Source organism: Pseudophryne corroboree, unplaced genomic scaffold (genome assembly GCF_028390025.1).
Source record: "Pseudophryne corroboree isolate aPseCor3 unplaced genomic scaffold, aPseCor3.hap2 scaffold_853, whole genome shotgun sequence".
NCBI lineage: Eukaryota > Metazoa > Chordata > Amphibia > Anura > Myobatrachidae > Pseudophryne > Pseudophryne corroboree.
This window is the reverse complement of record NW_026970432.1, coordinates 146552-215475: the sequence shown is the minus strand read 5'-3', so window position 1 is coordinate 215475 and position 68924 is coordinate 146552. Positions and strand designations below refer to the sequence as shown.

The 68924-nt window shown below is 37.9% G+C and overlaps 30 non-coding genes and 2 pseudogenes across 30 annotated transcripts; all 32 read left to right on the top strand.

Moving 5' to 3' along the window:
- Positions 1-10366: 10366 nt before the first annotated feature.
- Positions 10367-10440, top strand: TRNAN-GUU (transfer RNA asparagine (anticodon GUU)). Its single transcript has one exon. It is a non-coding gene; the product is annotated as a tRNA-Asn (tRNA).
- A 10428-nt stretch (positions 10441-20868) lies between these two features.
- Positions 20869-20942, top strand: TRNAN-GUU (transfer RNA asparagine (anticodon GUU)). The gene has a single exon. It is a non-coding gene; the product is annotated as a tRNA-Asn (tRNA).
- A 2261-nt stretch (positions 20943-23203) lies between these two features.
- TRNAY-AUA (transfer RNA tyrosine (anticodon AUA)) lies at positions 23204-23277 on the top strand. The gene has a single exon. It is a non-coding gene; the product is annotated as a tRNA-Tyr (tRNA).
- Positions 23278-25541: 2264 nt separating this feature from the next.
- Positions 25542-25615, top strand: TRNAN-AUU (transfer RNA asparagine (anticodon AUU)). The gene has a single exon. It is a non-coding gene; the product is annotated as a tRNA-Asn (tRNA).
- A 1095-nt stretch (positions 25616-26710) lies between these two features.
- Positions 26711-26784, top strand: TRNAN-AUU (transfer RNA asparagine (anticodon AUU)). The gene has a single exon. It is a non-coding gene; the product is annotated as a tRNA-Asn (tRNA).
- Positions 26785-34887: 8103 nt separating this feature from the next.
- Positions 34888-34961, top strand: TRNAN-AUU (transfer RNA asparagine (anticodon AUU)). The gene has a single exon. It is a non-coding gene; the product is annotated as a tRNA-Asn (tRNA).
- Positions 34962-39588: 4627 nt separating this feature from the next.
- On the top strand, positions 39589-39752 carry LOC135043314 (U1 spliceosomal RNA). The gene has a single exon (XR_010236213.1). It is a non-coding gene; the product is annotated as a U1 spliceosomal RNA (small nuclear RNA).
- Positions 39753-39904: 152 nt separating this feature from the next.
- LOC135043286 (U1 spliceosomal RNA) lies at positions 39905-40046 on the top strand (annotated as a pseudogene).
- Positions 40047-40738: 692 nt separating this feature from the next.
- On the top strand, positions 40739-40902 carry LOC135043297 (U1 spliceosomal RNA). Its single transcript, XR_010236196.1, has one exon. It is a non-coding gene; the product is annotated as a U1 spliceosomal RNA (small nuclear RNA).
- A 152-nt stretch (positions 40903-41054) lies between these two features.
- LOC135043331 (U1 spliceosomal RNA) lies at positions 41055-41217 on the top strand. The gene has a single exon (XR_010236229.1). It is a non-coding gene; the product is annotated as a U1 spliceosomal RNA (small nuclear RNA).
- Positions 41218-41882: 665 nt separating this feature from the next.
- On the top strand, positions 41883-42046 carry LOC135043296 (U1 spliceosomal RNA). Its single transcript, XR_010236195.1, has one exon. It is a non-coding gene; the product is annotated as a U1 spliceosomal RNA (small nuclear RNA).
- Positions 42047-42198: 152 nt separating this feature from the next.
- On the top strand, positions 42199-42361 carry LOC135043322 (U1 spliceosomal RNA). The gene has a single exon (XR_010236220.1). It is a non-coding gene; the product is annotated as a U1 spliceosomal RNA (small nuclear RNA).
- Positions 42362-43032: 671 nt separating this feature from the next.
- On the top strand, positions 43033-43196 carry LOC135043295 (U1 spliceosomal RNA). Its single transcript, XR_010236194.1, has one exon. It is a non-coding gene; the product is annotated as a U1 spliceosomal RNA (small nuclear RNA).
- Positions 43197-43348: 152 nt separating this feature from the next.
- On the top strand, positions 43349-43511 carry LOC135043332 (U1 spliceosomal RNA). The gene has a single exon (XR_010236230.1). It is a non-coding gene; the product is annotated as a U1 spliceosomal RNA (small nuclear RNA).
- Positions 43512-44183: 672 nt separating this feature from the next.
- On the top strand, positions 44184-44347 carry LOC135043307 (U1 spliceosomal RNA). The gene has a single exon (XR_010236206.1). It is a non-coding gene; the product is annotated as a U1 spliceosomal RNA (small nuclear RNA).
- Positions 44348-44499: 152 nt separating this feature from the next.
- LOC135043289 (U1 spliceosomal RNA) lies at positions 44500-44641 on the top strand (annotated as a pseudogene).
- Positions 44642-45333: 692 nt separating this feature from the next.
- Positions 45334-45497, top strand: LOC135043306 (U1 spliceosomal RNA). The gene has a single exon (XR_010236205.1). It is a non-coding gene; the product is annotated as a U1 spliceosomal RNA (small nuclear RNA).
- A 152-nt stretch (positions 45498-45649) lies between these two features.
- Positions 45650-45812, top strand: LOC135043316 (U1 spliceosomal RNA). The gene has a single exon (XR_010236214.1). It is a non-coding gene; the product is annotated as a U1 spliceosomal RNA (small nuclear RNA).
- Positions 45813-46483: 671 nt separating this feature from the next.
- Positions 46484-46647, top strand: LOC135043305 (U1 spliceosomal RNA). The gene has a single exon (XR_010236204.1). It is a non-coding gene; the product is annotated as a U1 spliceosomal RNA (small nuclear RNA).
- Positions 46648-46799: 152 nt separating this feature from the next.
- On the top strand, positions 46800-46962 carry LOC135043324 (U1 spliceosomal RNA). The gene has a single exon (XR_010236222.1). It is a non-coding gene; the product is annotated as a U1 spliceosomal RNA (small nuclear RNA).
- A 671-nt stretch (positions 46963-47633) lies between these two features.
- On the top strand, positions 47634-47797 carry LOC135043304 (U1 spliceosomal RNA). The gene has a single exon (XR_010236203.1). It is a non-coding gene; the product is annotated as a U1 spliceosomal RNA (small nuclear RNA).
- Positions 47798-47949: 152 nt separating this feature from the next.
- On the top strand, positions 47950-48112 carry LOC135043321 (U1 spliceosomal RNA). Its single transcript, XR_010236219.1, has one exon. It is a non-coding gene; the product is annotated as a U1 spliceosomal RNA (small nuclear RNA).
- Positions 48113-48783: 671 nt separating this feature from the next.
- LOC135043313 (U1 spliceosomal RNA) lies at positions 48784-48947 on the top strand. The gene has a single exon (XR_010236212.1). It is a non-coding gene; the product is annotated as a U1 spliceosomal RNA (small nuclear RNA).
- Positions 48948-49099: 152 nt separating this feature from the next.
- LOC135043285 (U1 spliceosomal RNA) lies at positions 49100-49262 on the top strand. Its single transcript, XR_010236186.1, has one exon. It is a non-coding gene; the product is annotated as a U1 spliceosomal RNA (small nuclear RNA).
- Positions 49263-49933: 671 nt separating this feature from the next.
- Positions 49934-50097, top strand: LOC135043294 (U1 spliceosomal RNA). The gene has a single exon (XR_010236193.1). It is a non-coding gene; the product is annotated as a U1 spliceosomal RNA (small nuclear RNA).
- A 152-nt stretch (positions 50098-50249) lies between these two features.
- On the top strand, positions 50250-50412 carry LOC135043327 (U1 spliceosomal RNA). Its single transcript, XR_010236225.1, has one exon. It is a non-coding gene; the product is annotated as a U1 spliceosomal RNA (small nuclear RNA).
- A 671-nt stretch (positions 50413-51083) lies between these two features.
- LOC135043303 (U1 spliceosomal RNA) lies at positions 51084-51247 on the top strand. The gene has a single exon (XR_010236202.1). It is a non-coding gene; the product is annotated as a U1 spliceosomal RNA (small nuclear RNA).
- Positions 51248-51399: 152 nt separating this feature from the next.
- On the top strand, positions 51400-51562 carry LOC135043330 (U1 spliceosomal RNA). Its single transcript, XR_010236228.1, has one exon. It is a non-coding gene; the product is annotated as a U1 spliceosomal RNA (small nuclear RNA).
- Positions 51563-52233: 671 nt separating this feature from the next.
- LOC135043310 (U1 spliceosomal RNA) lies at positions 52234-52397 on the top strand. Its single transcript, XR_010236209.1, has one exon. It is a non-coding gene; the product is annotated as a U1 spliceosomal RNA (small nuclear RNA).
- A 152-nt stretch (positions 52398-52549) lies between these two features.
- LOC135043320 (U1 spliceosomal RNA) lies at positions 52550-52712 on the top strand. The gene has a single exon (XR_010236218.1). It is a non-coding gene; the product is annotated as a U1 spliceosomal RNA (small nuclear RNA).
- Positions 52713-53383: 671 nt separating this feature from the next.
- LOC135043293 (U1 spliceosomal RNA) lies at positions 53384-53547 on the top strand. Its single transcript, XR_010236192.1, has one exon. It is a non-coding gene; the product is annotated as a U1 spliceosomal RNA (small nuclear RNA).
- Positions 53548-53699: 152 nt separating this feature from the next.
- LOC135043288 (U1 spliceosomal RNA) lies at positions 53700-53862 on the top strand. The gene has a single exon (XR_010236188.1). It is a non-coding gene; the product is annotated as a U1 spliceosomal RNA (small nuclear RNA).
- The last annotated feature ends 15062 nt before the right edge of the window (positions 53863-68924 follow it).

The following is a 68924-nucleotide window of genomic DNA, read 5'->3' as shown; positions in this document are numbered from 1 at the left end:
TGTTATGGTGTAGGGTACTTGGCCTTCTCTAATGTAATCAGAGTTAGATTTGATTCAGTGATTTTATAAAAACAGCTTGGAAGCACAATTTAGCAGTGGGTTGCAGAGAAAAAAAATATGCTGGCAGAAAAATCCAATTGAGTGATTAAACAGTTTTTTATTTTCTGGCTTTATTTTTATGCTAACAAATTTGTTCTCTGAAAAGTGTCCACAAAGCCAAGTCTCTGATTAACACCTTTGTAAGGATGGTTTTTCACCTATTACTAAATTAAACTTGCTTCATTGGAAAGGCAGCAAGATGCATCCTCATTTCAATGTCTACTGAAATAATACAGGTTGACACCAGGAAACATTAACGCCACTGCATCCTTGCTGCTTTCTCATGTGGAAGTCTGTTTAATGTGAAAACAAGGTGATATCTAATTAGCACACAGGTAAGGAATTAAGAAAATCTTTATTTAAGGGTGAAGATGTTTCTCACAAAATCGTTGCCCCAATGCATCATTGAAATTATAGCTGGAAAGATGATTTTAATATATCACTTGTACATTTTGTATTGCTCTTCTGGTGACAATGTAGTTTGTTTTTGTCAATTACCATTTTAATAATAGGGTAAAGAAAATGAAGTGGATTTTTGAAAGAAAACAATACTGTCAATATACTATTAAAACAAATTAAAATGGTAAAAGTTATTGTACTTTAAGTAAAAATAAAAGAGACAAAATATCAATCCCAGTTTTGGATTACTTTAATTAACAAACAAAAAAATGCATATAGCAGAGGATAGTTTCAATCTGCCTACCTCTGGGTTATGGGCCCAGCATGCTTCCATTGCAGTACTCTGCTGCACATGTAAGTGCAAGAGATCCTGAAGCACTCACTCATCATGGGAAAGTACCAATGTGTTTCTTCGTTGGTTGATGGAAGAAACATCTTACAAAAACTCTCCAGATTATTGACTTTTTAAAGTTTTTCTAGGAAACGTTTTAGATGAATGCTTATTAGCCTTTGTCAGTATGAACTTTTGCAAAGTGTCTCTGTGGCGCAATCAGTTAGTATGTACGGCTATTAACCAAAAGGTTGTTGGTTCAATCCCACCCAGGGACCTAATTGACCTTGTTATCAGATTTTGGTGATCTTTAAGTAGACAAGTCAAATTTCATACCCCCTGTTATGGTGTAGGGTACCTGGCCTTCTCTGATGTAATCAGAGTTAGATTTGATTCAGTGATTTTATAAAAACATCTAGGAAGCACAATTTAGCAGTGGGTTGCAGAGAAAAAGAAATATGCTGGCAAAAAAATCAAATTGCGTGATTAAACAGCTCTTCATTTTCTGGCTTTATTTTTATGCTAACAAATTTGTTCTCTGAAAAGTGTCCACAAAGCCAAGTCTCTGATTAACACCTTTGTAGGGATGGTTTTTCACCTATTACTAAATTAAACTTGCTTCATTGGAAAGGCAGCAAGATGCATCCTCATTTCAATGTCTACTGAAATAATACAGGTTGACACCAGGAAACATTAACGCCACTGCATCCTTGCTGCTTTCTCATGTGGAAGTCTGTTTAATGTGAAAACAAGGTGATATCTAATTAGCACACAGGTAAGAAATTACGAAAATCTTTATTTAAGGGTGAAGATGTTTCTCACAAAATTGTTGCCCCAATGCATCATTGAAATTCAAGCTGGAAAGATGATTTTAATATATCACTTGTACATTTTGTATTGCTCTTCTGGTGACAATGTAGTTTTTTTTGTCAATTACCATTTTAATAATAGGGTAAAGAAAATTAAGTGGATTTTTGAAAGAAAACTATACTGTCAATATACTATTAAAACAAATTAAAATGGTAAAAGTTATTGTACTTTAAGTAAAAATAAAAGAGCAAAAATATCAATCCCAGTTTTGATTACTTAAATTAACCAAAAAAAATGCATATAGCAAAGGATAGTTTCAATCTGCCTACCTCTGGGTTATGGGTCCAGCATGCTTCCATTGCAGTACTCTGCTGCACATGTAAGTGCAAGAGATCCTGAAGCACTCCCTCATCATGGGAAAGTACCAATGTGTTTATTCATTGGTTGATGGAAGAAACATCTTACAAAAACTCTCCAGATTATTGATTTTTTAATATTTTTCTAGGAAACGTTCTAGATGTATGCTTATTAGCCTTTGTCAGTATGTACTGTTTGCAAAGTGTCTCGGTGGCGCAATCGGTTAGTGTGTTCGGCTATTAACCAAAAGGTTGGTGGTTCAATCCCACCCAGGGACGTAATTGACCTTGTGATCAGATTTTGGTGATATTTAAGTAGACAAGTCAAAATTTCAAACCCCCTCTTATTGTGTAGGGTACCTGGCCTTCTCTGATGTAATCAGAGTTAGATTTGATTCAGTGATTTTATAAAAAACAGCTAGGAAGCACAATTTAGCAGTGGGTTGCAGAGAAAAAAAATATGCTGGCAGAAAAATCCAATTGAGTGATTAAACAGCTCTTCATTTTCTGGAATTTATTTTTATGCTAACAAATTTGTTCTCTGAAAAGTGTCCACAAAGCCAAGTCTCTGATTAACACCTTTGTAAGGATGGTTTTTCACCTATTACTAAATTAAACTTGCTTCATTGGAAAGGCAGCAAGATGCATCCTCATTTCAATGTCTACTGAAATAATACAGGTTGACACCAGGAAACATTAACGCCACTGCATCTTTGCTGCTTTCTCACATGGAAGTCTGTTTAATGTGAAAACAAGGTGATATCTAATTAGCACACAGGTAAGGAATTACGAAAATCTTTATTTAAGGGTGAAGATGTTTCTCACAAAATTGTTGCCCCAATGCATCATTGAAATTCAAGCTGGAAAGATGATTTTAATATATCACTTGTACATTTTGTATTGCTCTTCTGGTGACAATGTAGTTTTTTTGTCAATTACCATTTTAATAACAGGGTAAAGAAAATTAAGTGGATTTTTGAAAGAAAACTATACTGTCAATATACTATTAAAACAAATTAAAATGGTAAAAGTTATTGTACTTTAAGTAAAAATAAAAGAGCAAAAATATCAATCCCAGTTTTGATTACTTAAATTAACAAAAAAAATGCATATAGCAAAGGATAGTTTCAATCTGCCTACCTCTGGGTTATGGGTCCAGCATGCTTCCATTGCAGTACTCTGCTGCCCATGTAAGTGCAAGAGATCCTGAAGCACTCACTCATCATGGGAAAGTACCAATGTGTTTATTCGTTGGTTGATGGAAGAAACATCTTACAAAAACTCTCCAGATTATTGATTTTTTAATGTTTTTCTAGGAAACGTTCTAGATGTATGCTTATTAGCCTTTGTCAGTATGTACTTTTTGCAAAGTGTCTCTGTGGCGCAATCGGTTAGTGTGTTTGGCTGTTAACCAAAAGGTTGGTGGTTCAATCCCACCCAGGGATGTAATTAACCTTGTGATCAGATTTTGGTGATATTTAAGTAGACAAGTCAAAATTTCAAACCTCCTCTTATGGTGTAGGGTACATGGCCTTCTCTGATGTAATCAGAGTTAGATTTGATTCAGTGATTTTATAAAAAACAGCTAGGAAGCACAATTTAGCAGTGGGTTGCAGAGAAAAAAAATTTGCTGGCAGAAAAATCCAATCGAGTGATTAAACAGCTCTTCATTTTCTGGCTTTATTTTTATGCTAACAAATTTGTTCTCTGAAAAGTGTCCACAAAGCCAAGTCTCTGATTAACACCTTTGTAAGGATGGTTTTTCACCTATTACTAAATTAAACTTGCTTCATTGGAAAGGCAGCAAGATGCATCCTCATTTCAATGTCTACTGAAATAATACAAGTTGACACCAGGAAACATTAACGCCACTGCATCCTTGCTGCTTTCTCATGTGGAAGTCTGTTTAATGTGAAAACAAGGTGATATCTAATTAGCACACAGGTAAGGAATTAAGAAAATCTTTATTTAAGGGTGAAGATGTTTCTCACAAAATTGTTGACCCAATGCATCATTGAAATTCAAGCTGGAAAGATGATTTTAATATATCACTTGTACATTTTGTATTGCTCTTCTGGTGACAATGTAGTTTGTTTTTGTCAATTACCATTTTAATAATAGGGTAAAGAAAATGAAGTGGATTTTTGAAAGAAAACAATACTGTCAATATACTATTAAAACAAATTAAAATGGTAAAAGTTATTGTACTTTAAGTAAAAATAAAAGAGACAAAATATCAATCCGAGTTTTGGATTACTTTAATTAACAAAAAAAAATGCATATAGCAGAGGATAGTTTCAATCTGCCTACCTCTGGGTTATGGGCCCAGCATGCTTCCATTGCAGTACTCTGCTGCACATGTAAGTGCAAGAGATCCTGAAGCACTCACTCATCATGGGAAAGTACCAATGTGTTTCTTCGTTGGTTGATGGAAGAAACATCTTACAAAAACTCTCCAGATAATTGACATTTTAAAGTTTTTCTAGGAAACGTTTTAGATGAATGCTTATTAGCCTTTGTCAGTATGAACTTTTGCAAAGTGTCTCTGTGGCGCAATCAGTTAGTATGTACGGCTATTAACCAAAAGGTTGGTGGTTCAATCCCACCAATTGACCTTGTTATCAGATTTTGGTGATATTTAAGTAGACAAGTCAAATTTCATACCCCCTGTTATGGTGTAGGGTACCTGGCCTTCTCTGATGTAATCAGAGTTAGATTTGATTCAGTGATTTTATAAAAACATCTAGGAAGCACAATTTAGCAGTGGGTTGCAGAGAAAAAGAAATATGCTGGCAAAAAAATCAAATTGCGTGATTAAACAGCTCTTCATTTTCTGGCTTTATTTTTATGCTAACAAATTTGTTCTCTGAAAAGTGTCCACAAAGCCAAGTCTCTGATTAACACCTTTGTAGGGATGGTTTTTCACCTATTACTAAATTAAACTTGCTTCATTGGAAAGGCAGCAAGATGCATCCTCATTTCAATGTCTACTGAAATAATACAAGTTGACACCAGGAAACATTAACGCCACTGCATCCTTGCTGCTTTCTCATGTGGAAGTCTGTTTAATGTGAAAACAAGGTGATATCTAATTAGCACACAGGTAAGAAATTCCGAAAATCTTTATTTAAGGGTGAAGATGTTTCTCACAAAATTGTTGCCCCAATGCATCTTTGAAATTCAAGCTGGAAAGATGATTTTAATATATCACTTGTACATTTTGTATTGCTCTTCTGGTGACAATGTAGTTTTTTTTGTCAATTACCATTTTAATAATAGGGTAAAGAAAATTAAGCGGATTTTTGAAAGAAAACTATACTGTCAATATACTATTAAAACAAATTAAAATGGTAAAAGTTATTGTACTTTAAGTAAAAATAAAAGAGCAAAAATATCAATCCCAGTTTTGATTACTTAAATTAACAAAAAAAAATGCATATAACAAAGGATAGTTTCAATCTGCCTACCTCTGGGTTATGGGTCCAGCATGCTTCCATTGCAGTTCTCTGCTGCACATGTAAGTGCAAGAGATCCTGAAGCACTCACTCATCATGGGAAAGTACCAATGTGTTTATTCATTGGTTGATGGAAGAAACATCTTACAAAAACTCTCCAGATTATTGATTTTTTAATGTTTTTCTAGGAAACGTTCTAGATGTATGCTTATTAGCCTTTGTCAGTATGTACTGTTTGCAAAGTGTCTCTGTGGCGCAATCGGTTAGTGTGTTCGGCTATTAACCAAAAGGTTGGTGGTTCAATCCCACCCAGGGACGTAATTAACCTTGTGATCAGATTTTGGTGATATTTAAGTAGACAAGTCAAAATTTCAAACCTCCTCTTATGGTGTAGGGTACATGGCCTTCTCTGATGTAATCAGAGTTAGATTTGATTCAGTGATTTTATAAAAAACAGCTAGGAAGCACAATTTAGCAGTGGGTTGCAGAGAAAAAAAATATGCTGGCAGAAAAATCCAATCGAGTGATTAAACAGCTCTTCATTTTCTGGCTTTATTTTTATGCTAACAAATTTGTTCTCTGAAAAGTGTCCACAAAGCCAAGTCTCTGATTAACACCTTTGTAAGGATGGTTTTTCACCTATTACTAAATTAAACTTGCTTCATTGGAAAGGCAGCAAGATGCATCCTCATTTCAATGTCTACTGAAATAATACAAGTTGACACCAGGAAACATTAACGCCACTGCATCCTTGCTGCTTTCTCATGTGGAAGTCTGTTTAATGTGAAAACAAGGTGATATCTAATTAGCACACAGGTAAGGAATTAAGAAAATCTTTATTTAAGGGTGAAGATGTTTCTCACAAAATTGTTGACCCAATGCATCATTGAAATTCAAGCTGGAAAGATGATTTTAATATATCACTTGTACATTTTGTATTGCTCTTCTGGTGACAATGTAGTTTGTTTTTGTCAATTACCATTTTAATAATAGGGTAAAGAAAATTAAGTGGATTTTTGAAAGAAAACAATACTGTCAATATACTATTAAAACAAATTAAAATGGTAAAAGTTATTGTACTTTAAGTAAAAATAAAAGAGACAAAATATCAATCCCAGTTTTGGATTACTTTAATTAACAAAAAAAAAATGCATATAGCAGAGGATAGTTTCAATCTGCCTACCTCTGGGTTATGGGCCCAGCATGCTTCCATTGCAGTATTCTGCTGCACATGTAAGTTCAAGAGATCCTGAAGCACTCACTCATCATGGGAAAGTACCAATGTGTTTCTTCGTTGGTTGATGGAAGAAACATCTTACAAAAACTCTCCAGATTATTGACTTTTTAAAGTTTTGCTAGGAAACGTTTTAGATGAATGCTTATTAGCCTTTGTCAGTATGGAAATTTGCAAAGTGTCTCTGTGGCGCAATCAGTTAGTATGTACGGCTTTTAACCAAAAGGTTGGTGGTTTAATCCCACCTAGGGACCTAATTGACCTTGTTATCAGATTTTGGTGATCTTTAAGTAGACAAGTCAAAATTTCAAACCCCCTGTTAAGGTGTAGGGTACTTGGCCTTCTCTGATGTAATCAGAGTTAGATTTGATTCAGTGATTTTATAAAAACAGCTAGGAAGCACAATTTAGCAGTGGGTTGCAGAGAAAAAAAATATGCTGGCAGAAAAATCCAATTGAGTGATTAAACAGCTCTTTATTTTCTGGCTTTATTTTTATGCTAACAAATTTGTTCTCTGAAAAGTGTCCACAAAGCCAAGTCTCTGATTAACACCTTTGTAAGGATGGTTTTTCACCTATTACTAAATTAAACTTGCTTCATTGGAAAGGCAGCAAGATGCATCCTCATTTCAATGTCTACTGAAATAATACAGGTTGACACCAGGAAACATTAACGCCACTGCATCCTTGCTGCTTTCTCATGTAAAAGTCTGTTTAATATGAAAACAAGGTGATATCTAATTAGCACACAGGTAAGGAATTAAGAAAATCTTTATTTAAGGGTGAAGATGTTTCTCACAAAATCGTTGCCCCAATGCATCATTGAAATTCAAGCTGGAAAGATGATTTTAATATATCACTTGTACATTTTGTATTGCTCTTCTGGTGACAATGTAGTTTGTTTTTGTCAATTACCATTTTAATAATAGGGTAAAGAAAATGAAGTGGATTTTTGAAAGAAAACAATACTGTCAATATACTATTAAAACAAATTAAAATGGTAAAAGTTATTGTACTTTAAGTAAAAATAAAAGAGCCAAAATATCAATCCCAGTTTTGGATTACTTTAATTAACAAAAAAAAATGCATATAGCAGAGGATAGTTTCAATCTGCCTACCTCTGGGTTATGGGCCCAGCATGCTTCCATTGCAGTACTCTGCTGCACATGTAAGTGCAAGAGATCCTGAAGCACTCACTCATCATGGGAAAGTACCAATGTGTTTCTTCGTTGGTTGATGGAAGAAACATCTTACAAAAACTCTCCAGATTATTGACTTTTTAAAGTTTTTCTAGGAAACATTTTAGATGAATGCTTATTAGCCTTTGTCAGTATGAACTTTTGCAAAGTGTCTCTGTGGCGCAATCAGTTAGTATGTACGGCTATTAACCAAAAGGTTGGTGGTTCAATCCCACCCAGGGACCTAATTGACCTTGTTATCAGATTTTGGTGATCTTTAAGTAGACAAGTCAAATTTCATACCCCCTGTTATGGTGTAGGGTACCTGGCCTTCTCTGATGTAATCAGAGTTAGATTTGATTCAGTGATTTTATAAAAACATCTAGGAAGCACAATTTAGCAGTGGGTTGCAGAGAAAAAGAAATATGCTGGCAAAAAAATCTAATTGCGTGATTAAACAGCTCTTCATTTTCTGGCTTTATTTTTATGCTAACAAATTTGTTCTCTGAAAAGTGTCCACAAAGCCAAGTCTCTGATTAACACCTTTGTAGGGATGGTTTTTCACCTATTACTAAATTAAACTTGCTTCATTGGAAAGGCAGCAAGATGCATCCTCATTTCAATGTCTACTGAAATAATACAGGTTGACACCAGGAAACATTAACGCCACTGCATCCTTGCTGCTTTCTCATGTGGAAGTCTGTTTAATGTGAAAACAAGGTGATATCTAATTAGCACACAGGTAAGAAATTACGAAAATCTTTATTTAAGGGTGAATATGTTTCTCACAAAATTGTTGCCCCAATGCATCATTGAAATTCAAGCTGGAAAGATGATTTTAATATATCACTTGTACATTTTGTATTGCTCTTCTGGTGACAATGTAGTTTTTTTTGTCAATTACCATTTTAATAATAGGGTAAAGAAAATTAAGTGGATTTTTGAAAGGAAACTATACTGTCAATATACTATTAAAACAAATTAAAATGGTAAAAGTTATTGTACTTTAAGTAAAAATAAAAGAGCAAAAATATCAATCCCAGTTTTGATTACTTAAATTAACAAAAAAAAATGCATATAGCAAAGGATAGTTTCAATCTGCCTACCTCTGGGTTATGGGTCCAGCATGCTTCCATTGCAGTACTCTGCTGCACATGTAAGTGCAAGAGATCCTGAAGCACTCCCTCATCATGGGAAAGTACCAATGTGTTTATTCATTGGTTGATGGAAGAAACATCTTACAAAAACTCTCCAGATTATTGATTTTTTAATATTTTTCTAGGAAACGTTCTAGATGTATGCTTATTAGCCTTTGTTAGTATGTACTGTTTGCAAAGTGTCTTGGTGGCGCAATCGGTTAGTGTGTTCGGCTATTAACCAAAAGGTCGGTGGTTCAATCCCACCCAGGGACGTAATTGACCTTGTGATCAGATTTTGGTGATATTTAAGTAGACAAGTCAAAATTTCAAACCCCCTCTTATTGTGTAGGGTACCTGGCCTTCTCTGATGTAATCAGAGTTAGATTTGATTCAGTGATTTTATAAAAAACAGCTAGGAAGCACAATTTAGCAGTGGGTTGCAGAGAAAAAAAATATGCTGGCAGAAAAATCCAATTGAGTGATTAAACAGCTCTTCATTTTCTGGAATTTATTTTTATGCTAACAAATTTGTTCTCTGAAAAGTGTCCACAAAGCCAAGTCTCTGATTAACACCTTTGTAAGGATGGTTTTTCACCTATTACTAAATTAAACTTGCTTCATTGGAAAGGCAGCAAGATGCATCCTCATTTCAATGTCTACTGAAATAATACAGGTTGACACCAGGAAACATTAACGCCACTGCATCTTTGCTGCTTTCTCACATGGAAGTCTGTTTAATGTGAAAACAAGGTGATATCTAATTAGCACACAGGTAAGGAATTACGAAAATCTTTATTTAAGGGTGAAGATGTTTCTCACAAAATTGTTGCCCCAATGCATCATTGAAATTCAAGCTGGAAAGATGATTTTAATATATCACTTGTACATTTTGTATTGCTCTTCTGGTGACAATGTAGTTTTTTTGTCAATTACCATTTTAATAACAGGGTAAAGAAAATTAAGTGGATTTTTGAAAGAAAACTATACTGTCAATATACTATTAAAACAAATTAAAATGGTAAAAGTTATTGTACTTTAAGTAAAAATAAAAGAGCAAAAATATCAATCCCAGTTTTGATTACTTAAATTAACAAAAAAAATGCATATAGCAAAGGATAGTTTCAATCTGCCTACCTCTGGGTTATGGGTCCAGCATGCTTCCATTGCAGTACTCTGCTGCCCATGTAAGTGCAAGAGATCCTGAAGCACTCACTCATCATGGGAAAGTACCAATGTGTTTATTCGTTGGTTGATGGAAGAAACATCTTACAAAAACTCTCCAGATTATTGATTTTTTAATGTTTTTCTAGGAAACGTTCTAGATGTATGCTTATTAGCCTTTGTCAGTATGTACTTTTTGCAAAGTGTCTCTGTGGCGCAATCGGTTAGTGTGTTTGGCTGTTAACCAAAAGGTTGGTGGTTCAATCCCACCCAGGGACGTAATTAACCTTGTGATCAGATTTTGGTGATATTTAAGTAGACAAGTCAAAATTTCAAACCTCCTCTTATGGTGTAGGGTACATGGCCTTCTCTGATGTAATCAGAGTTAGATTTGATTCAGTGATTTTATAAAAAACAGCTAGGAAGCACAATTTAGCAGTGGGTTGCAGAGAAAAAAAATATGCTGGCAGAAAAATCCAATCGAGTGATTAAACAGCTCTTCATTTTCTGGCTTTATTTTTATGCTAACAAATTTGTTCTCTGAAAAGTGTCCACAAAGCCAAGTCTCTGATTAACACCTTTGTAAGGATGGTTTTTCACCTATTACTAAATTAAACTTGCTTCATTGGAAAGGCAGCAAGATGCATCCTCATTTCAATGTCTACTGAAATAATACAAGTTGACACCAGGAAACATTAACGCCACTGCATCCTTGCTGCTTTCTCATGTGGAAGTCTGTTTAATGTGAAAACAAGGTGATATCTAATTAGCACACAGGTAAGGAATTAAGAAAATCTTTATTTAAGGGTGAAGATGTTTCTCACAAAATTGTTGACCCAATGCATCATTGAAATTCAAGCTGGAAAGATGATTTTAATATATCACTTGTACATTTTGTATTGCTCTTCTGGTGACAATGTAGTTTGTTTTTGTCAATTACCATTTTAATAATAGGGTAAAGAAAATGAAGTGGATTTTTGAAAGAAAACAATACTGTCAATATACTATTAAAACAAATTAAAATGGTAAAAGTTATTGTACTTTAAGTAAAAATAAAAGAGACAAAATATCAATCCCAGTTTTGGATTACTTTAATTAACAAAAAAAAATGCATATAGCAGAGGATAGTTTCAATCTGCCTACCTCTGGGTTATGGGCCCAGCATGCTTCCATTGCAGTACTCTGCTGCACATGTAAGTGCAAGAGATCCTGAAGCACTCACTCATCATGGGAAAGTACCAATGTGTTTCTTCGTTGGTTGATGGAAGAAACATCTTACAAAAACTCTCCAGATTATTGACTTTTTAAAGTTTTTCTAGGAAACGTTTTAGATGAATGCTTATTAGCCTTTGTCAGTATGAACTTTTGCAAAGTGTCTCTGTGGCGCAATCAGTTAGTATGTACGGCTATTAACCAAAAGGTTGTTGGTTCAATCCCACCCAGGGACCTAATTGACCTTGTTATCAGATTTTGGTGATCTTTAAGTAGACAAGTCAAATTTCATACCCCGTGTTATGGTGTAGGGTACCTGGCCTTCTCTGATGTAATCAGAGTTAGATTTGATTCAGTGATTTTATAAAAACATCTAGGAAGCACAATTTAGCAGTGGGTTGCAGAGAAAAAGAAATATGCTGGCAAAAAAATCAAATTGCGTGATTAAACAGCTCTTCATTTTCTGGCTTTATTTTTATGCTAACAAATTTGTTCTCTGAAAAGTGTCCACAAAGCCAAGTCTCTGATTAACACCTTTGTAGGGATGGTTTTTCACCTATTACTAAATTAAACTTGCTTCATTGGAAAGGCAGCAAGATGCATCCTCATTTCAATGTCTACTGAAATAATACAGGTTGACACCAGGAAACATTAACGCCACTGCATCCTTGCTGCTTTCTCATGTGGAAGTCTGTTTAATGTGAAAACAAGGTGATATCTAATTAGCACACAGGTAAGAAATTACGAAAATCTTTATTTAAGGGTGAAGATGTTTCTCACAAAATTGTTGCCCCAATGCATCATTGAAATTCAAGCTGGAAAGATGATTTTAATATATCACTTGTACATTTTGTATTGCTCTTCTGGTGACAATGTAGTTTTTTTTGTCAATTACCATTTTAATAATAGGGTAAAGAAAATTAAGTGGATTTTTGAAAGAAAACTATACTGTCAATATACTATTAAAACAAATTAAAATGGTAAAAGTTATTGTACTTTAAGTAAAAATAAAAGAGCAAAAATATCAATCCCAGTTTTGATTACTTAAATTAACCAAAAAAAATGCATATAGCAAAGGATAGTTTCAATCTGCCTACCTCTGGGTTATGGGTCCAGCATGCTTCCATTGCAGTACTCTGCTGCACATGTAAGTGCAAGAGATCCTGAAGCACTCCCTCATCATGGGAAAGTACCAATGTGTTTATTCATTGGTTGATGGAAGAAACATCTTACAAAAACTCTCCAGATTATTGATTTTTTAATATTTTTCTAGGAAACGTTCTAGATGTATGCTTATTAGCCTTTGTCAGTATGTACTGTTTGCAAAGTGTCTCGGTGGCGCAATCGGTTAGTGTGTTCGGCTATTAACCAAAAGGTTGGTGGTTCAATCCCACCCAGGGACGTAATTGACCTTGTGATCAGATTTTGGTGATATTTAAGTAGACAAGTCAAAATTTCAAACCCCCTCTTATTGTGTAGGGTACCTGGCCTTCTCTGATGTAATCAGAGTTAGATTTGATTCAGTGATTTTATAAAAAACAGCTAGGAAGCACAATTTAGCAGTGGGTTGCAGAGAAAAAAAATATGCTGGCAGAAAAATCCAATTGAGTGATTAAACAGCTCTTCATTTTCTGGAATTTATTTTTATGCTAACAAATTTGTTCTCTGAAAAGTGTCCACAAAGCCAAGTCTCTGATTAACACCTTTGTAAGGATGGTTTTTCACCTATTACTAAATTAAACTTGCTTCATTGGAAAGGCAGCAAGATGCATCCTCATTTCAATGTCTACTGAAATAATACAGGTTGACACCAGGAAACATTAACGCCACTGCATCTTTGCTGCTTTCTCACATGGAAGTCTGTTTAATGTGAAAACAAGGTGATATCTAATTAGCACACAGGTAAGGAATTACGAAAATCTTTATTTAAGGGTGAAGATGTTTCTCACAAAATTGTTGCCCCAATGCATCATTGAAATTCAAGCTGGAAAGATGATTTTAATATATCACTTGTACATTTTGTATTGCTCTTCTGGTGACAATGTAGTTTTTTTGTCAATTACCATTTTAATAACAGGGTAAAGAAAATTAAGTGGATTTTTAAAAGAAAACTATACTGTCAATATACTATTAAAACAAATTAAAATGGTAAAAGTTATTGTACTTTAAGTAAAAATAAAAGAGCAAAAATATCAATCCCAGTTTTGATTACTTAAATTAACAAAAAAAATGCATATAGCAAAGGATAGTTTCAATCTGCCTACCTCTGGGTTATGGGTCCAGCATGCTTCCATTGCAGTACTCTGCTGCCCATGTAAGTGCAAGAGATCCTGAAGCACTCACTCATCATGGGAAAGTACCAATGTGTTTATTCGTTGGTTGATGGAAGAAACATCTTACAAAAACTCTCCAGATTATTGATTTTTTAATGTTTTTCTAGGAAACGTTCTAGATGTATGCTTATTAGCCTTTGTCAGTATGTACTTTTTGCAAAGTGTCTCTGTGGCGCAATCGGTTAGTGTGTTTGGCTGTTAACCAAAAGGTTGGTGGTTCAATCCCACCCAGGGATGTAATTAACCTTGTGATCAGATTTTGGTGATATTTAAGTAGACAAGTCAAAATTTCAAACCTCCTCTTATGGTGTAGGGTACATGGCCTTCTCTGATGTAATCAGAGTTAGATTTGATTCAGTGATTTTATAAAAAACAGCTAGGAAGCACAATTTAGCAGTGGGTTGCAGAGAAAAAAAATTTGCTGGCAGAAAAATCCAATCGAGTGATTAAACAGCTCTTCATTTTCTGGCTTTATTTTTATGCTAACAAATTTGTTCTCTGAAAAGTGTCCACAAAGCCAAGTCTCTGATTAACACCTTTGTAAGGATGGTTTTTCACCTATTACTAAATTAAACTTGCTTCATTGGAAAGGCAGCAAGATGCATCCTCATTTCAATGTCTACTGAAATAATACAAGTTGACACCAGGAAACATTAACGCCACTGCATCCTTGCTGCTTTCTCATGTGGAAGTCTGTTTAATGTGAAAACAAGGTGATATCTAATTAGCACACAGGTAAGGAATTAAGAAAATCTTTATTTAAGGGTGAAGATGTTTCTCACAAAATTGTTGACCCAATGCATCATTGAAATTCAAGCTGGAAAGATGATTTTAATATATCACTTGTACATTTTGTATTGCTCTTCTGGTGACAATGTAGTTTGTTTTTGTCAATTACCATTTTAATAATAGGGTAAAGAAAATGAAGTGGATTTTTGAAAGAAAACAATACTGTCAATATACTATTAAAACAAATTAAAATGGTAAAAGTTATTGTACTTTAAGTAAAAATAAAAGAGACAAAATATCAATCCGAGTTTTGGATTACTTTAATTAACAAAAAAAAATGCATATAGCAGAGGATAGTTTCAATCTGCCTACCTCTGGGTTATGGGCCCAGCATGCTTCCATTGCAGTACTCTGCTGCACATGTAAGTGCAAGAGATCCTGAAGCACTCACTCATCATGGGAAAGTACCAATGTGTTTCTTCGTTGGTTGATGGAAGAAACATCTTACAAAAACTCTCCAGATAATTGACATTTTAAAGTTTTTCTAGGAAACGTTTTAGATGAATGCTTATTAGCCTTTGTCAGTATGAACTTTTGCAAAGTGTCTCTGTGGCGCAATCAGTTAGTATGTACGGCTATTAACCAAAAGGTTGGTGGTTCAATCCCACCAATTGTCCTTGTTATCAGATTTTGGTGATATTTAAGTAGACAAGTCAAATTTCATACCCCCTGTTATGGTGTAGGGTACCTGGCCTTCTCTGATGTAATCAGAGTTAGATTTGATTCAGTGATTTTATAAAAACATCTAGGAAGCACAATTTAGCAGTGGGTTGCAGAGAAAAAGAAATATGCTGGCAGAAAAATCAAATTGCGTGATTAAACAGCTCTTCATTTTCTGGCTTTATTTTTATGCTAACAAATTTGTTCTCTGAAAAGTGTCCACAAAGCCAAGTCTCTGATTAACACCTTTGTAGGGATGGTTTTTCACCTATTACTAAATTAAACTTGCTTCATTGGAAAGGCAGCAAGATGCATCCTCATTTCAATGTCTACTGAAATAATACAAGTTGACAACAGGAAACATTAACGCCACTGCATCCTTGCTGCTTTCTCATGTGGAAGTCTGTTTAATGTGAAAACAAGGTGATATCTAATTAGCACACAGGTAAGAAATTCCGAAAATCTTTATTTAAGGGTGAAGATGTTTCTCACAAAATTGTTGCCCCAATGCATCTTTGAAATTCAAGCTGGAAAGATGATTTTAATATATCACTTGTACATTTTGTATTGCTCTTCTGGTGACAATGTAGTTTTTTTTGTCAATTACCATTTTAATAATAGGGTAAAGAAAATTAAGCGGATTTTTGAAAGAAAACTATACTGTCAATATACTATTAAAACAAATTAAAATGGTAAAAGTTATTGTACTTTAAGTAAAAATAAAAGAGCAAAAATATCAATCCCAGTTTTGATTACTTAAATTAACAAAAAAAAATGCATATAACAAAGGATAGTTTCAATCTGCCTACCTCTGGGTTATGGGTCCAGCATGCTTCCATTGCAGTACTCTGCTGCACATGTAAGTGCAAGAGATCCTGAAGCACTCACTCATCATGGGAAAGTACCAATGTGTTTATTCATTGGTTGATGGAAGAAACATCTTACAAAAACTCTCCAGATTATTGATTTTTTAATGTTTTTCTAGGAAACGTTCTAGATGTATGCTTATTAGCCTTTGTCAGTATGTACTGTTTGCAAAGTGTCTCTGTGGCGCAATCGGTTAGTGTGTTCGGCTATTAACCAAAAGGTTGGTGGTTCAATCCCACCCAGGGACGTAATTAACCTTGTGATCAGATTTTGGTGATATTTAAGTAGACAAGTCAAAATTTCAAACCTCCTCTTATGGTGTAGGGTACATGGCCTTCTCTGATGTAATCAGAGTTAGATTTGATTCAGTGATTTTATAAAAAACAGCTAGGAAGCACAATTTAGCAGTGGGTTGCAGAGAAAAAAAATATGCTGGCAGAAAAATCCAATCGAGTGATTAAACAGCTCTTCATTTTCTGGCTTTATTTTTATGCTAACAAATTTGTTCTCTGAAAAGTGTCCACAAAGCCAAGTCTCTGATTAACACCTTTGTAAGGATGGTTTTTCACCTATTACTAAATTAAACTTGCTTCATTGGAAAGGCAGCAAGATGCATCCTCATTTCAATGTCTACTGAAATAATACAGGTTGACACCAGGAAACATTAACGCCACTGCATCCTTGCTGCTTTCTCATGTGGAAGTCTGTTTAATGTGAAAACAAGGTGATATCTAATTAGCACACAGGTAAGGAATTAAGAAAATCTTTATTTAAGGGTGAAGATGTTTCTCACAAAATTGTTGACCCAATGCATCATTGAAATTCAAGCTGGAAAGATGATTTTAATATATCACTTGTACATTTTGTATTGCTCTTCTGGTGACAATGTAGTTTGTTTTTGTCAATTACCATTTTAATAATAGGGTAAAGAAAATTAAGTGGATTTTTGAAAGAAAACAATACTGTCAATATACTATTAAAACAAATTAAAATGGTAAAAGTTATTGTACTTTAAGTAAAAATAAAAGAGACAAAATATCAATCCCAGTTTTGGATTACTTTAATTAACAAAAAAAAAATGCATATAGCAGAGGATAGTTTCAATCTGCCTACCTCTGGGTTATGGGCCCAGCATGCTTCCATTGCAGTACTCTGCTGCACATGTAAGTTCAAGAGATCCTGAAGCACTCACTCATCATGGGAAAGTACCAATGTGTTTCTTCGTTGGTTGATGGAAGAAACATCTTACAAAAACTCTCCAGATTATTGACTTTTTAAAGTTTTGCTAGGAAACGTTTTAGATGAATGCTTATTAGCCTTTGTCAGTATGGAAATTTGCAAAGTGTCTCTGTGGCGCAATCAGTTAGTATGTACGGCTTTTAACCAAAAGGTTGGTGGTTTAATCCCACCTAGGGACCTAATTGACCTTGTTATCAGATTTTGGTGATCTTTAAGTAGACAAGTCAAAATTTCAAACCCCCTGTTAAGGTGTAGGGTACTTGGCCTTCTCTGATGTAATCAGAGTTAGATTTGATTCAGTGATTTTATAAAAACAGCTAGGAAGCACAATTTAGCAGTGGGTTGCAGAGAAAAAAAATATGCTGGCAGAAAAATCCAATTGAGTGATTAAACAGCTCTTTATTTTCTGGCTTTATTTTTATGCTAACAAATTTGTTCTCTGAAAAGTGTCCACAAAGCCAAGTCTCTGATTAACACCTTTGTAAGGATGGTTTTTCACCTATTACTAAATTAAACTTGCTTCATTGGAAAGGCAGCAAGATGCATCCTCATTTCAATGTCTACTGAAATAATACAGGTTGACACCAGGAAACATTAACGCCACTGCATCCTTGCTGCTTTCTCATGTAAAAGTCTGTTTAATATGAAAACAAGGTGATATCTAATTAGCACACAGGTAAGGAATTAAGAAAATCTTTATTTAAGGGTGAAGATGTTTCTCACAAAATCGTTGCCCCAATGCATCATTGAAATTCAAGCTGGAAAGATGATTTTAATATATCACTTGTACATTTTGTATTGCTCTTCTGGTGACAATGTAGTTTGTTTTTGTCAATTACCATTTTAATAATAGGGTAAAGAAAATGAAGTGGATTTTTGAAAGAAAACAATACTGTCAATATACTATTAAAACAAATTAAAATGGTAAAAGTTATTGTACTTTAAGTAAAAATAAAAGAGCCAAAATATCAATCCCAGTTTTGGATTACTTTAATTAACAAAAAAAAATGCATATAGCAGAGGATAGTTTCAATCTGCCTACCTCTGGGTTATGGGCCCAGCATGCTTCCATTGCAGTACTCTGCTGCACATGTAAGTGCAAGAGATCCTGAAGCACTCACTCATCATGGGAAAGTACCAATGTGTTTCTTCGTTGGTTGATGGAAGAAACATCTTACAAAAACTCTCCAGATTATTGACTTTTTAAAGTTTTTCTAGGAAACGTTTTAGATGAATGCTTATTAGCCTTTGTCAGTATGAACTTTTGCAAAGTGTCTCTGTGGCGCAATCAGTTAGTATGTACGGCTATTAACCAAAAGGTTGGTGGTTCAATCCCACCCAGGGACCTAATTGACCTTGTTATCAGATTTTGGTGATCTTTAAGTAGACAAGTCAAATTTCATACCCCCTGTTATGGTGTAGGGTACCTGGCCTTCTCTGATGTAATCAGAGTTAGATTTGATTCAGTGATTTTATAAAAACATCTAGGAAGCACAATTTAGCAGTGGGTTGCAGAGAAAAAGAAATATGCTGGCAAAAAAATCTAATTGCGTGATTAAACAGCTCTTCATTTTCTGGCTTTATTTTTATGCTAACAAATTTGTTCTCTGAAAAGTGTCCACAAAGCCAAGTCTCTGATTAACACCTTTGTAGGGATGGTTTTTCACCTATTACTAAATTAAACTTGCTTCATTGGAAAGGCAGCAAGATGCATCCTCATTTCAATGTCTACTGAAATAATACAGGTTGACACCAGGAAACATTAACGCCACTGCATCCTTGCTGCTTTCTCATGTGGAAGTCTGTTTAATGTGAAAACAAGGTGATATCTAATTAGCACACAGGTAAGAAATTACGAAAATCTTTATTTAAGGGTGAATATGTTTCTCACAAAATTGTTGCCCCAATGCATCATTGAAATTCAAGCTGGAAAGATGATTTTAATATATCACTTGTACATTTTGTATTGCTCTTCTGGTGACAATGTAGTTTTTTTTGTCAATTACCATTTTAATAATAGGGTAAAGAAAATTAAGTGGATTTTTGAAAGAAAACTATACTGTCAATATACTATTAAAACAAATTAAAATGGTAAAAGTTATTGTACTTTAAGTAAAAATAAAAGAGCAAAAATATCAATCCCAGTTTTGATTACTTAAATTAACAAAAAAAAATGCATATAGCAAAGGATAGTTTCAATCTGCCTACCTCTGGGTTATGGGTCCAGCATGCTTCCATTGCAGTACTCTGCTGCACATGTAAGTGCAAGAGATCCTGAAGCACTCCCTCATCATGGGAAAGTACCAATGTGTTTATTCATTGGTTGATGGAAGAAACATCTTACAAAAACTCTCCAGATTATTGATTTTTTAATATTTTTCTAGGAAACGTTCTAGATGTATGCTTATTAGCCTTTGTTAGTATGTACTGTTCGCAAAGTGTCTTGGTGGCGCAATCGGTTAGTGTGTTCGGCTATTAACCAAAAGGTCGGTGGTTCAATCCCACCCAGGGACGTAATTGACCTTGTGATCAGATTTTGGTGATATTTAAGTAGACAAGTCAAAATTTCAAACCCCCTCTTATTGTGTAGGGTACCTGGCCTTCTCTGATGTAATCAGAGTTAGATTTGATTCAGTGATTTTATAAAAAACAGCTAGGAAGCACAATTTAGCAGTGGGTTGCAGAGAAAAAAAATATGCTGGCAGAAAAATCCAATTGAGTGATTAAACAGCTCTTCATTTTCTGGAATTTATTTTTATGCTAGCAAATTTGTTCTCTGAAAAGTGTCCACAAAGCCAAGTCTCTGATTAACACCTTTGTAAGGATGGTTTTTCACCTATTACTAAATTAAACTTGCTTCATTGGAAAGGCAGCAAGATGCATCCTCATTTCAATGTCTACTGAAATAATACAGGTTGACACCAGGAAACATTAACGCCACTGCATCTTTGCTGCTTTCTCACATGGAAGTCTGTTTAATGTGAAAACAAGGTGATATCTAATTAGCACACAGGTAAGGAATTACGAAAATCTTTATTTAAGGGTGAAGATGTTTCTCACAAAATTGTTGCCCCAATGCATCATTGAAATTCAAGCTGGAAAGATGATTTTAATATATCACTTGTACATTTTGTATTGCTCTTCTGGTGACAATGTAGTTTTTTTGTCAATTACCATTTTAATAACAGGGTAAAGAAAATTAAGTGGATTTTTGAAAGAAAACTATACTGTCAATATACTATTAAAACAAATTAAAATGGTAAAAGTTATTGTACTTTAAGTAAAAATAAAAGAGCAAAAATATCAATCCCAGTTTTGATTACTTAAATTAACAAAAAAAATGCATATAGCAAAGGATAGTTTCAATCTGCCTACCTCTGGGTTATGGGTCCAGCATGCTTCCATTGCAGTACTCTGCTGCCCATGTAAGTGCAAGAGATCCTGAAGCACTCACTCATCATGGGAAAGTACCAATGTGTTTATTCGTTGGTTGATGGAAGAAACATCTTACAAAAACTCTCCAGATTATTGATTTTTTAATGTTTTTCTAGGAAACGTTCTAGATGTATGCTTATTAGCCTTTGTCAGTATGTACTTTTTGCAAAGTGTCTCTGTGGCGCAATCGGTTAGTGTGTTTGGCTGTTAACCAAAAGGTTGGTGGTTCAATCCCACCCAGGGACGTAATTAACCTTGTGATCAGATTTTGGTGATATTTAAGTAGACAAGTCAAAATTTCAAACCTCCTCTTATGGTGTAGGGTACATGGCCTTCTCTGATGTAATCAGAGTTAGATTTGATTCAGTGATTTTATAAAAAACAGCTAGGAAGCACAATTTAGCAGTGGGTTGCAGAGAAAAAAAATATGCTGGCAGAAAAATCCAATCGAGTGATTAAACAGCTCTTCATTTTCTGGCTTTATTTTTATGCTAACAAATTTGTTCTCTGAAAAGTGTCCACAAAGCCAAGTCTCTGATTAACACCTTTGTAAGGATGGTTTTTCACCTATTACTAAATTAAACTTGCTTCATTGGAAAGGCAGCAAGATGCATCCTCATTTCAATGTCTACTGAAATAATACAAGTTGACACCAGGAAACATTAACGCCACTGCATCCTTGCTGCTTTCTCATGTGGAAGTCTGTTTAATGTGAAAACAAGGTGATATCTAATTAGCACACAGGTAAGGAATTAAGAAAATCTTTATTTAAGGGTGAAGATGTTTCTCACAAAATTGTTGACCCAATGCATCATTGAAATTCAAGCTGGAAAGATGATTTTAATATATCACTTGTACATTTTGTATTGCTCTTCTGGTGACAATGTAGTTTGTTTTTGTCAATTACCATTTTAATAATAGGGTAAAGAAAATGAAGTGGATTTTTGAAAGAAAACAATACTGTCAATATACTATTAAAACAAATTAAAATGGTAAAAGTTATTGTACTTTAAGTAAAAATAAAAGAGACAAAATATCAATCCCAGTTTTGGATTACTTTAATTAACAAAAAAAAATGCATATAGCAGAGGATAGTTTCAATCTGCCTACCTCTGGGTTATGGGCCCAGCATGCTTCCATTGCAGTACTCTGCTGCACATGTAAGTGCAAGAGATCCTGAAGCACTCACTCATCATGGGAAAGTACCAATGTGTTTCTTCGTTGGTTGATGGAAGAAACATCTTACAAAAACTCTCCAGATTATTGACATTTTAAAGTTTTTCTAGGAAACGTTTTAGATGAATGCTTATTAGCCTTTGTCAGTATGGAAATTTGCAAAGTGTCTCTGTGGCGCAATCAGTTAGTATGTATGGCTTTTAACCAAAAGGTTGGTGGTTTAATCCCACCCAGGGACCTAATTGACCTTGTTATCAGATTTTGGTGATCTTTAAGTAGACAAGTCAAAATTTCAAACCCCCTGTTATGGTGTAGGGTACTTGGCCTTCTCTGATGTAATCAGAGTTAGATTTGATTCAGTGATTTTATAAAAACAGCTAGGAAGCACAATTTAGCAGTGGGTTGCAGAGAAAAAAAATATGCTGGCAGAAAAATCCAATTGAGTGATTAAACAGCTCTTTATTTTCTTGCTTTATTTTTATGCTAACAAATTTGTTCTCTGAAAAGTGTCCACAAAGCCAAGTCTCTGATTAACACCTTTGTAAGGATGGTTTTTCACCTATTACTAAATTAAACTTGCTTCATTGGAAAGGCAGCAAGATGCATCCTCATTTCAATGTCTACTGAAATAATACAGGTTGACACCAGGAAACATTAACGCCACTGCATCCTTGCTGCTTTCTCATGTAAAAGTCTGTTTAATATGAAAACAAGGTGATATCTAATTAGCACACAGGTAAGGAATTAAGAAAATCTTTATTTAAGGGTGAAGATGTTTCTCACAAAATCGTTGCCCCAATGCATCATTGAAATTCAAGCTGGAAAGATGATTTTAATATATCACTTGTACATTTTGTATTGCTCTTCTGGTGACAATGTAGTTTTTTTTGTCAATTACCATTTTAATAATAGGGTAAAGAAAATTAAGTGGATTTTTGAAAGAAAACTATACTGTCAATATACTATTAAAACAAATTAAAATGGTAAAAGTTATTGTACTTTAAGTAAAAATAAAAGAGCAAAAATATCAATCCCAGTTTTGATTACTTAAATTAACAAAAAAAATGCATATAGCAAAGGATAGTTTCAATCTGCCTACCTCTGGGTTATGGGTCCAGCATGCTTCCATTGCAGTACTCTGCTGCACATGTAAGTGCAAGAGATCCTGAAGCACTCACTCATCATGGGAAAGTACCAATGTGTTTATTCATTGGTTGATGGAAGAAACATCTTACAAAAACTCTCCAGATTATTGATTTTTTAATATTTTTCTAGGAAACGTTCTAGATGTATGCTTATTAGCCTTTGTCAGTATGTACTGTTTACAAAGTGTCTCGGTGGCGCAATCGGTTAGTGTGTTCGGCTATAAACCAAAAGGTTGGTGGTTCAATCCCACCCAGGGACGTAATTGACCTTGTGATCAGATTTTGGTGATATTTAAGTAGACAAGTCAAAATTTCAAACCCCCTCTTATTGTGTAGGGTACCTGGCCTTCTCTGATGTAATCAGAGTTAGATTTGATTCAGTGATTTTATAAAAAACAGCTAGGAAGCACAATTTAGCAGTGGGTTGCAGAGAAAAAAAATATGCTGGCAGAAAAATCCAATCGAGTGATTAAACAGCTCTTCATTTTCTGGCTTTATTTTTATGCTAACAAATTTGTTCTCTGAAAAGTGTCCACAAAGCCAAGTCTCTGATTAACACCTTTGTAAGGATGGTTTTTCACCTATTACTAAATTAAACTTGCTTCATTGGAAAGGCAGCAAGATGCATCCTCATTTCAATGTCTACTGAAATAATACAAGTTGACACCAGGAAACATTAACGCCACTGCATCCTTGCTGCTTTCTCATGTGGAAGTCTGTTTAATGTGAAAACAAGGTGATATCTAATTAGCACACAGGTAAGGAATTAAGAAAATCTTTATTTAAGGGTGAAGATGTTTCTCACAAAATTGTTGACCCAATGCAACATTGAAATTCAAGCTGGAAAGATGATTTTAATATATCACTTGTACATTTTGTATTGCTCTTCTGGTGACAATGTAGTTTGTTTTTGTCAATTACCATTTTAATAATAGGGTAAAGAAAATGAAGTGGATTTTTGAAAGAAAACAATACTGTCAATATACTATTAAAACAAATTAAAATGGTAAAAGTTATTGTACTTTAAGTAAAAATAAAAGAGACAAAATATCAATCCCAGTTTTGGATTACTTTAATTAACAAAAAAAAAATGCATATAGCAGAGGATAGTTTCAATCTGCCTACCTCTGGGTTATGGGCCCAGCATGCTTCCATTGCAGTACTCTGCTGCACATGTAAGTTCAAGAGATCCTGAAGCACTCACTCATCATGGGAAAGTACCAATGTGTTTCTTCGTTGGTTGATGGAAGAAACATCTTACAAAAACTCTCCAGATTATTGACTTTTTAAAGTTTTTCTAGGAAACGTTTTAGATGAATGCTTATTAGCCTTTGTCAGTATGGACTTTTGCAAAGTGTCTCTGTGGCGCAATCAGTTAGTATGTACGGCTATTAACCAAAAGGTTGGTGGTTCAATCCCACCCAGGGACCTAATTGACCTTGTTATCAGATTTTGGTGATCTTTAAGTAGACAAGTCAAAATTTCAAACCCCCTGTTATGGTGTAGGGTACCTGGCCTTCTCTGATGTAATCAGAGTTAGATTTGATTCAGTGATTTTATAAAAACAGCTAGGAAGCACAATTTAGCAGTGGGTTGCAGAGAAAAAAAATATGCTGGCAGAAAAATCCAATTGAGTGATTAAACAGCTCTTTATTTTCTGGCTTTATTTTTATGCTAACAAATTTGTTCTCTGAAAAGTGTCCACAAAGCCAAGTCTCTGATTAACACCTTTGTAGGGATGGTTTTTCACCTATTACTAAATTAAACTTGCTTCATTGGAAAGGCAGCAAGATGTATCCTCATTTCAATGTCTACTGAAATAATACAGGTTGACACCAGGAAACATTAACGCCACTGCATCCTTGCTGCTTTCTCATGTGGAAGTCTGTTTAATGTGAAAACAAGGTGGTATCTAATTAGCACACAGGTAAGGAATTACGAAAATCTTTATTTAAGGGTGAAGATGTTTCTCACAAAATTGTTGCCCCAATGCATCATTGAAATTCAAGCTGGAAAGATGATTTTAATATATCACTTGTACATTTTGTATTGCTCTTCTGGTGACAATGTAGTTTTTTTGTCAATTACCATTTTAATAACAGGGTAAAGAAAATTAAGTGGATTTTTGATAGAAAACTATACTGTCAATATACTATTAAAACAAATTAAAATGGTAAAAGTTATTGTACTTTAAGTAAAAATAAAAGAGCCAAAATATCAATCCCAGTTTTGGATTACTTTAATTAACAAACAAAAAAATGCATATAGCAGAGGATAGTTTCAATCTGCCTACCTCTGGGTTATGGGCCCAGCATACTTCCATTGCAGTACTCTGCTGCACATGTAAGTGCAAGAGATCCTGAAGCACTCACTCATCATGGGAAAGTACCAATGTGTTTCTTCGTTGGTTGATGGAAGAAACATCTTACAAAAACTCTCCAGATTATTGACTTTTTAAAGTTTTTCTAGGAAACGTTTTAGATGAATGCTTATTAGCCTTTGTCAGTATGGACTTTTGCAAAGTGTCTCTGTGGTGCAATCGGTTAGTGTGTTTGGCTATTAACCAAAAGGTTGGTGGTTCAATCCCGCCCAGGGACATAATTAACCTTGTGATCAGATTTTGGTGATATTTAAGTAGACAAGTCAAAATTTCAAACCTCATCTTATGGTGTAGGGTACATGGCCTTCTCTGATGTAATCAGAGTTAGATTTGATTCAGTGATTTTATAAAAAACAGCTAGGAAGCACAATTTAGCAGTGGGTTGCAGAGAAAAAAAATATGCTGGCAGAAAAATCCAATCGAGTGATTAAACAGCTCTTCATTTTCTGGCTTTATTTTTATGCTAACAAATTTGTTCTCTGAAAAGTGTCCACAAAGCCAAGTCTCTGATTAACACCTTTGTAAGGATGGTTTTTCACCTATTACTAAATTAAACTTGCTTCATTGGAAAGGCAGCAAGATGCATCCTCATTTCAATGTCTACTGAAATAATACAAGTTGACACCAGGAAACATTAACGCCACTGCATCCTTGCTGCTTTCTCATGTGGAAGTCTGTTTAATGTGAAAACAAGGTGATATCTAATTAGCACACAGGTAAGGAATTAAGAAAATCTTTATTTAAGGGTGAAGATGTTTCTCACAAAATTGTTGCCCCAATGCATCATTGAAATTCAAGCTGGAAAGATGATTTTAATATATCACTTGTACATTTTGTATTGCTCTTCTGGTGACAATGTAGTTTTTTTGTCAATTACCATTTTAATAACAGGGTAAAGAAAATTAAGTGGATTTTTGATAGAAAACTATACTGTCAATATACTATTAAAACAAATTAAAATGGTAAAAGTTATTGTACTTTAAGTAAAAATAAAAGAGCCAAAATATCAATCCCAGTTTTGGATTACTTTAATTAACAAACAAAAAAATGCATATAGCAGAGGATAGTTTCAATCTGCCTACCTCTGGGTTATGGGCCCAGCATACTTCCATTGCAGTACTCTGCTGCACATGTAAGTGCAAGAGATCCTGAAGCACTCACTCATCATGGGAAAGTACCAATGTGTTTCTTCGTTGGTTGATGGAAGAAACATCTTACAAAAACTCTCCAGATTATTGACTTTTTAAAGTTTTTCTAGGAAACGTTTTAGATGAATGCTTATTAGCCTTTGTCAGTATGGACTTTTGCAAAGTGTCTCTGTGGTGCAATCGGTTAGTGTGTTTGGCTATTAACCAAAAGGTTGGTGGTTCAATCCCACCCAGGGACATAATTAACCTTGTGATCAGATTTTGGTGATATTTAAGTAGACAAGTCAAAATTTCAAACCTCATCTTATGGTGTAGGGTACATGGCCTTCTCTGATGTAATCAGAGTTAGATTTGATTCAGTGATTTTATAAAAAACAGCTAGGAAGCACAATTTAGCAGTGGGTTGCAGAGAAAAAAAATATGCTGGCAGAAAAATCCAATCGAGTGATTAAACAGCTCTTCATTTTCTGGCTTTATTTTTATGCTAACAAATTTGTTCTCTGAAAAGTGTCCACAAAGCCAAGTCTCTGATTAACACCTTTGTAAGGATGGTTTTTCACCTATTACTAAATTAAACTTGCTTCATTGGAAAGGCAGCAAGATGCATCCTCATTTCAATGTCTACTGAAATAATACAAGTTGACACCAGGAAACATTAACGCCACTGCATCCTTGCTGCTTTCTCATGTGGAAGTCTGTTTAATGTGAAAACAAGGTGATATCTAATTAGCACACAGGTAAGGAATTAAGAAAATCTTTATTTAAGGGTGAAGATGTTTCTCACAAAATTGTTGACCCAATGCAACATTGAAATTCAAGCTGGAAAGATGATTTTAATATATCACTTGTACATTTTGTATTGCTCTTCTGGTGACAATGTAGTTTGTTTTTGTCAATTACCATTTTAATAATAGGGTAAAGAAAATGAAGTGGATTTTTGAAAGAAAACAATACTGTCAATATACTATTAAAACAAATTAAAATGGTAAAAGTTATTGTACTTTAAGTAAAAATAAAAGAGACAAAATATCAATCCCAGTTTTGGATTACTTTAATTAACAAAAAAAAAAAATGCATATAGCAGAGGATAGTTTCAATCTGCCTACCTCTGGGTTATGGGCCCAGCATGCTTCCATTGCAGTACTCTGCTGCACATGTAAGTTCAAGAGATCCTGAAGCACTCACTCATCATGGGAAAGTACCAATGTGTTTCTTCGTTGGTTGATGGAAGAAACATCTTACAAAAACTCTCCAGATTATTGACTTTTTAAAGTTTTTCTAGGAAACGTTTTAGATGAATGCTTATTAGCCTTTGTCAGTATGGACTTTTGCAAAGTGTCTCTGTGGCGCAATCAGTTAGTATGTACAGCTATTAACCAAAAGGTTGGTGGTTCAATCCCACCCAGGGACCTAATTGACCTTGTTATCAGATTTTGGTGATCTTTAAGTAGACAAGTCAAATTTCATATCCCCCTGTTATGGTGTAGGGTACCTGGCCTTCTCTGATGTAATCAGAGTTAGATTTGATTCAGTGATTTTATAAAAACATCTAGGAAGCACAATTTAGCAGTGGGTTGCAGAGAAAAAGAAATATGCTGGCAAAAAAATCAAATTGCGTGATTAAACAGCTCTTCATTTTCTGGCTTTATTTTTATGCTAACAAATTTGTTCTCTGAAAAGTGTCCACAAAGCCAAGTCTCTGATTAACACCTTTGTAGGGATGGTTTTTCACCTATTACTAAATTAAACTTGCTTCATTGGAAAGGCAGCAAGATGCATCCTCATTTCAATGTCTACTGAAATAATACAGGTTGACACCAGGAAACATTAACGCCACTGCATCCTTGCTGCTTTCTCATGTGGAAGTCTGTTTAATGTGAAAACAAGGTGATATCTAATTAGCACACAGGTAAGAAATTACGAAAATCTTTATTTAAGGGTGAAGATGTTTCTCACAAAATTGTTGCCCCAATGCATCATTGAAATTCAAGCTGGAAAGATGATTTTAATATATCACTTGTACATTTTGTATTGCTCTTCTGGTGACAATGTAGTTTTTTTTGTCAATTACCATTTTAATAATAGGGTAAAGAAAATTAAGTGGATTTTTGAAAGAAAACTATACTGTCAATATACTATTAAAACAAATTAAAATGGTAAAAGTTATTGTACTTTAAGTAAAAATAAAAGAGCAAAAATATCAATCCCAGTTTTGATTACTTAAATTAACAAAAAAAAATGCATATAGCAAAGGATAGTTTCAATCTGCCTACCTCTGGGTTATGGGTCCAGCATGCTTCCATTGCAGTACTCTGCTGCACATGTAAGTGCAAGAGATCCTGAAGCACTCACTCATCATGGGAAAGTACCAATGTGTTTATTCATTGGTTGATGGAAGAAACATCTTACAAAAACTCTCCAGATTATTGATTTTTTAATATTTTTCTAGGAAACGTTCTAGATGTATGCTTATTAGCCTTTGTCAGTATGTACTGTTTGCAAAGTGTCTCGGTGGCGCAATCGGTTAGTGTGTTTGGCTATTAACCAAAAGGTTGGTGGTTCAATCCCACCCAGGGACGTAATTGACCTTGTGATCAGATTTTGGTGATATTTAAGTAGACAAGTCAAAATTTCAAACCCCCTCTTATTGTGTAGGGTACCTGGCCTTCTCTGATGTAATCAGAGTTAGATTTGATTCAGTGATTTTATAAAAAAACAGCTAGGAAGCACAATTTAGCAGTGGGTTGCAGAGAAAAAAAATATGCTGGCAGAAAAATCCAATTGAGTGATTAAACAGCTCTTCATTTTCTGGAATTTATTTTTATGCTAACAAATTTGTTCTCTGAAAAGTGTCCACAAAGCCAAGTCTCTGATTAACACCTTTGTAAGGATGGTTTTTCACCTATTACTAAATTAAACTTGCTTCATTGGAAAGGCAGCAAGATGCATCCTCATTTCAATGTCTACTGAAATAATACAGGTTGACACCAGGAAACATTAAAGCCACTGCATCCTTGCTGCTTTCTCATGTGGAAGTCTGTTTAATGTGAAAACAAGGTGATATCTAATTAGCACACAGGTAAGAAATTACGAAAATCTTTATTTAAGGGTGAAGATGTTTCTCACAAAATTGTTGCCCCAATGCATCATTGAAATTCAAGCTGGAAAGATGACTTGTACATTTTGTATTGCTCTTCTGGTGACAATGTAGTTTTTTTTGTCAATTACCATTTTAATAATAGGGTAAAGAAAATTAAGTGGATTTTTGAATGAAAACTATACTGTCAATATACTATTAAAACAAATTAAAATGGTAAAAGTTATTGTACTTTAAGTAAAAATAAAAGAGCAAAAATATCAATCCCAGTTTTGATTACTTAAATTAACAAAAAAAAAATGCATATAGCAAAGGATAGTTTCAATCTGCCTACCTCTGGGTTATGGGTCCAGCATGCTTCCATTGCAGTACTCTGCTGCACATGTAAGTGCAAGAGATCCTGAAGCACTCACTCATCATGGGAAAGTACCAATGTGTTTATTCATTGGTTGATGGAAGAAACATCTTACAAAAACTCTCCAGATTATTGATTTTTTAATATTTTTCTAGGAAACGTTCTAGATGTATGCTTATTAGCCTTTGTCAGTATGTACTTTTTGCAAAGTGTCTCGGTGGCGCAATCGGTTAGTGTGTTTGGCTATTAACCAAAAGGTTGGTGGTTCAATCCCACCCAGGGACGTAATTGACCTTGTGATCAGATTTTGGTGATATTTAAGTAGACAAGTCAAAATTTCAAACCCCCTCTTATTGTGTAGGGTACCTGGCCTTCTCTGATGTAATCAGAGTTAGATTTGATTCAGTGATTTTATAAAAAAACAGCTAGGAAGCACAATTTAGCAGTGGGTTGCAGAGAAAAAAAATATGCTGGCAGAAAAATCCAATTGAGTGATTAAACAGCTCTTCATTTTCTGGAATTTATTTTTATGCTAACAAATTTGTTCTCTGAAAAGTGTCCACAAAGCCAAGTCTCTGATTAACACCTTTGTAAGGATGGTTTTTCACCTATTACTAAATTAAACTTGCTTCATTGGAAAGGCAGCAAGATGCATCCTCATTTCAATGTCTACTGAAATAATACAGGTTGACACCAGGAAACATTAAAGCCACTGCATCCTTGCTGCTTTCTCATGTGGAAGTCTGTTTAATGTGAAAACAAGGTGATATCTAATTAGCACACAGGTAAGGAATTACGAAAATCTTTATTTAAGGGTGAAGATGTTTCTCACAAAATTGTTGCCCCAATGCATCATTGAAATTCAAGCTGGAAAGATGATTTTAATATATCACTTGTACATTTTGTATTGCTCTTCTGGTGACAATGTAGTTTTTTTGTCAATTACCATTTTAATAACAGGGTAAAGAAAATTAAGTGGATTTTTGAAAGAAAACTATACTGTCAATATACTATTAAAACAAATTAAAATGGTAAAAGTTATTGTACTTTAAGTAAAAATAAAAGAGCCAAAATATCAATCCCAGTTTTGGATTACTTTAATTAACAAACAAAAAAATGCATATAGCAGAGGATAGTTTCAATCTGTCTACCTCTGGGTTATGGGCCCAGCATGCTTCCATTGCAGTACTCTGCTGCACATGTAAGTGCAAGAGATCCTGAAGCACTCACTTATCATGGGAAAGTACCAATGTGTTTCTTCGTTGGTTGATGGAAGAAACATCTTACAAAAACTCTCCAGATTATTGACTTTTTAAAGTTTTTCTAGGAAACGTTTTAGATGAATGCTTATTAGCCTTTGTCAGTATGGACTTTTGCAAAGTGTCTCTGTGGCGCAATCAGTTAGTGTGTTTGGCTATTAACCAAAAGGTTGGTGGTTCAATCCCACCCAGGGACGTAGTTAACCTTGTGATCAGATTTTGGTGATATTTAAGTAGACAAGTCAAAATTTCAAACCTCCTCTTATGGTGTAGGGTACATGGCCTTCTCTGATGTAATCAGAGTTAGATTTTATTCAGTGATTTTATAAAAAACAGCTAGGAAGCACAATTTAGCAGTGGGTTGCAGAGAAAAAAAATATGCTGGCAGAAAAATCCAATCGAGTGATTAAACAGCTCTTTATTTTCTGGCTTTATTTTTATGCTAACAAATTTGTTCTCTGAAAAGTGTCCACAAAGCCAAGTCTCTGATTAACACCTTTGTAAGGATGGTTTTTCACCTATTACTAAATTAAACTTGCTTCATTGGAAAGGCAGCAAGATGCATCCTCATTTCAATGTCTACTGAATTAATACAGGTTGACACCAGGAAACATTAACGCCACTGCATCCTTGCTGCTTTCTCTTGTGGAAGTCTGTTTAATGTGAAAACAAGGTGATATCTAATTAGCACACAGGTAAGGAATTAAGAAAATCTTTATTTAAGGGTGAAGATGTTTCTCACAAAATCGTTGCCCCAATGCATCATTGAAATTCAAGCTGGAAAGATGATTTTAATATATCACTTGTACATTTTGTATTGCTCTTCTGGTGACAATGTAGTTTGTTTTTGTCAATTACCATTTTAATAATAGGGTAAAGAAAATTAAGTGGATTTTTGAAAGAAAACAATACTGTCAATATACTATTAAAACAAATTAAAATGGTAAAAGTTATTGTACTTTAAGTAAAAATAAAAGAGCCAAAATATCAATCCCAGTTTTGGATTACTTTAATTAACAAACAAAAAAATGCATATAGCAGAGGATAGTTTCAATCTGCCTACCTCTGGGTTATGGGCCCAGCATGCTTCCATTGCTGTACTCTGCTGCACATGTAAGTGCAAGAGATCCTGAAGCACTCACTCATCATGGGAAAGTACCAATGTGTTTCTTCGTTGGTTGATGGAAGAAACATCTTACAAAAACTCTCCAGATTATTAACTTTTGAAAGTTTTTCTAGGAAACGTTTTAGATGAATGCTTATTAGCCTTTGTCAGTATGTGCTTTTGAAAAAGTGTCTCTGTGGCGCAATCAGTTAGTGTGTACGGCTATTAACCAAAAGGTTGGTGGTTCAATCCCACCCAGGGACCTAATTGACCTTGTTATCAGATTTTGGTGATCTTTAAGTAGACAAGTCAAATTTCATACCCCCTGTTATGGTGTAGGGTACCTGGCCTTCTCTGATGTAATCAGAGTTAGATTTGATTCAGTGATTTTATAAAAACAGCTAGGAAGCACAATTTAGCAGTGGGTTGCAGAGAAAAAAAATATGCTGGCAGAAAAATCCAATTGAGTGATTAAACAGCTCTTCATTTTCTGGCTTTATTTTTATGCTAACAAATTTGTTCTCTGAAAAGTGTCCACAAAGCCAAGTCTCTGATTAACACCTTTGTAAGGATGGTTTTTCACCTATTACTAAATTAAACTTGCTTCATTGGAAAGGCAGCAAGATGCATCCTCATTTCAATGTCTACTAAAATAATACAAGTTGACACCAGGAAACATTAACGCCACTGCATCCTTGCTGCTTTCTCATGTGGAAGTCTGTTTAATATGAAAACAAGGTGATATCTAATTAGCACACAGGTAAGGAATTAAGAAAATCTTTATTTAAGGGTGAAGATGTTTCTCACAAAATCGTTGCCCCAATGCATCATTGAAATTCAAGCTGGAAATGTGATTTTAATATATCACTTGTACATTTTGTATTGCTCTTCTGGTGACAATGTAGTTTGTTTTTGTCAATTACCATTTTAATAATAGGGTAAAGAAAATGAAGTGGATTTTTGAAAGAAAACAATACTGTCAATATACTATTAAAACAAATTAAAATGGTAAAAGTTATTGTACTTTAAGTAAAAATAAAAGAGACAAAATATCAATCCCAGTTTTGGATTACTTTAATTAACAAAAAAAAATGCATATAGCAGAGGATAGTTTCAATCTGCCTACCTCTGGGTTATGGGCCCAGCATGCTTCCATTGCAGTACTCTGCTGCACATGTAAGTTCAAGAGATCCTGAAGCACTCACTCATCATGGGAAAGTACCAATGTGTTTCTTCGTTGGTTGATGGAAGAAACATCTTACAAAAACTCTCCAGATTATTGACTTTTTAAAGTTTTTCTAGGAAACGTTTTAGATGAATGCTTATTAGCCTTTGTCAGTATGGACTTTTGCAAAGTGTCTCTGTGGCGCAATCAGTTAGTATGTACGGCTATTAACCAAAAGGTTGGTGGTTCAATCCCACCCAGGGACCTAATTGACCTTGTTATCAGATTTTGGTGATCTTTAAGTAGACAAGTCAAAATTTCAAACCCCCTGTTATGGTGTAGGGTACCTGGCCTTCTCTGATGTAATCAGAGTTAGATTTGATTCAGTGATTTTATAAAAACAGCTAGGAAGCACAATTTAGCAGTGGGTTGCAGAGAAAAAAAATATGCTGGCAGAAAAATCCAATTGAGTGATTAAACAGCTCTTTATTTTCTGGCTTTATTTTTATGCTAACAAATTTGTTCTCTGAAAAGTGTCCACAAAGCCAAGTCTCTGATTAACACCTTTGTAAGGATGGTTTTTCACCTATTACTAAATAAAACTTGCTTCATTGGAAAGGCAGCAAGATGCATCCTCATTTCAATGTCTACTGAAATAATACAGGTTGACACCAGGAAACATTAACGCCACTGCATCCTTGCTGCTTTCTCATGTGGAAGTCTGTTTAATGTGAAAACAAGGTGATATCTAATTAGCACACAGGTAAGGAATTAAGAAAATCTTTATTTAAGGGTGAAGATGTTTCTCACAAAATCGTTGCCCCCATGCATCATTGAAATTCAAGCTGGAAAGATGATTTTAATATATCACTTGTACATTTTGTATTGCTCTTCTGGTGACAATGTAGTTTGTTTTTGTCAATTACCATTTTATTATAGGGTAAAGAAAATTAAGTGGATTTTTGAAAGAAAACAATACTGTCAATATACTATTAAAACAAATTAAAATGGTAAAAGTTATTGTACTTTAAGTAAAAATAAAAGAGCCAAAATATCAATCCCAGTTTTGGATTACTTTAATTAACAAACAAAAAAATGCATATAGCAGAGGATAGTTTCAATCTGCCTACCTCTGGGTTATGGGCCCAGCATGCTTCCATTGCAGTACTCTGCTGCACATGTAAGTGCAAGAGATCCTGAAGCACTCACTTATCATGGGAAAGTACCAATGTGTTTCTTCGTTGGTTGATGGAAGAAACATCTTACAAAAACTCTCCAGATTATTGACTTTTTAAAGTTTTTCTAGGAAACGTTTTAGATGAATGCTTATTAGCCTTTGTCAGTATGGACTTTTGCAAAGTGTCTCTGTGGCGCAATCGGTTAGTGTGTTTGGCTATTAACCAAAAGGTTGGTGGTTCAATCCCACCCAGGGACGTAATTAACCTTGTGATCAGATTTTGGTGATATTTAAGTAGACAAGTCAAAATTTCAAACCTCCTCTTATGGTGTAGGGTACATGGCCTTCTCTGATGTAATCAGAGTTAGATTTGATTCAGTGATTTTATAAAAAACAGCTAGGAAGCACAATTTAGCAGTGGGTTGCAGAGAAAAAAAATATGCTGGCAGAAAAATCCAATCGAGTGATTAAACAGCTCTTCATTTTCTGGCTTTATTTTTATGCTAACAAATTTGTTCTCTGAAAAGTGTCCACAAAGCCAAGTCTCTGATTAACACCTTTGTAAGGATGGTTTTTCACCTATTACTAAATTAAACTTGCTTCATTGGAAAGGCAGCAAGATGCATCCTCATTTCAATGTCTACTGAAATAATACAAGTTGACACCAGGAAACATTAATGCCACTGCATCCTTGCTGCTTTCTCATGTGGAAGTCTGTTTAATGTGAAAACAAGGTGATATCTAATTAGCACACAGGTAAGGAATTAAGAAAATCTTTATTTAAGGGTGAAGATGTTTCTCACAAAATTGTTGACCCAATGCAACATTGAAATTCAAGCTGGAAAGATGATTTTAATATATCACTTGTACATTTTGTATTGCTCTTCTGGTGACAATGTAGTTTGTAATAATAGGGTAAAGAAAATGAAGTGGATTTTTGAAAGAAAGCAATACTGTCAATATACTATTAAAACAAATTAAAATGGTAAAAGTTATTGTACTTTAAGTAAAAATAAAAGAGACAAAATATCAATCCCAGTTTTGGATTACTTTAATTAACAAAAAAAAAATGCATATAGCAGAGGATAGTTTCAATCTGCCTACCTCTGGGTTATGGGCCCAGCATGCTTCCATTGCAGTACTCTGCTGCACATGTAAGTTCAAGAGATCCTGAAGCACTCACTCATCATGGGAAAGTACCAATGTGTTTCTTCGTTGGTTGATGGAAGAAACATCTTACAAAAACTCTCCAGATTATTGACTTTTGAAAATTTTTCTAGGAAACGTTTTAGATGAATGCTTATTAGCCTTTGTCAGTATGGACTTTTGCAAAGTGTCTCTGTGGCGCAATCAGTTAGTATGTACGGCTATTAACCATAAGGTTGGTGGTTCAATCCCACCCAGGGACCTAATTGACCTTGTTATCAGATTTTTGTGATCTTTAAGTAGACAAGTCAAAATTTCAAACCCCCTGTTATGGTGTAGGGTACCTGGCCTTCTCTGATGTAATCAGAGTTAGATTTGATTCAGTGATTTTATAAAAACAGCTAGGAAGCACAATTTAGCAGTGGGTTGCAGAGAAAAAAAATATGCTGGCAGAAAAATCCAATTGAGTGATTAAACAGCTCTTTATTTTCTGGCTTTATTTTTATGCTAACAAATTTGTTCTCTGAAAAGTGTCCACAAAGCCAAGTCTCTGATTAACACCTTTGTAAGGATGGTTTTTCACCTATTACTAAATTAAACTTGCTTCATTGGAAAGGCAGCAAGATGCATCCTCATTTCAATGTCTACTGAATTAATACAGGTTGACACCAGGAAACATTAACGCCACTGCATCCTTGCTGCTTTCTCTTGTGTAAGTCTGTTTAATGTGAAAACAAGGTGATATCTAATTAGCACACAGGTAAGGAATTAAGAAAATCTTTATTTAAGGGTGAAGATGTTTCTCACAAAATCGTTGCCCCAATGCATCATTGAAATTCAAGCTGGAAAGATGATTTTAATATATCACTTGTACATTTTGTATTGCTCTTCTGGTGACAATGTAGTTTGTTTTTGTCAATTACCATTTTAATAATAGGGTAAAGAAAATTAAGTGGATTTTTGAAAGAAAACAATACTGTCAATATACTATTAAAACAAATTAAAATGGTAAAAGTTATTGTACTTTAAGTAAAAATAAAAGAGCCAAAATATCAATCCCAGTTTTGGATTACTTTAATTAACAAACAAAAAAATGCATATAGCAGAGGATAGTTTCAATCTGCCTACCTCTGGGTTATGGGCCCAGCATGCTTCCATTGCTGTACTCTGCTGCACATGTAAGTGCAAGAGATCCTGAAGCACTCACTCATCATGGGAAAGTACCAATGTGTTTCTTCGTTGGTTGATAGAAGAAACATCTTACAAAAACTCTCCAGATTATTGACTTTTTTAAGTTTTTCTAGGAAACGTTTTAGATGAATGCTTATTAGCATTTGTCAGTATGTACTTTTGCAAAGTGTCTCTGTGGCGCAATCAGTTAGTGTGTATGGCTATTAACCAAAAGGTTGGTGGTTCAATCCCACCCAGGGACGTAATTGACCTTGTTATCAGATTTTGGTGATCTTTAAGTAGACAAGTCAAATTTCATACCCCCTGTTATGGTGTAGGGTACCTGGCCTTCTCTGATGTAATCAGAGTTAGATTTGATTCAGTGATTTTATAAAAACATCTAGGAAGCACAATTTAGCAGTGGGTTGCAGAGAAAAAAAAATATGCTGGCAAAAAAATCAAATTGCGTGATTAAACAGCTCTTCATTTTCTGGCTTTATTTTTATGCTAACAAATTTGTTCTCTGAAAAGTGTCCACAAAGCCAAGTCTCTGATTAACACCTTTGTAGGGATGGTTTTTCACCTATTACTAAATTAAACTTGCTTCATTGGAAAGGCAGCAAGATGTATCCTCATTTCAATGTCTACTGAAATAATACAGGTTGACACCAGGAAACATTAACGCCACTGCATCCTTGCTGCTTTCTCATGTGGAAGTCTGTTTAATGTGAAAACAAGGTGATATCTAATTAGCACACAGGTAAGGAATTAAGAAAATCTTTATTTAAGGGTGAAGATGTTTCTCACAAAATTGTTGACCCAATGCATCATTGAAATTCAAGCTGGAAAGATGATTTTAATATATCACTTGTACATTTTGTATTGCTCTTCTGGTGACAATGTAGTTTGTTTTTGTCAATTACCATTTTAATAATAGGGTAAAGAAAATGAAGTGGATTTTTGAAAGAAAACAATACTGTCAATATACTATTAAAACAAATTAAAATGGTAAAAGTTATTGTACTTTAAGTAAAAATAAAACAGACAAAATATCAATCCCAGTTTTGGATTACTTTAATTAACAAACAAAAAAATGCATATAGCAGAGGATAGTTTCAATCTGCCTACCTCTGGGTTATGGGCCCAGCATGCTTCCATTGCAGTACTCTGCTGCACATGTAAGTTCAAGAGATCCTGAAGCACTCACTCATCATGGGAAAGTACCAATGTGTTTCTTCGTTGGTTGATGGAAGAAACATCTTACAAAAACTTTCCAGATTATTGACTTTTTAAAGTTTTTCTAGGAAACGTTTTAGATGAATGCTTATTAGCCTTTGTCAGTATGGACTTTTGCAAAGTGTCTCTGTGGCGCAATCAGTTAGTATGTACGGCTATTAACCAAAAGGTTGGTGGTTCAATCCCACCCAGGGACCTAATTGACCTTGTTATCAGATTTTGGTGATCTTTAAGTAGACAGTCAAAATTTCATACCCCCTTTTATGGTGTAGGGTACCTGGCCTTCTCTGATGTAATCAGAGTTAGATTTGATTCAGTGATTTTATAAAAACAGCTAGGAAGCACAATTTAGCAGTGGGTTGCAGAGAAAAAAAATATGCTGGCAGAAAAATCCAATTGAGTGATTAAACAGCTCTTTATTTTCTGGCTTTATTTTTATGCTAACAAATTTGTTCTCTGAAAAGTGTCCACAAAGCCAAGTCTCTGATTAACACCTTTGTAAGGATGGTTTTTCACCTATTACTAAATTAAACTTGCTTCATTGGAAAGGCAGCAAGATGCATCCTCATTTCAATGTCTACTGAAATAATACAGGTTGACACCAGGAAACATTAACGCCACTGCATCCTTGCTGCTTTCTCATGTGGAAGTCTGTTTAATGTGAAAACAAGGTGATATCTAATTAGCACACAGGTAAGGAATTAAGAAAATCTTTATTTAAGGGTGAAGATGTTTCTCACAAAATCGTTGCCCCAATGCATCATTGAAATTCAAGCTGGAAAGATGATTTTAATATATCACTTGTACATTTTGTATTGCTCTTCTGGTGACAATGTAGTTTGTTTTTGTCAATTACCATTTTAATAATAGGGTAAAGAAAATGAAGTGGATTTTTGAAAGAAAACAATACTGTCAATATACTATTAAAACAAATTAAAATGGTAAAAGTTATTGTACTTTAAGTAAAAATAAAAGAGACAAAATATCAATCCCAGTTTTGGATTACTTTAATTAACACAAAAAAAATGCATATAGCAGAGGATAGTTTCAATCTGCCTACCTCTGGGTTATGGGCCCAGCATCACTGTATGCAAATCCGTCTTCTGCAGACCTTCCCCCAGGAATGCTTGTACTAGTTGTTGCATTTGGTTTGTTGTTTGGGGGTGCTTCAGTATTAGGCAGCCTTCTGCCCTCCCATGTTCATTTGAAAATATGTGTTCTCCCTGCAGTTGTTGTCCCCAGATGAGAGTTCCCTTGTGCTGCCTCAGTTGAATCGCCTTTACTTGACAGAGATGTGCCTGAGCAGCGGCCCTCCCCAGCCCTATCCCAAATCATACTTATTTTGCATAGGAGATATCATGGTCATGAAGATTGTTCTCCCAGGGTGAGGTTCATTCATTGCATTCTGGGTATGATGACCCCTGTGATTTCCCCAAATATGGGAAACTCGACTGCATTATTTGTGGTAGTGGGGGACTGTGTTTGTGCTTTCCTCTGGTCAGCTCTGGTAAAAGTCAGATTTCTTTGTCTCAGATCTTCCTCTAGCCTTGTTCTTCTTTCGAGAGTTCCCTTGTGCTGCCTCAGTTGGATCTCCTTCACTTGACAGGGGGGTGCCCGAGCAGCGACCCTCCCCAGCTCTAGCCCAACTCCTACTTACCTGCCAGGTGAGATACTATGATCAGGAAGGTGCTTCTCCCAGGGCAAGGCTCACCCATTGCACTCTGGGTGTGCTGCCCCTTTGATTTCCCCAAATGTGGGACACTTGACTGCATAATTTGTGTTTCCCCTGGTCGGCTCTCATATAATTCAGATCTCTTTGTCTCAGGTCTCTCTTCAGCCTAGTTTGCTGTCTGTTTCCACTTCTCTTTTCTTGAGCCGCTCCCTTCTATGCCCTTGCACACTAGCCTGACTTCTCCCATCTGCTTACTTTGTGCCTTCCAACGCACAATGCGAACTACAGGTAGTGCTGCAGGGCCCACACCCTTTTACTTGCCTTACAGAGCAGCTCTGGAGCTGTTACAGTGCCCAGCTGCTGCAAGAAATCAGCTTGAATGCTTCAGGGGCTGGGGCATAGCCAACATGAGCCCCACACCGAAGGAGGGTGGAGGTGTTTAATGCGAACTAGGGGTCATCCAAGCGCCGCAAAAGGCCGCCATGCCCTGCATGCCCCTTTTCTCTTTTCATATGCAGACGAGGGTTGAAGCCAACTTTGACCCACTGCTTGGATGACATCACCATATGCAAATCCATCTGCTGCAGGCCTTCCCCCAGGAATGCTTGCACTAGTTGTTGCATTTGGTTTGTTGTTTGGGGGTGCTTCAGTATTAGGCAGCCTTCTGCCCTCCCATGTTCATCTGAAAATATGTGTTCTCCCTGCAGTTGTTGTCCCCAGATGAGAGTTCCCTTGTGCTGCCTCAGTTGAATCTCCTTTACTTGACAGAGATGTGCCTGAGCAGCGGCCCTCCCCAGCCCTATCCCAAATCATACTTATTTTGCATAGGAGATACCATGGTCATGAAGATTGTTCTCCCAGGGTGAGGTTCATTCATTGCATTCTGGGTATGCTGACCCCTGTGATTTCCCCAAATGTGGGAAACTCGACTGCATTATTTGTGGTAGTGGGGGACTGTGTTTGTGCTTTCCTCTGGTCAGCTCTGGTAAAAGTCAGATTTCTTTGTCTCAGATCTTCCTCTAGCCTTGTTCTTCTTTCGAGAGTTCCCTTGTGCTGCCTCAGTTGGATCTCCTTCACTTGACAGGGGGGTGCCCGAGCAGCGACCCTCCCCAGCTCTAGCCCAACTCCTACTTACCTGCCAGGTGAGATACTATGATCATGAAGGTGCTTCTCCCAGGGCAAGGCTCATCCATTGCACTCTGGGTGTGCTGCTCCTGTGATTTCCCCAAATGTGGGAAACTTGACTGCATAATTTGTGTTTCCACTGGTCGGCTTTCATATAATTCAGATCTCTTTGTCTCAGGTCTCTCTCCAGCCTAGTTTGCTGTCTGTTTCCACTTCTTTTTTTTTGAGCCCCTCCCTTCTATACCCTTGTGCACTATCCTGACTTCTACTCCTGTCTGCTTACTTTGTGCCTTCCAATGCACAATGCAAACTACAGGTAGTGCTGCAGGGCCCACAACCTTTTACTTGCCTTACAGAGCAGCTCTGGAGCTGTTACAGTGCCAAGCTGCTGCAAGAAATCAGCTTGAATGCTGGGGCATTGCCAATATGAGCCCCACACCGAAGGATGGTGGGGGTGTTTAATGCGAACTAAGGGTCATCCAAGCGCCGCAAAAGGCCGCCATGCCCTGCATACCCCTTTTCTCTTTTCATATGCAGATGAGGGTTCCAGCCAACTTTGGCCCACTGCTTGGATGACATCACTGTATGCAAATCCGTCTTCTGCAGACCTTCCCCCAGGAATGCTTGTACTAGTTGTTGCATTTGGTTTGTTGTTTGGGGGTGCTTCAGTATTAGGCAGCCTTCTGCCCTCCCATGTTCATTTGAAAATATGTGTTCTCCCTGCAGTTGTTGTCCCCAGATGAGAGTTCCCTTGTGCTGCCTCAGTTGAATCTCCTTTACTTGACAGAGTTATGCCTGAGCAGCGGCCCTCCCCAGCCCTATCCCAAATCATACTTATTTTGCATAGGAGATACCATGGTCATGAAGATTGTTCTCCCAGGGTGAGGTTCATTCATTGCATTCTGGGTATGCTGACCCCTGTGATTTCCCCAAATGTGGGAAACTCGACTGCATTATTTGTGGTAGTGGGGGACTGTGTTTGTGCTTTCCTCTGGTCAGCTCTGGTAAAAGTCAGATTTCTTTGTCTCAGATCTTCCTCTAGCCTTGTTCTTCTTTCGAGAGTTCCCTTGTGCTGCCTCAGTTGGATCTCCTTCACTTGACAGGGGGGTGCCCGAGCAGCGACCCTCCCCAGCTCTAGCCCAACTCCTACTTACCTGCCAGGTGAGATACTATGATCAGGAAGGTGCTTCTCCCAGGGCAAGGCTCACCCATTGCACTCTGGGTGTGCTGCTCCTGCGATTTCCCCAAATGTGGGACACTTGACTGCATAATTTGTGTTTCCTCTGGTCGGCTCTCGTATAATTCAGATCTCTTTGTCTCAGGTCTCTCTCCAGCCTAGTTTGCTGTCTGTTTCCACTTCTCTTTTCTTGAGCCGCTCCCTTCTATGCCCTTGCGCACTATCCTGACTTCTCCCGTCTGCTTACTTTGTGCCTTCCAACGCACAATGCGAACTACAGGTAGTGCTGCAGGGCCCACACCCTTTTAGTTGCCTTACAGAGCAGCTCTGGAGCTGTTACAGTGCCCAGCTGCTGCAAGAAATCAGCTGGAATGCTTCAGGGGCTGGGGCATTGCCAACATGAGCCCCACACCGAAGGAGGGTGGGGGTGTTTAATGCGAACTGAGGGTCATCCAAGCGCCGCAAAAGGCCGCCATGCCCTGCATACCCCTTTTCTCTTTTCATATGCAGATGAGGGTTCCAGCCAACTTTGGCCCACTGCTTGGATGACATCACTGTATGCAAATCCGTCTTCTGCAGACCTTCCCCCAGGAATGCTTGTACTAGTTGTTGCATTTGGTTTGTTGTTTGGGGGTGCTTCAGTATTAGGCAGCCTTCTGCCCTCCCATGTTCATTTGAAAATATGTGTTCTCCCTGCAGTTGTTGTCCCCAGATGAGAGTTCCCTTGTGCTGCCTCAGATGAATCTCCTTTACTTGACAGATATATGCCTGAGCAGCGGCCCTCCCCAGCCCTATCCCAAATCATACTTATTTTGCATAGGAGATACCATGGTCATGAAGATTGTTCTCCCAGGGTGAGGTTCATTCATTGCATTCTGGGTATGCTGACCCCTGTGATTTCCCCAAATGTGGGAAACTCGACTGCATTATTTGTGGTAGTGGGGGACTGTGTTTGTGCTTTCCTCTGCTCAGCTCTGGTAAAAGTCAGATTTCTTTGTCTCAGATCTTCCTCTAGCCTTGTTCTTCTTTCGAGAGTTCCCTTGTGCTGCCTCAGTTGGATCTCCTTCACTTGACAGGGGGGTGCCCTAGCAGCGACCCTCCCCAGCTCTAGCCCAACTCCTACTTACCTGCCTGGTGAGATATTATGATCAGGAAGGTGCTTCTCCCAGGGCAAGGCTCACCCATTGCACTCTGGGTGTGCTGCTCCTGCGATTTCCCCAAATGTGGGGCACTTGACTGCATAATTTGTGTTTCCTCTGGTCGGCTCTCGTATAATTCAGATCTCTTTGTCTCAGGTCTCTCTCCAGCCTAGTTTGCTGTCTGTTTCCACTTCTCTTTTCTTGAGCCGCTCCCTTCTATGCCCTTGCGCACTATCCTGACTTCTCCCGTCTGCTTACTTTGTGCCTTCCAACGCACAATGCGAACTACAGGTAGTGCTGCAGGGCCCACACCCTTTTACTTGCCTTACAGAGCAGCTCTGGAGCTGTTACAGTGCCCAGCTGCTGCAAGAAATCAGCTTGAATGCTTCAGGTGCTGGGGCATAGCCAACATGAGCCCCACACCGAAGGAGGGTGGAGGTGTTTAATGCGAATTAGGGGTCATGCAAGCGCCGCAAAAGGCCGCCATGCCCTGCACATCCCTTTTTTCTTTTCATATGCAGACGAGGGTTGAAGCCAACTTTGACCCACTGCTTGGATGACATCACCATATGCAAATCCATCTGCTGCAGGCCTTCCCCCAGGAATGCTTGCACTAGTTGTTGCATTTGGTTTGTTGTTTTTTGGGTGCTTCAGTATTAGGCAGCCTTCTGCCCTCCCATGTTCATCTGAAAATATGTGTTCTCCCTGCAGTTGTTGTCCCCAGATGAGAGTTCCCTTGTGCTGCCTCAGTTGAATCGCCTTTACTTGACAGAGATGTGCCTGAGCAGCGGCCCTCCCCAGCCCTATACCAAATCATACTTATTTTGCATAGGAGATATCATGGTCATGAAGATTGTTCTCCCAGGGTGAGGTTCATTCATTGCATTCTGGGTATGATGACCCCTGTGATTTCCCCAAATGTGGGAAACTCGACTGCATTATTTGTGGTAGTGGGGGACTGTGTTTGTGCTTTCCTCTGGTCAGCTCTGGTAAAAGTCAGATTTCTTTGTCTCAGATCTTCCTCTAGCCTTGTTCTTCTTTCGAGAGTTCCCTTGTGCTGCCTCAGTTGGATCTCCTTCACTTGACAGGGGGGTGCCCGAGCAGCGACCCTCCCCAGCTCTAGCCCAACTCCTACTTACCTGCCAGGTGAGATACTATGATGATGTCGGTGCTTCTCCCAGGGCAAGGCTCACCCATTGCACTCTGGGTGTGCTGCCCCTTTGATTTCCCCAAATGTGGGAAACTTGACTGCATAATTTGTGTTTCCCCTGGTCGGCTCTCATATAATTCAGATCTCTTTGTCTCAGGTCTCTCTTCAGCCTAGTTTGCTGTCTGTTTCCACTTCTCTTTTCTTGAGCCGCTCCCTTCTATGCCCTTGCGCACTATCCTGACTTCTCCCATCTGCTTACTTTGTGCCTTCCAACGCACAATGCGAACTACAGGTAGTGCTGCAGGGCCCACACCCTTTTACTTGCCTTACAGAGCAGCTCTGGAGCTGTTACAGTGCCCAGCTGCTGCAAGAAATCAGCTTGAATGCTTCAGGGGCTGGGGCATAGCCAACATGAGCCCCACACCGAAGGAGGGTGGAGGTGTTTAATGCGAACTAGGGGTCATACAAGCGCCGCAAAAGGCCGCCATGCCCTGCACGCCCCTTTTCTCTTTTCATATGCAGATGAGGGTTGAAGCCAACTTTGACCCACTGCTTGGATGACATCACCATATGCAAATCCATCTGCTGCAGGCCTTCCCCCAGGAATGCTTGTACTAGTAGTTGCATTTGGTTTGTTGTTTGGGGGTGCTTCAGTATTAGGCAGCCTTCTGCCCTCCCATGTTCATCTGAAAATATGTGTTCTCCCTGCAGTTGTTGTCCCCAGATGAGAGTTCCCTTGTGCTGCCTCAGTTGAATCTCCTTTACTTGACAGAGATGTGCCTGAGCAGCGGCCCTCCCCAGCCCTATCCCAAATCATACTTATTTTGCATAGGAGATACCATGGTCATGAAGATTGTTCTCCCAGGGTGAGGTTCATTCATTGCATTCTGAGTATGCTGACCCCTGTGATTTCCCCAAATGTGGGAAACTCGACTGCATTATTTGTGGTAGAGGGGGACTATGTTTGTGCTTTCCTCTGGTCAGCTCTGTTAAAAGTCAGATTTCTTTGTCTCAGATCTTCCTCTAGCCTTGTTCCTCTTTCGAGAGTTCCCTTGTGCTGCCTCAGTTGGATCTCCTTCACTTGACAGGGGGGTTCCCGAGCAGCGACCCTCCCCAGCTCTAGCCCAACTCCTACTTACCTGCCAGGTGAGATACTATGATCATGAAGGTGCTTCTCCCAGGGCAAGGCTCACCCATTGCACTCTGGGTGTGCTGCTCCTGCAATTTCCCCAAATGTGGGACACTTGACTGCATAATTTGTGATTCCTCTGGTCGGCTCTCGTATAATTCAGATCTCTTTGTCTCAGGTCTCTCTCCAGCCTAGTTTGCTGTCTGTTTCCACTTCTCTTTTCTTGAGCCGCTCCCTTCTATGCCCTTGCGCACTATCCTGACTTCTCCCATCTGCTTACTTTGTGCCTTCCAACGCACAATGCATACTACAGGTAGTGCTGCAGGGCCCACACCCTTTTACATGCTTTACAGAACAGCTCTGGAGCTGTTACAGTGCCCAGCTGCTGCAAGAAATCATCTTGAATGCTTCAGGGGCTGGGGCATAGCCAACATGAGCCCCACACCGAAGGAGGGTGGAGATGTTTAATGCGAATTAAGGGTCATCCAAGCGCCACAAAAGGACGCCATGCCCTGCACATCCCTTTTTTCTTTTCATATGCAGACGAGGGTTGAAGCCAACTTTGACCCACTGCTTGGATGACATCACCATATGCAAATCCATCTGCTGCAGGCCTTCCCCCAGGAATGCTTACACTAGTTGTTGCATTTGGTTTGTTGTTTGGGGGTGCTTCAGTATTAGGCAGCCTTCTGCCCTCCCATGTTCATCTGAAAATATGTGTTCTCCCTGCAGTTGTTGTCCCCAGATGAGAGTTCCCTTGTGCTGCCTCAGTTGAATCTCCTTTACTTGACAGAGATGTGCCTGAGCAGCGGCCCTCCCCAGCCCTATCCCAAATCATACTTATTTTGCATAGGAGATACCATGGTCATGAAGATTGTTCTCCCAGGGTGAGGTTCATTCATTGCATTCTGGGTATGCTGACCCCTGTGATTTCCCCAAATGTGGGAAACTCGACTGCATTATTTGTGGTAGTGGGGGACTGTGTTTGGGCTTTCCTCTGCTCAGCTCTGGTAAAAGTCAGATTTCTTTGTCTCAGATCTTCCTCTAGCCTTGTTCTTCTTTCGAGAGTTCCCTTGTGCTGCCTCAGTTGGATCTCCTTCACTTGACAGGGGGGTGCCCGAGCAGCGACCCACCCCAGCTCTAGCCCAACTCCTACTTACCTGCCAGGTGAGATACTATGATCAGGAAGGTGCTTCTCCCAGGGCAAGGCTCACCCATTGCACTCTGGGTGTGCTGCTCCTGTGATTTCCCCAAATGTGGGAAACTTGACTGCATAATTTGTGTTTCCTCTGGTCGGCTCTCGTATAATTCAGATCTCTTTGTCTCAGGTCTTTCTCCAGCCTAGTTTGCTGTCTGTTTCCACTTCTCTTTTCTTGAGCCGCTCCCTTCTATGCCCTTGCGCACTATCCTGACCTCTCCCGTCTGCTTACTTTGTGCCTTCCAACGCACAATGCATACTACAGGTAGTGCTGCAGGGCCCACACCCTTTTACATGCTTTACAGAACAGCTCTGGAGCTGTTACAGTGCCCAGCTGCTGCAAGAAATCATCTTGAATGCTTCAGGGGCTGGGGCAAAGCCAACATGAGCCCCACACCGAAGGAGGGTGGAGATGTTTAATGCGAATTAAGGGTCATCCAAGCGCCACAAAAGGACGCCATGCCCTGCACATCCCTTTTTTGTTTTCATATGCAGACGAGGGTTGAAGCCAACTTTGACCCACTGCTTGGATGACATCACCATATGCAAATCCATCTGCTGCAGGCCTTCCCCCAGGAATGCTTACACTAGTTGTTGCATTTGGTTTGTTGTTTGGGGGTGCTTCAGTATTAGGCAGCCTTCTGCCCTCCCATGTTCATCTGAAAATATGTGTTCTCCCTGCAGTTGTTGTCCCCAGATGAGAGTTCCCTTGTGCTTCCTCAGTTGAATCTCCTTTACTTGACAGAGCTGTGCCTGAGCAGCGGCCCTCCCCAGCCCTATCCCAAATCATACTTATTTTGCATAGGAGATACCATGGTCATGAAGATTGTTCTCCCAGGGTGAGGTTCATTCATTGCATTCTGGGTATGCTGACCCCTGTGATTTCCCCAAATGTGGGAAACTCGACTGCATTATTTGTGGTAGTGGGGGACTGTGTTTGTGCTTTCTTCTGGTCAACTCTGGTAAAAGTCAGATTTCTTTGTCTCAGATCTTCCTCTAGCCTTGTTCTTCTTTCGAGAGTTCCCTTGTGCTGCCTCAGTTGGATCTCCTTCACTTGACAGGGGGGTGCCCGAGCAGCGACCCTCCCCAGCTCTAGCCCAACTCCTACTTACCTGCCAGGTGAGATACTATGATCAGGAAGGTGCTTCTCCCAGGGCAAGGCTCACCCATTGCACTCTGGGTGTGCTGCTCCTGCGATTTCCCCAAATGTGGGACACTTGACTGCATAATTTGTGTTTCCTCTGGTCGGCTCTCGTATAATTCAGATCTCTTTGTCTCAGGTCTCTCTCCAGCCTAGTTTGCTGTCTGTTTCCACTTCTCTTTTCTTGAGCCGCTCCCTTCTATGCCCTTGCGCACTATCCTGACTTCTCCCGTCTGCTTACTTTGTGCCTTCCAACGCACAATGCGAACTACAGGTAGTGCTGCAGGGCCCACACCCTTTTAGTTGCCTTACAGAGCAGCTCTGGAGCTGTTACAGTGCCCAGCTGCTGCAAGAAATCAGCTTGAATGCTTCAGGTGCTGGGGCATAGCCAACATGAGCCCCACACCTAAGGAGGGTGGAGGTGTTTAATGCGAATTAGGGGTCATGCAAGCGCCGAAAAAGGCCGCCATGCCCTGCACATCCCTTTTTTCTTTTCATATGCAGACGAGGGTTGAAGCCAACTTTGACCCACTGCTTGGATGACATCACCATATGCAAATCCATCTGCTGCAGGCCTTCCCCCAGGAATGCTTGCACTAGTTGTTGCATTTGGTTTGTTGTTTGGGGGTGCTTCAGTATTAGGCAGCCTTCTGCCCTCCCATGTTCATCTGAAAATATGTGTTCTCCCTGCAGTTGTTGTCCCCAGATGAGAGTTCCCTTGTGCTGCCTCAGTTGAATCTCCTTTACTTGACAGAGATGTGCCTGAGCAGCGGCCCTCCCCAGCCCTATCCCAAATCATACTTATTTTGCATAGGAGATACCATGGTCATGAAGATTGTTCTCCCAGGGTGAGGTTCATTCATTGCATTCTGGGTATGATGACCCCTGTGATTTCCCCAAATGTGGGAAACTCGACTGCATTATTTGTGGTAGTGGGGGACTGTGTTTGTGCTTTCTTCTGGTCAACTCTGGTAAAAATCAGATTTCTTTGTCTCAGATCTTCCTCTAGCCTTGTTCCTCTTTCGAGAGTTCCCTTGTGCTGCCTCAGTTGGATCTCCTTCACTTGACAGGGGGGTACCCGAGCAGCGACCCTCCCCAGCTCTAGCCCAACTCCTACTTACCTGCCAGGTGAGATACTATGATCATGTAGGTGCTTCTCCCAGGGCAAGGCTCACCCATTGCACTCTGGGTGTGCTGCCCCTGTGATTTCCCCAAATGTGGGAAACTTGACTGCATAATTTGTGTTTCCCCTGGTCGTCTCTCGTATAATTCAGATCTCTTTGTCTCAGGTCTCTCTCCAGCCTAGTTTGCTGTCTGTTTCCACTTCTCTTTTCTTGAGCCGCTCCCTTCTATGCCCTTGCGCACTATCCTGACTTCTCCCGTCTGCTTACTTTGTGCCTTCCAACACACAATGCAAACTACAGGTAGTGCTGCAGGGCCCACACCCTTTTACTTGCCTCACAGAGCAACTCTGGAGCTGTTACAGTACCCAGCTGCTGCAAGAAATCAGCTTGAATGCTTCAGGGGCTGGGGCATTGCCAACATGAGCCCCACACCGAAGGAGGGTGGAGGTGTTTAATGCGAACTAAGGGTCACCTAAGCGCCGCAAAAGGCCGCCATGCCCTGCACGCCCCTTTTCTCTTTTCATATGCAGACGAGGGTTGAAGCCAACTTTGACCCACTGCTTGGATGGCATTACCATATGCAAATCAATCTGCTGCAGGCCTTCCCCCAGGAATGCTTGCACTAGTTGTTGCATTTGGTTTGTTGTTTGGGGGTGCTTCGGTATTAGGCAGCCTTCTGCCCTCCCATGTTCATCTGAAAATATGTGTTCTCCCTGCAGTTGTTGTCCCCAGATGAGAGTTCCCTTGTGCTGCCTCAGTTGAATCTCCTTTACTTGACAGAGATGTGCCTGAGCAGCGGCCCTCCCCAGCCCTATCCCAAATCATACTTATTTTGCATAGGAGATACCATGGTCATGAAGATTGTTCTCCCAGGGTGAGGTTCATTCATTGCATTCTGGGTATGCTGACCCCTGTGATTTCCCCAAATGTGGGAAACTCGACTGCATTATTTGTGGTAGTGGGGGACTGTGTTTGTGCTTTCCTCTGCTCAGCTCTGGTAAAAGTCAGATTTCTTTGTCTCAGATCTTCCTCTAGCCTTGTTCTTCTTTCGAGAGTTCCCTTGTGCTGCCTCAGTTGGATCTCCTTCACTTGACAGGGGGGTGCCCGAGCAGCGACCCTCCCCAGCTCTAGCCCAACTCCTACTTACCTGCCAGGTGAGATACTATGATCAGGAAGGTGCTTCTCCCAGGGCAAGGCTCACCCATTGCACTCTGGGTGTGCTGCTACTGCGATTTCCCCAAATGTGGGAAACTTGACTGCATAATTTGTGTTTCCTCTGGTCGGCTCTCGTATAATTCAGATCTCTTTGTCTCAGGTCTTTCTCCAGCCTAGTTTGCTGTCTGTTTCCACTTCTCTTTTCTTGAGCCGCTCCCTTCTATGCCCTTGCGCACTATCCTGACCTCTCCCGTCTGCTTACTTTGTGCCTTCCAACGCACAATGCATACTACAGGTAGTGCTGCAGGGCCCACACCCTTTTACATGCTTTAAAGAACAGCTCTGGAGCTGTTACAGTGCCCAGCTGCTGCAAGAAATCATCTTGAATGCTTCAGGGGCTGGGGCATAGCCAACATGAGCCCCACACCGAAGGAGGGTGGAGATGTTTAATGCGAATTAAGGGTCATCCAAGCGCCACAAAAGGACGCCATGCCCTGCACATCCCTTTTTTCTTTTCATATGCAGACGAGGGTTGAAGCCAACTTTGACCCATTGCTTGGATGACATCACCATATGCAAATCCATCTGCTGCAGGCCTTCCCCCAGGAATGCTTACACTAGTTGTTGCATTTGGTTTGTTGTTTGGGGGTGCTTCAGTATTAGGCAGCCTTCTGCCCTCCCATGTTCATCTGAAAATATGTGTTCTCCCTGCAGTTGTTGTCCCCAGATGAGAGTTCCCTTGTGCTGCCTCAGTTGAATCTCCTTTACTTGACAGAGATGTGCCTGAGCAGCGGCCCTCCCCAGCCCTATCCCAAATCATACTTATTTTGCATAGGAGATACCATGGTCATGAAGATTGTTCTCCCAGGGTGAGGTTCATTCATTGCATTCTGGGTATGCTGACCCCTGTGATTTCCCCAAATGTGGGAAACTCGACTGCATTATTTGTGGTAGTGGGGGACTGTGTTTGTGCTTTCTTCTGGTCAACTCTGGTAAAAGTCAGATTTCTTTGTCTCAGATCTTCCTCTAGCCTTGTTCTTCTTTCGAGAGTTCCCTTGTGCTGCCTCAGTTGGATCTCCTTCACTTGACAGGGGGGTGCCCGAGCAGCGACCCTCCCCAGCTCTAGCCCAACTCCTACTTATCTGCCAGGTGAGATACTATGATCAGGAAGGTGCTTCTCCCAGGGCAAGGCTCACCCATTGCACTCTGGGTGTGCTGCTCCTGCGATTTCCCCAAATGTGGGACACTTGACTGCATAATTTGTGTTTCCTCTGGTCGGCTCTCGTATAATTCAGATCTCTTTGTCTCAGGTCTCTCTCCAGCCTAGTTTGCTGTCTGTTTCCACTTCTCTTTTCTTGAGCCGCTCCCTTCTATGCCCTTGCGCACTATCCTGACTTCTCCTGTCTGCTTACTTTGTGCCTTCCAACGCACAATGCGAACTACAGGTAGTGCTGCAGGGCCCACTCCCTTTTAGTTGCCTTACAGAGCAGCTCTGGAGCTGTTACAGTGCCCAGCTGCTGCAAGAAATCAGCTTGAATGCTTCAGGTGCTGGGGCATAGCCAACATGAGCCCCACACCTAAGGAGGGTGGAGGTGTTTAATGCGAATTAGGGGTCATGCAAGCGCCGCAAAAGGCCGCCATGCCCTGCACATCCCTTTTTTCTTTTCATATGCAGACGAGGGTTGAAGCCAACTTTGACCCACTGCTTGGATGACATCACCATATGCAAATCCATCTGCTGCAGGCCTTCCCCCAGGAATGCTTGCACTAGTTGTTGCATTTGGTTTGTTGTTTGGGGGTGCTTCAGTATTAGGCAGCCTTCTGCCCTCCCATGTTCATCTGAAAATATGTGTTCTCCCTGCAGTTGTTGTCCCCAGATGAGAGTTCCCTTGTGCTGCCTCAGTTGAATCGCCTTTACTTGACAGAGATGTGCCTGAGCAGCGGCCCTCCCCAGCCCTATCCCAAATCATACTTATTTTGCATAGGAGATATCATGGTCATGAAGATTGTTCTCCCAGGGTGAGGTTCATTCATTGCATTCTGGGTATGATGACCCCTGTGATTTCCCCAAATGTGGGAAACTCGACTGCATTATTTGTGGTAGAGGGGGACTGTGTTTGTGCTTTCCTCTGGTCAGCTCTGGTAAAAGTCAGATTTCTTTGTCTCAGATCTTCCTCTAGCCTTGTTCTTCTTTCGAGAGTTCCCTTGTGCTGCCTCAGTTGGATCTCCTTCACTTGACAGGGGGGTGCCCGAGCAGCGACCCTCCCCAGCTCTAGCCCAACTCCTACTTACCTGCCAGGTGAGATACTATGATCAGGAAGGTGCTTCTCCCAGGGCAAGGCTCACCCATTGCACTCTGGGTGTGCTGCTCCTGCGATTTCCCCAAATGTGGGACACTTGACTGCATAATTTGTGTTTCCTCTGGTCGGCTCTCGTATAATTCAGATCTCTTTGTCTCAGGTCTCTCTCCAGCCTAGTTTGCTGTCTGTTTCCACTTCTCTTTTCTTGAGCCGCTCCCTTCTATGCCCTTGCGCACTATCCTGACTTCTCCCGTCTGCTTACTTTGTGCCTTCCAACGCACAATGCGAACTACAGGTAGTGCTGCAGGGCCCACACCCTTTTACTTGCCTTACAGAGCAGCTCTGGAGCTGTTACAGTGCCCAGCTGCTGCAAGAAATCAGCTTGAATGCTTCAGGTGCTGGGGCATAGCCAACATGAGCCCCACACCTAAGGAGGGTGGAGGTGTTTAATGCGAATTAGGGGTCATGCAAGCGCCGCAAAAGGCCGCCATGCCCTGCACATCCCTTTTTTCTTTTCATATGCAGACGAGGGTTGAAGCCAACTTTGACCCACTGCTTGGATGACATCACCATATGCAAATCCATCTGCTGCAGGCCTTCCCCCAGGAATGCTTGCACTAGTTGTTGCATTTGGTTTGTTGTTTGGGGGTGCTTCAGTATTAGGCAGCCTTCTGCCCTCCCATGTTCATCTGAAAATATGTGTTCTCCCTGCAGTTGTTGTCCCCAGATGAGAGTTCCCTTGTGCTGCCTCAGTTGAATCTCCTTTACTTGACAGAGATGTGCCTGAGCAGCGGCCCTCCCCAGCCCTATCCCAAATCATACTTATTTTGCATAGGAGATACCATGGTCATGAAGATTGTTCTCCCAGGGTGAGGTTCATTCATTGCATTCTGGGTATGCTGACCCCTGTGATTTCCCCAAATGTGGGAAACTCGACTGCATTATTTGTGGTAGTGGGGGACTGTGTTTGTGCTTTCCTCTGGTCAGCTCTGGTAAAAGCCAGATTTCTGTGTCTCAGATCTTCCTCTAGCCTTGTTCTTCTTTCGAGAGTTCTCTTGTGCTGCCTCAGTTGGATCTCCTTCACTTGACAGGGGGGTGCCCGAGCAGCGACCCTCCTCAGCTCTTGCCCAACTCCTACTTACCTGCCAGGTGAGATACTATGATCATGAAGGTGCTTCTCCCAGGGCAAGGCTCACCCATTGCACTCTGTGTGTGCTGCTCCAGCTATTTCCCCAAATGTGGGAAACTCGACTGCATAATTTGTGTTTCCCCTGGTCGGCTCTCGTATAATTCAGATCTCTTTGTCTCAGGTCTCTCTCCAGCCTAGTTTGCTGTCAGTTTCCACTTCTCTTTTCTTGAGCCGCTCCCTTCTATGCCCTTGCGCACTATCCTGACTTCTCCCGTCTGCTTACTTTGTGCCTTCCAGCGCACAATGCGAACTACAGGTAGTGCTGCAGGGCCCACACCCTTTTAGTTGCCTTACAGAGCAGCTCTGGAGCTGTTACAGTGCCCAGCTGCTGCAAGAAATCAGCATGAATGTTCTTCGTTGATTGATGGAAGAAACATCTTACAAAAACTCTCCAGATTATTGACTTTTTAAAGTTTTTCTAGGAAACGTTCTAGATGAATGCTTATTAGCGTTTGTCAGAATGTAAGTTTGCAAAGTGTCTCTGTGGCGCAATCAGTTAGCGTGTTCGGTTATTATCTAAAAGGTTGGTGGTTCAATCCCACCCAGGGACGTAATTTACCTTGTGATCAGATTTTGGTGATCTTAAAGTAGACAAGTCAAAATTTCAAACCCCCTGTTATGGTGTGGGTACCTGGCCTTCCCTGATGTAATCAGAGTTAGATTTGATTCAGTGATTTTATAAAAACAGCTAGGAAGCACAATTTAGCAGTAGGTTGCAGAGAAAAAAAAAATATGCTGGCAGAAAAATCCAATTGAGTGAATAAACAGCTCTTCATTTTCTGGCTTTATTTTTATGCTAACAAATTTGTTCTCTGAAAAGTGTCCACAAAGCCAAGTCTCTGATTAACACCTTTGTAAGGATGGTTTTTCACCTATTACTAAATTAAACTTGCTTCATTGGAAAGGCAGCAAGATGCATCCTCATTTCAATGTCTACTGAAATAATACAGGTTGACACCAGGAAACATTAACGGCACTGCATCCTTGCTGCTTTCTCATGTGGAAGTCTGTTTAATGTGAAAACAAGGTGATATCTAATTAGCACACAGGTAAGCAATTAAGAAAATCTTTATTTAAGGGTGAAGATGTTTCTCACAAAATCGTTGCCCCAATGCATCATTGAAATTCAACCTGGAAAGATGATTTTAATATATCACTTGTACATTTTGTATTGCTCTTCTGGTGACAATGTAGTTTGTTTTTGTCAATTACCATTTTAATAATAGGGTAAAGAAAATTAAGTGGATTTTTGAAAGAAAACAATACTGTCAATATACTATTAAAACAAATTAAAATGGTAAAAGTTATTGTACTTTAAGTAAAAATAAAAGAGCAAAAATATCCATCCCAGTTTTGGATTACTTTAATTACCAAAAAAATGCATATAGCAAAGGATAGTTTCAATCTGCCTACCTCTGGGTTATGGGCCCAGCATGCTTCCATTGCAGTACTCTGCTGCACATGTAAGTGCAAGAGATCCTGAAGCACTCACTCATCATGGGAAAGTACCAATGTGTTTCTTTGTTGGTTGATGGAAGAAACATCTTACAAAAACTCTCCAGATTATTGACTTTTTAAAGTTTTTCTAGGAAACGTTCTAGATGAATGCTTATTAGCCTTTGTCAGTATGTACTTTTTGCAAAGTGTCTCTGTGGCGCAATTGGTTAGTGTGTACGGCTATTAACCAAAAGGTTGGTGGTTAAATCCTACCCAGGGACGTAATTGACCTTGTGATCAGATTTTGGTAATATTTAAGTAGACAAGTCAAAATTTCAAACCCCCTCTTATTGTGTAGGGTACCTAGCCTTCTCTGATGTAATCAGAGTTAGATTTGATTCAGTGATTTTATAAAAACAGCTAGGAAGCACAATTTAGCAGTGGGTTGCAGAGAAAAAGAAATATGCTGGCAAAAAAATCCAATTGAGTGATTAAACAGCTCTTCATTTCTGGCTTTATTTTTATGCTAACAAATTTGTTCTCTGAAAAGTGTCCACAAAGCCAAGTCTCTGATTAACACCTTTGTAGGGATGGTTTTTCACGTATTACTAAATTAAACTTGCTTCATTGGAAAGGCAGCAAGATGCATCCTCATTTCAATGTCTACTGAAATAATACAAGTTGACACCAGGAAACATTAACGCCACTGCATCCTTGCTGCTTTCTCATGTGGAAGTCTGTTTAATGTGAAAACAAGGTGATATCTAATTAGCACACAGGTAAGGAATTAAGAAAATCTTTATTTAAGGGTGAAGATGTTTCTCACAAAATCGTTGCCCCAATGCATCATTGAAATTCAAGCTGGAAAGATGATTTTAATATATCACTTGTACATTTTGTATTGCTCTTCTGGTGACAATGTAGTTTGTTTTTGTCAATTACCATTTTAATAATAGGGTAAAGAAAATTAAGTGGATTTTTGAAAGAAAACAATACTGTCAATATACTATTAAAACAAATTAAAATGGTAAAAGTTATTGTACTTTAAGTAAAAATAAAAGAGCAAAAATATCAATCCCAGTTTTGGATTACTTTAATTAACAAAAAAAAATGCATATAGCAAAGGATAGTTTCAATCTGCCTACCTCTGGGTTATGGGCCCAGCATGCTTCCATTGCAGTACTCTGCTGCACATGTAAGTGCAAGAGATCCTGAAGCACTCACTCATCATGGGAAAGTACCAATGTGTTTCTTCGTTGGTTGATGGAAGAAACATCTTACAAAAACTCTCCAGATTATTGACTTTTTAAAGTTTTTCTAGGAAACGTTCTAGATGAATGCTTATTAGCCTTTGTCAGTATGTACTTTTGCAAAGTGTCTCTGTGGCGCAATTAGTTAGTGTGTAAGGCTATTAATCAAAAGGTTGGTGGTTCAATCTCACCCAGGAATGTAATTGACCTTGTGATCAGATTTTGGTGATATTTAAGTAGACAAGTCAAAATTTCAAACCCCCTCTTATTGTGTAGGGTACCTGGCCTTCTCTGATGTAATCAGAGTTAGATTTGATTCAGTGATTTTATAAAAAACAGCTAGGAAGCACAATTTAGCAGTGGGTTGCAGATAAAAAAAATATGCTGGCAGAAAAATCCAATTGAGTGATTAAACAGCTCTTCATTTTCTGGCTTTATTTTTATGCTAACAAATTTGTTCTCTGAAAAGTGTCCACAAAGCCATGTCTCTGATTAACACCTTTGTAGGGATGGTTTTTCACCTATTACTAAATTAAACTTGCTTCATTGGAAAGGCAGCAAGATGCATCCTCATTTCAATGTCTACTGAAATAATACAGGTTGACACCAGGAAACATTAACGCCACTGCATCCTTGCTGCTTTCTCATGTGGAAGTTTGTTTAATGTGAAAACAATGTGATATCTAATTAGCACACAGGTAAGGAATTAAGAAAATCTTTATTTAAGGGTGAAGATGTTTCTCACAAAATCGTTGCCCCAATGCATCATTGAAATTCAAGCTGGAAAGATGATTTTAATATATCACTTGTACATTTTGTATTGCTCTTCTGGTGACAATGTAGTTTGTTTTTGTCAATTACCATTTTAATAATAGGGTAAAGAAAATTAAGTGGATTTTTGAAAGAAAACAATACTGTCAATATACTATTAAAACAAATTAAAATGGTAAAAGTTATTGTACTTTAAGTAAAAATAAAAGAGCAAAAATATCAATCCCAGTTTTGGATTACTTTAATTAACAAAAAAAAATGCATATAGCAAAGGATAGTTTCAATCTGCCTACCTCTGGGTTATGGGCCCAGCATGCTTCCATTGCAGTACTCTGCTGCACATGTAAGTGCAAGAGATCCTGAAGCACTCACTCATCATGGGAAAGTACCAATGTGTTTCTTCATTGGTTGATGGAAGAAACATCTTACAAAAACTCTCCAGATTATTGACTTTTTAAAGTTTTTCTAGGAAACGTTCTAGATGAATGCTTATTAGCCTTTGTCAGTATGGACTTTTGCAAAGTGTCTCTGTGGCGCAATTGGTTAGTGTGTAAGGCTATTAACCAAAAGGTTGGTGGTTCAATCCCACCCAGGGACGTAATTGACCTTGTGATCAGATTTTGGTGATATTTAAGTAGACAAGTCAAAATTTCAAACCCCATCTTATTGTGTAGGGTACCTGGCCTTCTCTGATGTTATCAGAGTTAGATTTGATTCAGTGGTTTTATAAAAAACAGCTAGGAAGCACAATTTAGCAGTGGGTTGCAGAGAAAAAAAATATGCTGGCAAAAAAATCCAATTGAGTGATTAAACAGCTCTTCATTTTCTGGTTTATTTTTATGCTAACAAATTTGTTCTCTGAAAAGTGTCCACAAAGCCAAGTCTCTGATTAACACCTTTGTAGGGATGGTTTTTCACCTATTACTAAATTAAACTTGCTTCATTGGAAAGGCAGCAAGATGCATCCTCATTTCAATGTCTACTGAAATAATACAGGTTGACACCAGGAAACATTAACGCCACTGCATCCTTGCTGCTTTCTCATGTGGAAGTCTGTTTAATGTGAAAACAAGGTGATATCTAATTAGCACACAGGTAAGGAATTAAGAAAATCTTTATTTAAGGGTGAAGATGTTTCTCACAAAATCGTTGCCCCAATGCATCATTGAAATTCAAGCTGGAAAGATGATTTTAATATATCACTTGTACATTTTGTATTGCTCTTCTGGTGACAATGTAGTTTGTTTTTGTCAATTACCATTTTAATAATAGGGTAAAGAAAATTAAGTGGATTTTTGAAAGAAAACAATACTGTCAATATACTATTAAAACAAATTAAAATGGTAAAAGTTATTGTACTTTAAGTAAAAATAAAAGAGCAAAAATATCAATCCCAGTTTTGGATTACTTTAATTAACAAAAAAAAATGCATATAGCAAAGGATAGTTTCAATCTGCCTACCTCTGGGTTATGGGCCCAGCATGCTTCCATTGCAGTACTCTGCTGCACATGTAAGTGCAAGAGATCCTGAAGCACTCACTCATCATGGGAAAGTACCAATGTGTTTCTTCGTTGGTTGATGGAAGAAACATCTTACAAAAACTCTCCAGATTATTGACTTTTTAAAGTTTTTCTAGGAAACGTTCTAGATGAATGCTTATTAGCCTTTGTCAGTATGTACTTTTGCAAAGTGTCTCTGTGGCGCAATTAGTTAGTGTGTAAGGCTATTAATCAAAAGGTTGGTGGTTCAATCTCACCCAGGAATGTAATTGACCTTGTGATCAGATTTTGGTGATATTTAAGTAGACAAGTCAAAATTTCAAACCCCCTCTTATTGTGTAGGGTACCTGGCCTTCTCTGATGTAATCAGAGTTAGATTTGATTCAGTGATTTTATAAAAAACAGCTAGGAAGCACAATTTAGCAGTGGGTTGCAGATAAAAAAAATATGCTGGCAGAAAAATCCAATTGAGTGATTAAACAGCTCTTCATTTTCTGGCTTTATTTTTATGCTAACAAATTTGTTCTCTGAAAAGTGTCCACAAAGCCATGTCTCTGATTAACACCTTTGTAGGGATGGTTTTTCACCTATTACTAAATTAAACTTGCTTCATTGGAAAGGCAGCAAGATGCATCCTCATTTCAATGTCTACTGAAATAATACAGGTTGACACCAGGAAACATTAACGCCACTGCATCCTTGCTGCTTTCTCATGTGGAAGTTTGTTTAATGTGAAAACAATGTGATATCTAATTAGCACACAGGTAAGGAATTAAGAAAATCTTTATTTAAGGGTGAAGATGTTTCTCACAAAATCGTTGCCCCAATGCATCATTGAAATTCAAGCTGGAAAGATGATTTTAATATATCACTTGTACATTTTGTATTGCTCTTCTGGTGACAATGTAGTTTGTTTTTGTCAATTACCATTTTAATAATAGGGTAAAGAAAATTAAGTGGATTTTTGAAAGAAAACAATACTGTCAATATACTATTAAAACAAATTAAAATGGTAAAAGTTATTGTACTTTAAGTAAAAATAAAAGAGCAAAAATATCAATCCCAGTTTTGGATTACTTTAATTAACAAAAAAAAATGCATATAGCAAAGGATAGTTTCAATCTGCCTACCTCTGGGTTATGGGCCCAGCATGCTTCCATTGCAGTACTCTGCTGCACATGTAAGTGCAAGAGATCCTGAAGCACTCACTCATCATGGGAAAGTACCAATGTGTTTCTTCATTGGTTGATGGAAGAAACATCTTACAAAAACTCTCCAGATTATTGACTTTTTAAAGTTTTTCTAGGAAACGTTCTAGATGAATGCTTATTAGCCTTTGTCAGTATGGACTTTTGCAAAGTGTCTCTGTGGCGCAATTGGTTAGTGTGTAAGGCTATTAACCAAAAGGTTGGTGGTTCAATCCCACCCAGGGACGTAATTGACCTTGTGATCAGATTTTGGTGATATTTAAGTAGACAAGTCAAAATTTCAAACCCCATCTTATTGTGTAGGGTACCTGGCCTTCTCTGATGTTATCAGAGTTAGATTTGATTCAGTGGTTTTATAAAAAACAGCTAGGAAGCACAATTTAGCAGTGGGTTGCAGAGAAAAAAAATATGCTGGCAAAAAAATCCAATTGAGTGATTAAACAGCTCTTCATTTTCTGGTTTATTTTTATGCTAACAAATTTGTTCTCTGAAAAGTGTCCACAAAGCCAAGTCTCTGATTAACACCTTTGTAGGGATGGTTTTTCACCTATTACTAAATTAAACTTGCTTCATTGGAAAGGCAGCAAGATGCATCCTCATTTCAATGTCTACTGAAATAATACAGGTTGACACCAGGAAACATTAACGCCACTGCATCCTTGCTGCTTTCTCATGTGGAAGTCTGTTTAATGTGAAAACAAGGTGATATCTAATTAGCACACAGGTAAGGAATTAAGAAAATCTTTATTTAAGGGTGAAGATGTTTCTCACAAAATCGTTGCCCCAATGCATCATTGAAATTCAAGCTGGAAAGATGATTTTAATATATCACTTGTACATTTTGTATTGCTCTTCTGGTGACAATGTAGTTTGTTTTTGTCAATTACCATTTTAATAATAGGGTAAAGAAAATTAAGTGGATTTTTGAAAGAAAACAATACTGTCAATATACTATTAAAACAAATTAAAATGGTAAAAGTTATTGTACTTTAAGTAAAAATAAAAGAGCAAAAATATCAATCCCAGTTTTGGATTACTTTAATTAACAAAAAAAAATGCATATAGCAAAGGATAATTTCAATCTGCCTACCTCTGGGTTATGAGCCCAGCATGCTTCCATTGCAGTACTCTGCTGCACATGTAAGTGCAAGAGATCCTGAAGCACTCACTCATCATGGGAAAGTACCAATGTGTTTCTTCGTTGGTTGATGGAAGAAACATCTTAAAAAACTCTCCAGATTATTGACTTTTTAAAGTTTTTCTAGGAAACGTTCTAGATGAATGCTTATTAGCCTTTGTCAGTATGTACTTTTGCAAAGTGTCTCTGTGGCGCAATTGGTTAGTGTGTAAGGCTATTAACAAAAGGTTGGTGGTTCAATCCCACCCAGGAATGTAATTGACCTTGTGATCAGATTTTGGTGATATTTAAGTAGACAAGTCAAAATTTCAAACCCCCTCTTATTGTGTAGGGTACCTGGCCTTCTCTGATGTAATCAGAGTTAGATTTGATTCAGTGATTTTATAAAAAACAGCTAGGAAGCACAATTTAGCAGTGGGTTGCAGATAAAAAAAATATGCTGGCATAAAAATACAATTGAGTGATTAAACAGCTCTTCATTTTCTGGCTTTATTTTTATGCTAACAAATTTGTTCTCTGAAAAGTGTCCACAAAGCCAAGTCTCTGATTAACACCTTTGTAGGGATGGTTTTTCACCTATTACTAAATTAAACTTGCTTCATTGGAAAGGCAGCAAGATGCATCCTCATTTCAATGTCTACTGATATAATACAGGTTGACACCAGGAAACATTAACGCCACTGCATCCTTGCTGCTTTCTCATGTGGAAGTCTGTTTAATGTGAAAACAAGGTGATATCTAATTAGCACACAGGTAAGGAATTAAGAAAATCTTTATTTAAGGGTGAAGATGTTTCTCACAAAATCGTTGCCCCAATGCATCATTGAAATTCAAGCTGGAAAGATGATTTTAATATATCACTTGTACATTTTGTATTGCTCTTCTGGTGACAATGTAGTTTGTTTTTGTCAATTACCATTTTAATAATAGGGTAAAGAAAATTAAGTGGATTTTTGAAAGAAAACAATACTGTCAATATACTATCAAAACAAATTAAAATGGTAAAAGTTATTGTACTTTAAGTAAAAATAAAAGAGCCAAAATATCAATCCCAGTTTTGGATTACTTTAATTAACAAAAAAAATGCATATAGCAAAGGATAGTTTCAATCTGCCTACCTCTGGGTTATGGGCCCAGCATGCTACTATTGCAGTACTCTGCTGCACATGTAAGTGCAAGAGATCCTGAAGCACTCACTCATCATGGGAAAGTACCAATGTGTTTCTTCATTGGTTGATGGAAGAAACATCTTACAAAAACTCTCCAGATTATTGACTTTTTAAAGTTTTTCTAGGAAACGTTCTAGATGAATGCTTATTAGCCTTTGTCAGTATGTACTTTTGCAAAGTGTCTCTGTGGCGCAATTGGTTAGTGTGTAAGGCTATTAACCAAAAGGTTGGTGGTTCAATCCCACCCAGGGACGTAATTGACCTTGTGATCAGATTTTGGTGATATTTAAGTAGACAAGTCAAAATTTCAAACCCCATCTTATTGTGTAGGGTACCTGGCCTTCTCTGATGTAATCAGAGTTAGATTTGATTCATTGATTTTATAAAAACAGCTAGGAAGCACAATTTAGCAGTGGTTTGCAGAGAAAAAAAATATGCTGGCAGAAAAATCCAATTGAGTGATTAAACAGATCTTCATTTTCTGGCTTTATTTTTATGCTAACAAATTTGTTCTCTGAAAAGTGTCCACAAAGCCAAGTCTCTGATTAACACCTTTGTAAGGATGGTTTTTCACCTATTACTAAATTAAACTTGCTTCATTGGAAAGGCAGCAAGATGCATCCTCATTTCAATGTCTACTGAAATAATACAGGTTGACACCAGGAAACATTAACGCCACTGCATCCTTGCTGCTTTCTCATGTGGAAGTCTGTTTAATGTGAAAACAAGGTGATATCTAATTAGCACACAGGTAAGGAATTAAGAAAATCTTTATTTAAGGGTGAAGATGTTTCTCACAAAATCGTTGCCCCAATGCATCATTGAAATTCAAGCTGGAAAGATGATTTTAATATATCACTTGTACATTTTGTATTGCTCTTCTGGTGACAATGTAGTTTGTTTTTGTCAATTACCATTTTAATAATAGGGTAAAGAAAATTAAGTGGATTTTTGAAAGAAAACAATACTGTCAATATACTATTAAAACAAATTAAAATGGTAAAAGTTATTGTACTTTAAGTAAAAATAAAAGAGCAAAAATATCAATCCCAGTTTTGGATTACTTTAATTAACAAAAAAAATGCATATAGCAAAGGATAATTTCAATCTGCCTACCTCTGGGTTATGAGCCCAGCATGCTTCCATTGCAGTACTCTGCTGCACATGTAAGTGCAAGAGATCCTGAAGCACTCACTCATCATGGGAAAGTACCAATGTGTTTCTTCATTGATTGATGGAAGAAACATCTTACAAAAACTCTCCAGATTATTGACTTTTTAAAGTTTTTCTAGGAAACGTTCTAGATGATTGCTTATTAGCCTTTGTCAGTATGTACTTTTGCAAAGTGTCTCTGTGGCGCAATTGGTTAGTGTGTAAGGCTATTAACCAAAAGGTTGGTGGTTCAATCCCACCCAGGGACGTAATTGACCTTGTGATCAGATTTTGGTGATATTTAAGTAGACAAGTCAAAATTTCAAACCCCATCTTATTGTGTAGGGTACCTGGCCTTCTCTGATGTAATCAGAGTTAGATTTGATTCATTGATTTTATAAAAACAGCTAGGAAGCACAATTTAGCAGTGGTTTGCAGAGAAAAAAAATATGCTGGCAGAAAAATCCAATTGAGTGATTAAACAGCTCTTCATTTTCTGGCTTTATTTTTATGCTAACAAATTTGTTCTCTGAAAAGTGTCCACAAAGCCAAGTCTCTGATTAACACCTTTGTAAGGATGGTTTTTCACCTATTACTAAATTAAACTTGCTTCATTGGAAAGGCAGCAAGATGCATCCTCATTTCAATGTCTACTGAAATAATACAAGTTGACACCAGGAAACATTAACGCCACTGCATCCTTGCTGCTTTCTCATGTGGAAGTCTGTTTAATGCGAAAACAAGGTGATATCTAATTATCACACAGGTAAGGAATTAAGAAAATCTTTATTTAAGGGTGAAGATGTTTCTCACAAAATCGTTGCCCTAATGCATCATTGAAATTCAAGCTGGAAAGATGATTTTAATATATCACTTGTACATTTTGTATTGCTCTTCTGGTGACAATGTAGTTTGTTTTTGTCAATTACCATTTTAATAATAGGGTAAAGAAAATTAAGTGGATTTTTGAAAGAAAACAATACTGTCAATATACTATCAAAACAAATTAAAATGGTAAAAGTTATTGTACTTTAAGTAAAAATAAAAGAGCCAAAATATCAATCCCAGTTTTGGATTACTTTAATTAACAAAAAAAATGCATTAAGCAAAGGATAGTTTCAATCTGCCTACCTCTGGGTTATGGGCCCAGCATGCTTCCATTGCAGTACTCTGCTGCACATGTAAGTGCAAAAGATCCTGAAGCACTCACTCATCATGGGAAAGTACCAATGTGTTTCTTCATTGGTTGATGGAAGAAACATCTTACAAAAACTCTCCAGATTATTGACTTTTTAAAGTTTTTCTAGGAAACGTTCTAGAGGAATGCTTATTAGATTTTGTCAGTATGTACTTTTGCAAAGTGTCTCTGTGGCGCAATTGGTTAGTGTGTAAGGCTATTAACCAAAAGGTTGGTGGTTCAATCCCACCCAGGGACGTAATTGACCTTGTGTTCAGATTTTGGTGATCTTTAAGTAGACAAGTCAAAATTTCAAACCCCCTCTTATTGTGTAGGGTACCTGGCCTTCTCTGATGTTATCAGAGTTAGATTTGATTCAGTGATTTTATAAAAAACAGCTAGGAAGCACAATTTAGCAGTGGGTTGCAGAGAAAAAAATATGCTGGCAAAAAAATCCAATTGAGTGATTAAACAGCTCTTCATTTTCTGGTTTATTTTTTTGCTAACAAATTTGTTCTCTGAAAAGTGTCCACAAAGCCAAGTCTCTGATTAACACCTTTGTAGGGATGGTTTTTCACCTATTACTAAATTAAACTTGCTTCATTGGAAAGGCAGCAAGATGCATCCTCATTTCAATGTCTACTGAAATAATACAGGTTGACACCAGGAAACATTAACGCCACTGCATCCTTACTGCTTTCTCATGTGGAAGTCTGTTTAATGCGAAAACAAGGTGATATCTAATTAGCACACAGGTAAGGAATTAAGAAAATCTTTATTTAAGGGTGAAGATGTTTCTCACAAAATCGTTGCCCCAATGCATCATTGAAATTCAAGCTGGAAAGATGATTTTAATATATCACTTGTACATTTTGTATTGCTCTTCTGGTGACAATGTAGTTTGTTTTTGTCAATTACCATTTTAATAATAGGGTAAAGAAAATTAAGTGGATTTTTGAAAGAAAACAATACTGTCAATATACTATTAAAACAAATTAAAATGGTAAAAGTTATTGTACTTTAAGTAAAAATAAAAGAGCAAAAATATCAATCCCAGTTTTGATTACTTAAATTAACAAAAAAAAATGCATATAGCAAAGAATAGTTTCAATCTGCCTACCTCTGGGTTATGGGTCCAGCATGCTTCCATTGCAGTACTCTGCTGCACATGTAAGTGCAAGAGATCCTGAAGCACTCACTCATCATGGGAAAGTACCAATGTGTTTATTTGTTGGTTGATGGAAGAAACATCTTACAAAAACTCTCCAGATTATTGATTTTTTAATGTTTTTCTAGGAAACGTTCTAGATGTATGCTTATTAGCCTTTGTCAGTATGTACTTTTCGCAAAGTGTCTCTGTGGCGCAATCGGTTAGTGTGTTCGGCTATTAACCAAAAGGTTGGTGGTTCAATCCCACCCAGGGACGTAATTGACCTTGTGGTCAGATTTTGGTGATATTTAAGTAGACAAGTCAAATTTCAAACCCCCTCTTATTGTGTAGGGTACCTGGCCTTCTCTGATGTAATCAGAGTTAGATTTGATTCAGTGATTTTATAAAAAACAGCTAGGAAGCACAATTTAGCAGTGGGTTGCAGAGAAAAAAAATATGCTGGCAGAAAAATCCAATTGAGTGATTAAACAGCTCTTCATTTTCTGGCTTTATTTTTATGCTAACAAATTTGTTCTCTGAAAAGTGTGCACAAAGCCAAGTCTCTGATTAACACCTTTGTAAGGATGGTTTTTCACCTATTACTAAATTAAACTTGCTTCATTGGAAAGGCAGCAAGATGCATCCTCATTTCAATGTCTACTGAAATAATACAAGTTGACACCAGGAAACATTAACGCCACTGCATCCTTGCTGCTTTCTCATGTGGAAGTCTGTTTAATGTGAAAACAAGGTGATATCTAATTAGCACACGGGTAAGGAATTAAGAAAATCTTTATTTAAGGGTGAAGATGTTTCTCACAAAATTGTTGACCCAATGCATCATTGAAATTCATGCTGGAAAGATGAATTTAATATATCACTTGTACATTTTGTATTGCTCTTCTGGTGACAATGTAGTTTGTTTTTGTCAATTACCATTTTAATAATAGGGTAAAGAAAATGAAGTGGATTTTTGAAAGAAAACAATACTGTCAATATACTATTAAAACAAATTAAAATGGTAAAAGTTATTGTACTTTAAGTAAAAATAAAAGAGCCAAAATATCAATCCCAGTTTTGGATTACTTTAATTAACAAAAAAAAATGCATATAGCAGAGGATAGTTTCAATCTGCCTACCTCTGGGTTATGGGCCCAGCATGCTTCCATTGCTGTACTCTGCTGCACATGTAAGTGCAAGAGATCCTGAAGCACTCACTCATCATGGGAAAGTACCAATGTGTTTCTTCGTTGGTTGATAGAAGAAACATCTTACAAAAACTCTCCAGATTATTGACTTTTTTAAGTTTTTCTAGGAAACGTTTTAGATGAATGCTTATTAGCATTTGTCAGTATGTACTTTTGCAAAGTGTATCTGTGGCGCAATCAGTTAGTGTGTACGGCTATTAACCAAAAGGTTGGTGGTTCAATCCCACCCAGGGACGTAATTGACCTTGTTATCAGATTTTGGTGATCTTTAAGTAGACAAGTCAAATTTCATACCCCCTGTTATTGTGTAGGGTACCTGGCCTTCTCAGATGTAATCAGAGTTAGATTTAATTCAGTGATTTTATAAAAACATCTAGGAAGCACAATTTAGCAGTGGGTTGCAGAGAAAAAGAAATATGCTGGCAAAAAAATCAAATTGCGTGATTAAACAGCTCTTCATTTTCTGGCTTTATTTTTATGCTAACAAATTTGTTCTCTGAAAAATGTCCACAAAGCCAAGTCTCTGATTAACACCTTTGTAGGGATGGTTTTTCACCTATTACTAAATTAAACTTGCTTCATTGGAAAGGCAGCAAGATGCATCCTCATTTCAATGTCTACTGAAATAATACAGGTTGAAACCAGGAAACATTAACGCCACTGCATCCTTGCTGCTTTCTCATGTGGAAGTCTGTTTAATGTGAAAACAAGGTGATATCTAATTAGCACACAGGTAAGGAATTACGAAAATCTTTATTTAAGGGTGAAGATGTTTCTCACAAAATTGTTGCCCCAATGCATCATTGAAATTCAAGCTGGAAAGATGATTTTAATATATCACTTGTACATTTTGTATTGCTCTTCTGGTGACAATGTAGTTTTTTTTGTCAATTACCATTTTAATAATAGGGTAAAGAAAATTAAGTGGATTTTTGAAAGAAAACTATACTGTCAATATACTATTAAAACAAATTAAAATGGTAAAAGTTATTGTACTTTAAGTAAAAATAAAAGAGCAAAAATATCAATCCCAGTTTTGATTACTTAAATTAACAAAAAAAAATGCATATAGCAAAGAATAGTTTCAATCTGCCTACCTCTGGGTTATGGGTCCAGCATGCTTCCATTGCAGTACTCTGCTGCACATGTAAGTGCAAGAGATCCTGAAGCACTCACTCATCATGGGAAAGTACCAATGTGTTTATTTGTTGGTTGATGGAAGAAACATCTTACAAAAACTCTCCAGATTATTGATTTTTTAATGTTTTTCTAGGAAACGTTCTAGATGTATGCTTATTAGCCTTTGTCAGTATGAACTTTTCACAAAGTGTCTCTGTGGCGCAATCGGTTAGTGTGTTCGGCTATTAACCAAAAGGTTGGTGGTTCAATCCCACCCAGGGACGTAATTGACCTTGTGGTCAGATTTTGGTGATATTTAAGTAGACAAGTCAAAATTTCAAACCCCCTCTTATTGTGTAGGGTACCTGGCCTTCTCTGATGTAATCAGAGTTTGATTTGATTCAGTGATTTTATAAAAACAGCTAGGAAGCACAATTTAGCAGTGGGTTGCAGAGAAAAAAAATATGCTGGCAGAAAAATCCAATTGAGTGATTAAACAGCTCTTCATTTTCTGGCTTTATTTTTATGCTAACAAATTTGTTCTCTGAAAAGTGTCCACAAAGCCAAGTCTCTGATTAACACCTTTGTAAGGATGGTTTTTCACCTATTACTAAATTAAACTTGCTTCATTGGAAAGGCAGCAAGATGCATCCTCATTTCAATGTCTACTGAAATAATACAAGTTGACACCAGGAAACATTAACGCCACTGCATCCTTGCTGCTTTCTCATGTGGAAGTCTGTTTAATGTGAAAACAAGGTGATATCTAATTAGCACACAGGTAAGGAATTAAGAAAATCTTTATTTAAGGGTGAAGATGTTTCTCACAAAATTGTTGACCCAATGCATCATTGAAATTCATGCTGGAAAGATGAATTTAATATATCACTT